This window comes from Dipodomys merriami, unplaced genomic scaffold, assembly GCF_024711535.1.
Source record: "Dipodomys merriami isolate MVZ:Mamm:240054 unplaced genomic scaffold, mDipMer1.0.p SCAF_27, whole genome shotgun sequence".
NCBI classification, from domain to species: domain Eukaryota; kingdom Metazoa; phylum Chordata; class Mammalia; order Rodentia; family Heteromyidae; genus Dipodomys; species Dipodomys merriami.
In genome coordinates, this window is record NW_027204159.1 from 7291710 (window position 1) to 7363521 (window position 71812).

Consider the following 71812-nt stretch of genomic DNA (forward strand, 5'->3'; position numbering starts at 1 on the left):
ACAATCACTAAATATTGATTTGCTATCTAGGAAGCAAAAATTAATCATTACATTTATGTTTAATAAGTAATGCTGTTGAGTATGTAAGTAGACAAGAAGTATACTCACGGTAGGTGCTGGTGGCCTCATGCTTGTAATCCTAGCCATTCAGGAGGCTGAGATCTGAGGATCCTGGCCAAAGCCTGCCCAGGCAATCGAATCTGAGAGACTGTTATCTCCCTTTAACCAGCAAAATGCTGGAAGTGGAGCCATAAAGTAAAGCCACTGTATAAGGCTTTGAGTTCAAGCCCCAGTGTAGGCATGTGTGAATGTGTGAGCACATGCCTATGCACACACACACAAAGAATACTCAAAGTATGTTCAAAAGATAGAAAATAAGTACCACACATAAGATATTAAAGAGAGCTGGGTGTCAGTGGCTCACGCCTATAATCCTAGCTATTCAGGAGGCTGAGATCTGAGGATCATGGTTCAAAGCTAGCCTGGTTAGGAAAGTCCATGAGACTCTTAGCTCCAATTAACCACCAGAAAACTGGAAGTGGCTCTGTGGCTCAAGTGGCAGAGCACTCCCCTTGAGCTAAAGACCTCAGGGATAGTGCCCAGGCCCAAAGTTCAAGCCCCACAACCAACCAACAACAAAAAAAGAGTTTGCATTTGTGTGTGTGTGTGTGTGTGTGTGTGTGTGTGTGTGTGTGTTTGTGCACGCATGTGTGCGTGCCAGCCCTAGAGCTTGAACTCAAGTCCAGGATTTGTCCCTGTACTTTTTGTGCTCAAGACTAGTACTCTACCACTTGAACAACAGCTCCATGTATGGATTTTTGTTGTTTAATTGGAGGTTAAGAGTCTTGTGGACTTTCCTGTCCAGGCTGGCTTCGAATCACAGTCCTCAGATCTCAGCTCCCTGAATAGCTACGATTATAGGTGTGGGTCACTGGTGCCTACTTTTTACCTTTTTACTTTGATTATTCTTGTGATTGACTCTAGTATAATTTACTTACTACAGGGGGAAAGAATTCTACTAATCTTCATCTAATTGCAAAGTAATAATACAACATCAGATTAGAAAAAAATGGTCTAAATTAGCTTCGGAGGACAGTGGCATCTGGCTGAATGACAATTCATGTAATAAACTAGTACCACATTGATAGTCTATTAGGGGTAGGAACCTTTTATCTGCCAAGGACCACTTGGATATTTCTGACATCATTTGAAGACCATAAAAAGTAGTAACAGGCAGGGGCTGGGAAGGTGGCTCAGTGGTAGAGTTCTTGCCTTGCATGCATGAGGCCCTGGGTTCCTTTCCTCAGCACCACATAAGCAGAAAAGCCGGAAGTGGTGCTGTAGCTCAAGTGGTAGAGCACTAGCTATTCTTAAGCTGAAGAGCTGAAGGACAGTGCCTAGGCCCAGAGTTCAGGCCCCATGACCGCCAAAAAAAAAAAAAAAAAAAAAAAAAAAAGGATCCATAGGCAGATGTATATAGGCAACCAACAAGAATGTTGTCTGTCCAGTTTTCTATCAATTAATTTTTGAAAACTTTATACGGCTCTTGGGCTGGACATTGCCCACCCTTGACTATAAGTATTTGTAGTCACCACAGAATGTGAAACGACAATTTCTATAATGCTTTCCAGTTCTAAGAGATCTTCAGCTAGTTACTCTACATCTGATCTCATTCATCTGTTAGTTCTGATATCTGAATTACCTTTCATTTGCTTGTATTTGTGTGTGTGTGAGAGAGAGAGAAAAAAAAGAGACAGACAGACAGACAGAAGAGAGGAGAAGGGGGGAGAGATTACAAGTGCCAGTCCTGGGGTTTGAACTCAGGGCCTGGATACTTCTCCCTGTGCATTTTGCTCATGACTAACCCTCTACCACTGAGCCACAGTGCCACTTTTGGCTTTTTGGTAGTTATTTGGAAATAAAGAGTCTCATGAACTTTCCTGTCCAGGCTGGTTTAGAACCATGATCCTCAGATCTTAGCCTCCTTAGTAGCTAGGGTTACAGGTATAAGCCACCATTGCCTCGCTGTTTGCTTGTATTTTTCTGTTACTTTTAAACAGAAGGAAAGAAAACAAAGATTTGTAAATAAGTAGTTAGGACATGCTCTTTGCAAAAGTACCAAGAATAACTACCACTTGTAAATGACCAGACTTGTAGCTCACATTAATTATATTTTTCTTTCATGACTCCTCATTGGAAGATGAAACAAAAACAATGAAAAAGAATACTTCAGCCAGGTGTCAGTGGCTCACACCTATAACCATAGCTATTTTCAGGAGGTCTGAAAATCTAAGATCTCAAAATCATGGTTCCAAGCTAGTTTAGGTAGTCTTATCTTTAATTAAGTAGCAAAAAGCCAAAACTGGAGGCCTGGTGCAAGTGGTATAACACCACTGTGAGCAGAAAAAGCCAAGCATGATCAAGAGGTATAGAGTTCAAGCCTTAACACTGGCAAAAAAAACCCAAACAGAAAATTAAAAAAAAAAAAGAATACTGCAGTGCCCAATGTGGTATTACACGCCTATAATCCCATAATCCTACCACTGAAGAGGTTGAGGCAGGAGGACTAAGTTCAAAGCCAATGTAGGCCATTCACAAAAACCAACCTCAAAACACAAAAACCAACAATTAAAAAAGCCAGTAACACTTTCATGGTTATCCCAGTTCTGCAAATATTTTGTTAGATTTATGATTTACCTGACAAAATAATGGAAATGGCAATTTTAAGTGTTTCCAGTCCATTAAGGAATCCTTGTAATAAGACAATTTAGCATATATTTGTGGGCCAGGTGGCACTAACCTGGAGTACGACAGAGAAGAGCCAAAATGATTTACCAGATAATACCAAAAATAATCACAGACCCATAATTATGAAAAAATTGACAGATGAGACTAAGCTTAAATAATTATTGATGCCTTTGAGGTCAAGTGGTATATTGCTGTTTCATCTGAATAAACACATTTGGTTTTTTTTTAATTATCTTTAAGTACGTGTACAAAGGAGTTGCCATTTAACAAAGCAGTTTGTGAATGTGGTGTTGGAGGAAGGAAGGGGAGGAATGATTTTCCCCAGTTCTGCAGCCAACATAGAAAAGGTCTTTACCTGCTTATGAGAGCTGGTTCAATATCATGTTAGTATTTAAGATGTAAATTAAAAGACCCTTCTATACAAAGAAAAAGCCATTTTTAGTCTAAGTGAAAATTCAAGATTGCTTGTATAGTCTGTTTCTGGGCATATATATATATATATATATATATTTATATATATATATATATATATATATATATATATATATATATATATATATATTCTGTTAAGTCTCATGCTTCTGACCCTTGTCGTCAAGGCCCTAAACTGGAATAAAACCAAATAAATGCCTGAGGAACCACTTCGCACCCTAAACACGTGCAAACTTTGTTCAACAGAACATTTTACTGCCAAAATGGTGTTGGCAGAAGTTTGGAGCAAGGGCCCCCTGGGCTGCATGATTTGCTGGCACCAGAGAGCTTCAAAAATCTTAACCTAATACTGCTGAGTTTGAGAACTAACAATTCACTTGAGATTCTTCCTCCAAGTTTGACTTAAGATGGAAGCTGTCACTAAAACATTTTAACCCTTTACTCAGAAATAAGTTGAAATATAATAATTTGATTTCCACTCATTGTCATACGTTTGTGTTCCTTTGTAGTTGTATTTACATGATAAATCAAGTGTAGTATATTTTGAAATTAAATTTACTGGGCTACTTGGATAGGGGTGCAGGGAGAACTACTATAAATACACACAATTAAGACAAAGTTCTGTTTAGAAAACAATTGGCCTAAATAACCACCATGAATTACAATTCATTATCCTCCAAAATGTGGAGAAATTTAGCTATAGAATTACCTATAAAATGCTGTTTTACATCTAGCTCAACTTGTTTTCTCGCTTCTCTTGTAGTCTACTTGTATATAAATAATATAGGAAAGCCAGAAAAGAGGCCAAGAAGAGTTCTTTTCAACAGGATCAACAGTGTAAGTCCTATTTGGGATCTCCATAAGCTTGATGCTGTTTAATGAAAAAAAATTGCATCTAAATTTAAAAATTGCAGTTAGAACGCAACAACTTTATAAACTTATAAGTGCTTATTGAGAAACTACGGTTTGGGGAGGTTATATTTCAATAGGAGACCCGATTTTTAAAGATAGTTATTTCTTATAGTTTGGTTTTTTTTTTTAACTTTCTAACCTTTTCTTTCAGTAGCTTCATGTATTTCAGTAATATCTCTGGGTAGCATTTCTATGGTGGGTCCCCTAGAATCTCATATTCTAATTCTTAGCTCCCATTTTATATTTTCACCAGCGTATCATTTTCACAATACAGTTGGAAGCATGTAAGACCAACTCTCTTCAGGCTATCAAGTTGCAGAAGACTGTAGTTCTAAAGGTATTTATATAGTAATGCTGCCACCTAAAGATGAGGTGAATAAAAAAATTTAAAAGAAATGACCCATTACACTTAAATCAGTCTCAAACGGACCTCTAATTGAGGCTTAATAAACATTTTAAGAATAGAAGTTGAATTGTTTCACAACTGATTACTGAGATGTCATATTTCTATGGCTCAGAATTTCAAAAGCAACAGTGTATAGTTCTCTGCCATTCTTCCAGCCACTAATCACTGACTACAATATAGAAGAGAAGGCATTAAAAGATGCTTGATGACGATTGAGAGGTTTCTGGTTAAGTGGATAAATTACAGACCCAGACTTTCTCTCATCCATGGCAGTCTATTAGAAATTCTTCATACTGATTTTGGTAACTCAAATTCTTTTCTTTAAAAAAAAAAGGGGGGGTGTTAATCACAACCCATTCCTACTTTGCTTCACAGGATAAGCCTGTTGGAAGATTAATACGTGTTTAAAGTACTATTGCCTAAGAAAAGGGGTGTTTTGTGGTGTATCTGTAAAGTAAGGTCGAAATCAAAGTTATTGAAGCTAAGGGTAGTGTCTTCGTTTTTCTAAATAACTGACTTCTTGGAGATCCACTTAATTACAACAAATGGTGAAGGCAGTTTTTAAATTTACTTTGCAGCTTATTAGCCGACCCACCTTACTTCATGTGTTGCAGGATTCAGAGGTGACAGCGTAGAGAAACAAGTTACTGTGCACCAAATATTGTGTCAGTGATATCCAGAAAATTGTTGTAAAGGACACGTTATTCTGCATTTTTGTCTTTGCATAGCAATCCATGACCATTAACTCAGCCCTTTTACTCGGTCCCTCTCTGCCTCAGGACGCATCTAATATTTATCAGGGTTTTGTCCTTCGTCACGTTCCCTCAAAGGGGCCCAGCTTCACCTACGGAGCGTGGGAGGCTGGGCAGCAACCCCACACTTCCTGTCAAGGATTCTTGGAGCTGGAGCCGAGCGCGGTCAGGCCCCTTCTTCTTCAAGCTAATTCTGCCCGTCCATCCCCTCTCCGCGGGTGTCTGAAGGCCAAGGTGAGACCCACCCGGGAGATGAAAGGCCTCGGGATGGACTGGGGCGGGGGAGGGGGGCGCGGTGACGAGATGGTGGCCGCAGCCGCAGCGACGCAGAGGCCCGAAGTCAGAGCTGGCGCAGGCCCCGCAGGGTTCTATCCCCGCCTGAGCCTGGCCTGGGCCTTCAGATGGCCAACGAGGGGAGGCCGGTCCTCCCCTGGGCGTTCCGGTGAAACAAGTGCGGCCAAAACCCGGACAGCCCCTTCCTCAGTCGCGCCCCAGGCCCCCGGTCAGCGGGATGTTGACGCGCCAACGGCAGAGAGGGCGCGCACTTGCGCGCGACTCAGAGGGAAGGGAGCGCGCTCGGCGGCCGCCGCGGCAACAACTGAAACGCCGGGACGCGAGAGCTGAAGGCGCGGGCCACGGAGGGGGTGGGGAGCGCGGAGCGCGCGCTGACGTCGCCGGGAGTCACGCACGGAGCGCCGGGTTACGCGCCGACGTCTGGCTGCCACGACTTGCCGTCTACGGCGGCGGCGGCGGCGGCGAGCGGTTCCCGCTGGGGAAGGAGGAGGAGGAGGGAGAGCCTAAGGGGGCTGTGAGTGCGCGGGAGAAGCAGGGTGAGAGCCGGGCTTGCCCGCGGGAGGGAGAACGAGCGAGAGCCGAGCCTCCGTTCGAGCCGCCGCCTCCTCCTCCTCCCCTTCGGCGCCCCGCCCCCGCCAGCCAGCCCGCCCGCCCCCCTCCCTGCTCAGTCTGCGGAGCCCGACTGAGGCGCAGCTCCGCTCGCGCCGCTGTCCAGGACAGGTGTGCGCGCGCGCGCCCTCTTCCCCTCCCCCCCACCCCTCCTCTCGCCAGCCTAGCGCCGGCCTCGCGCGCGCCCTCCCTCCCTCCCTCCAGCCTGCGCCCTCCCTCACCTGCGGCAGGACAGCGCCCGCCCGCTCGGCCCGGGTAAGCCCCTCGCGACCTTCCGTGCTGCCACTGCCACAGCTCGAGGTGCTACCCATCCTGTTCCCTCTAATTGCCCTCTCAGTCCAAGAGTAACCGTGGTACCGTTGCAGACATCCCCGCACCCTCCCTCTTGGGGATCCAGGCGGTGCAGCAACGCCTTCCACCCTTCCCCCCCTCCCCCCGCCGCGCTCCTGGCAGCGACGTAGGAATGAACCCCCTTCCACCTCTTATAAAGGACAAAATACCTCCCCCCCGCCGGTTTGGGAGGCTACCTCTGTAGGCGCTGTAGACAGTCAGTGATGCAGTTTTCTTAGTAATCTCTGATCCCCATTTCCCCTAAACCGCGGGGCCTGGGACTGTGCGCTAGACGTAGCCAACACTCCCTTCAGGCCACCCTGGAAGGAGGGGAGAGGAAGGAAGATTTTATAGAATACACTACATCCCCCCCTTTGAGCACCCCCCACCCCAAATTGCATACACCCCGCCCAGGATGCGTTGTTTAAAAAAAAAAAAAGGCAAAATAAAATCTGCGCTGACATCGCAGATGTAGTCAGGCCCAAGGATGGGTGGCGCGAATAAGGCAGTTTTACTGCCCCACGGGGCTGGGTCAGCTCTGCAGCCTCCTCTGCCTTTGTCGGGGGCGGGGGTGGGGGGCAAAAGAAAGGGATGTGAAGCTGTAGAGTCTTCCTTCTGAAGGACAGTGGGCCCAGACGTGGGCTGTGATGTTTGTAGGGGAAGGGACCCCACAGATTTAACGGCCATAAACCTGAACTTTGGTAGATTGGAGGCCCGGAGACACTGGCTAGGTAACTTAGTTTCGTAGCCGTGAACCCCTGAATAAATGCCATCTTCATTTCCCTCGTCTCTGCGGGACACTCTTGATGATTTTACTCTGTTCTGTTCTGGGACCCTCATGTTTCTGTCGGGCCAGGAGCTTTTGGACAGCTTTTCGCATCAGTATCTATGCTTGTGGCCCGTGTCCTTGGAAGGGAGGTCCGTGTGAGTGTTAGTTACAACAGGATAGATTTGGTTGGATTTGGTTTGACATCTTTTGGTAAACTGTCAGAAGGAAAAGGAAATTTGTGGATTACTTCAAGACTCCCTCAGCCCCCGCCCAAGCGAATTGTGGCTTTGGAAATTAGTGTTGATTAGAGTGTGGAGAGAGTTGCTGTTTTCATTGCTTTGAGTACAATACTAGTAAAACTATTTAAATCTCCTTGGAAGAGTTTTTGACATTTGAATCGGTTCTGTTTGGACCTTTGAGGATATGTAAAATGTTGGGTTCTCTGATTCTTTTGTGAATTTTAGAATGTGTGCCAAAATTACTTAACTATTTTGCAAATGTTTAAACAAAATATTTGGTAAACTCGAAGATTCTATCGAATGAATTGTTCTCTTCATATTTTACATGTTTAATTCATATCTTTAAACCTTAAACATTAATATAGCATTAAGGAAGCATAATTTTCAAAATAGGTGAGCTATAAAAAGGGACATGTTTTAAAAAATGATTGATGAAATGCTGGTACTATGAGATGTTACTGTTGATGTTATGTTAAATGTTAAGATTTACTTAAGAGTTTCCTTTAAGTTTCCTGGTAGAAAGCCATGAATGGGGAAAAAATGGGTAATTCTTCCACTTTGAATATTTGTAGAACAACATTCTGGTTAGTTTTAATGATTTAGGTATTGAAGATAATTGTCTGTTTTAACCCAAGTAACTCTTGAGTCACAACAAGTTCTAACATTCTCTTTTATTTTGGAAATTTGTGCATTTGTAAAATATTCATCAACATTGTTTCTGAGAGATGCTCTCTCCAGATGTTTCAGAAATGTGTATTGATTTTTACTTTAAAAAACAAGGTAGAATTATATTGTTTCAGAATCACCTGTAATTTAGGCTGATGAAAATTGAGTACTTTTTTTTCTTTTACCTGTTTCTTTGTGCAAATTTTTTGTGGGTAGGGATTTGTTAAATACATAGTAGAATGAAAAATAAATGAGCTCTAGACTCATCAAAATATGTGAATAGTGTTAATAAAAGAGCTCAGGAAACCCAGACATCTTTATCAGGTTTATAAGCAAGCACATTTTGAGGAAAAGAACATTTTTATGAGTTTTCATTAACATGGATATTTTACTACAAATTTCGTTTCCTCTTTTACTTTCCTACATTGTAATGAAATTGTAAATTTAGTGTTGCAACTAATGGTCTTAAAGTAACACATAAAAACAGCTAACCTATAGGTTTTTCACTCATCAGGTTAGTGTACTATTCAGGTAATTCACAAATAGGTAAATCCTTTTTAAATACAAATATTTTCTTATGGATTTTCAATGTTAGGATGCAACTATAACTTTGAAATTCTACTTAAAGTTCTAACCTTTCAGTTTTAAGACTTTTCTTCCAGTTAATATTCATTCCTCCCAGACTGCATTTTAAAACTATATTCAATAGCGTAAGGAAAGCAATTTTTACCTAAGAAGCCTGAGAAAAATCCCATACGCCTCGGTTAATACTGAAATTAATACCTCTTGTTTGTAGTAAAAAAAAATGCTATCTTTGAATCTGGAAAAGGGAGTATTAGCCTTATATATTTTAGATACATATATGAAAGAGAGAAGCTGGAATATATGGGCAGAAAGTACATATATAGATGGATAAAATAATTGCATGTTTACCTAAAGAGTTCCAGGTCTTACCCATTTACCCACTTTCGCTTAAAATTTCCATATCAACTGTGCAAATGATATTTAACAGTTCTGTCTTGAAACTTCAGTTGCCTCTGTGCTGGGGAACTAAGAAGTCAATTCCTGATTATAATAAAATTTCTTCCCAGGGCACAGTACAACTGCTTCCAAACCCTTGCACATAAGTGTTTGGGACAGAGGGCAAGAAATTTAAACTATGGAAGCCAGACCAGAAAGGCAGGTAGTTTGGAGCCCTACACTTCTATCCCTGCTGCCTTGATCATCAGCAAGGTGTGGGACCAGAGGTGGGCAGCCCTTTCATCAAAAATCTCACTGGCCTCTTTGCTACTCTGAGCTCATTATGGGGCAGGGGTTTTGGTTCATTGCAAAATAAACCCTTGAAAAAGAGCAAAATCCTTTCTAGGTTGGATTTCATCAGATCTTAGCTTTAGTTTGCCAGTGGGACCGGCTCTGCTCTATGCAGATGTGGTGCCACTCAGCCTCTGGAGAGTCTGGGGTCTATCCAGGGTTCCGATTGCTGCATGAGCCTAAAGGAGACACTGCCACTTAATACATTTATTTTTTTTTCTGGGGTAGGAAATAGTCCAAAAATTTGTGTCCTCTTCCAACAGATGGGGATAGGGGAGGAAGTGCTGGAAAACAGCACTGAAGGTGCTCAATGTAGTACTAGAGTTGCCCCTCAAATTAAACAGAAATTCTTTGTGGGGCCCAGAGTTTGGGTTTCTGTTTCTCATAGTGAGCTTCTCCTTGGAGAGCAAGCGTTTCAGAGATCACTGGACACAGGCACCTGGTTCTGAGGCTGGCAGGCTCATCCTCCAGGTTGCTCTTTGGTGGCCTGTATTCTCTACACAATTTTTTCCTCATAGTAGGAAGTAATGAACTTTCAGCCTGGAACTAAAGTATAAAGTAGCTAATGCTGAGTAGAGTAACACTTTTGCTAAGAAAATAGGGAAGACACACAAATGCCTAGCAGACACGTTTGTACAAAAAATAAAATACTTGGGCATGGATAAGGCATATACCCCTAGACTTCTTAAGTTTCTTGACTGTTCTCTTTTGGGGGCAACCATGTATTCATTTGTTTCTGGAGCTAAGAGTTGGGGAGTTAAGGCTCCTTCCATTTGGGAGGGAAGGGAGAGAAGTTTGATAGGAATCACTCTTAGGGTGACAGTACTCAATGTTGGAAAGGCCAGAAGTAAGGCTGTATCCTGTCCTCTGCAGGTTATAGGAATAGAGGGGCCTTGGTGCGGTCCCCTAAGGAAATAGGCCTTAGCTTTACCACATCTGCGGGGCTTTAGGTATATGCAGTAAGGGAATATTTGCTACCTATCTGGGAATTGGAAAATAGGCCCTAGATTATGCATCCATTCTAGGAAGAACAAAATCTATTCCCCAGCCTCTTCTTTACTATAACCAGAAAATAACCCCCTTTAGCTGTCACTATCCAAAGACTCATTGGTTAATTAATGGTGGATAGCCTAGTTGTCTGAAGAAAACGTAGCGATCATTTAGTGTTTTACCTTTTGGGGGATGGGGGCTGTCTTCGACACTTAAGAGGTCCTGGGAGGCAGAGTTTAAGGGTCGAGTGAACCTGTTTTAATGAATCCGGCAAGGAACTGCGTATCCCAGGAAATTCCTGACATTTTTAGCTCATGAATTTCCAAAAGACCGAATGATTTTCTCTTCCATTATGGGTCCTTCCAGAGAGGAATGAGTGGGCTGGGGTCTGAATGCTCAGGAGGGCCTGGTTCATCCGCAGAGCTAGTCTTCAACCCAGGCTGGGCTCAGCCAAGAGTAGGGTGCCCCCCCTTCCCCAAATCTCAGAAGGAGGAAGGGGGAGACTGGAAGGCAGTTGTGATCCCAAGAGGGGCTGGTTGCAGGTTTGGGGGTGAGTGTGGGGTTTCTTTTTGATTGCTATTTGGGATAAGGGCAGAGACTACTGAATAATCATTGCAGGCACCCCGGTCCTGGTGCGGCTACAGTCCTTCCCTTTGCTTCTCCCCCCCTCCCGCCGGTGAGTGCGCCCGCCCGCCCGCCCGCCCGCCCGACTGTGCGGGGCTGCGGTTGGGGGGAGGGGGGAGCGGGATCATCTGAGGCCAGAGCGGCTGCCTTGCGCGGGGAGGGGAGTGGAGGGAGAGGGGAGGGACGGACTAGGTGTCTGCTGCTCCGCGCCACTGCTGCCGGCGCCCCGTCCTCTCCCCCAGCAGCCCCCTCTGCAGCTAAGGGTTACCACCGCACCACCTCTTTTTCCTCGCTTGCCTTAGCAGCCAGGGTTCTGCGGTAGGAGACAACCTAGCCTGGTGGCGGGAGGGCCTGTCTGGATTTGGGACTGGGTCTGGTTGAGGCTCTCAAGGGAGGGGGTGGCTGTGACTTGGTGTCCCCTCTGCAGTGGACTCTGCTATGCTGCGCACGCCCCTCCCCCCATGCTCTCCAGGGTCTCCAGAAAGCAGAGCCCAGAGCCGTCCCTGGTGCTTAGTACGGCTGATGCCGTCTCACCCTGGTCCCCCAACTCCCCAGGCCAAGGCCGCTAAGGGTTTGGCCAACAGCGACAACCAGGGTGGTGGTGGTGGTGGCAGTAGCTGCGGTGGCAGCAGAGCTGCGACGCGGCGCGTCCCACTCCCTCCTCCCTCTAGCGAGGGGTGTAGGGTGAGGGCTGGCGGGTGGGCGCCGCCTGGCGGGTGGGGACTAGAGGGGTGAGGGGACTGGCATGGGGAGGGGGCGCAGGTCACGTGCCGGCGGGCGGGTGGGCGCGTACAGTAGGGCGCCCAGCTACTGTACTGGGGAGTCAGTGCCCTGTTACCGGGTCTCGTCTGTCTCGTCTCTCCCGCAGATCTCGCGAGAGTGGCTGACTAGCTGTGGGGGTTGCGGCGGCGGCGGCGGCGGCGGCAGCAGCGGCAGCGGCGGCAGCAGCAGCAGGCGGAGCCGGGGAGGGAAAAGCAGCGGCGGCTGAGGCGACTGAGGCGGCGGGCGGAGCGGCAGGCGGCGGCGGCGGCGGCGGCGGCGCGGCGGAGCGCAGCATCATGGCGGACCGAGACAGCGGCAGCGAGCAGGGTGGTGCGGCGCTGGGCTCGGGCGGCTCCTTGGGGCACCCAGGCTCGGGCTCAGGCTCCGGCGGGGGCGGTGGTGGCGGCGGGGGCGGCGGCGGCAGTAGCGGCGGTGGCGGCGGGGCCCCGGGGGGACTGCAGCACGAGACGCAGGAGCTGGCCTCCAAGCGGGTGGACATCCAGAACAAGCGTTTCTACCTGGACGTGAAGCAGAACGCCAAGGGCCGCTTCCTGAAGATCGCTGAGGTGGGCGCGGGCGGCAACAAGAGCCGCCTCACTCTCTCCATGTCAGTGGCCGTGGAGTTCCGCGACTACCTGGGCGACTTCATCGAGCACTACGCGCAGCTGGGCCCCAGCCAGCCGCCGGACCTGGCCCAGGCACAGGACGAGCCTCGCCGGGCGCTCAAGAGCGAGTTCCTGGTGCGCGAGAACCGCAAGTACTACATGGATCTCAAGGAGAACCAGCGCGGCCGCTTCCTTCGCATCCGCCAGACGGTCAACCGGGGGCCAGGCCTGGGCTCCACGCAGGGCCAGACCATCGCGCTGCCCGCGCAGGGGCTCATCGAGTTCCGTGACGCTCTGGCCAAGCTCATCGACGACTACGGAGTGGAGGAGGAGCCGGCCGAGCTGCCCGAGGGCACCTCCTTGACTGTGGACAACAAGCGCTTCTTCTTCGATGTGGGCTCCAACAAGTACGGCGTGTTTATGCGAGTCAGTGAGGTGAAGCCCACCTACCGCAACTCCATCACCGTGCCCTACAAGGTGTGGGCCAAGTTCGGACACACCTTCTGCAAGTACTCGGAGGAGATGAAGAAGATTCAAGAGAAGCAGAGGGAGAAGCGGGCTGCCTGTGAGCAGCTCCACCAGCAGCAGCAGCAACAGCAGGAGGAGACCACCGCTGCCACCCTGCTACTGCAGGGTGAGGAAGAAGGGGAAGAAGATTGATCAAACTGAATGGAAAAACATGCACACACACGCACACACACGCACACACACACACAAATACACATACACACAGCCACACAGAAAAATATATACTGTAAAGAAAGAGAGAAAATAAAAAGTTAAAAAGCTTAAAAAAAAACTCAACTCCAAGGGAGCACCACCCACAGAACCTCCACCAACTGACAGTTTCTCTTCTTGACTTGCCACCCATCGCTGGATGTTGTCCACTTTATCCACCATATAAAACAGTAAGCAGCTGCTAAAAACAAAAAACAAAAAAAAATACAAAAAGTAATAACATTATATGAACTGTGTTTCCTACTTGATTAAAAAATATAAAGAACTGAGTGTTTATTTCCCTAATTAACCAAGAACTTTTGTACACATTTAAGCTATTATTATTAAAAGTGTTTGCAAAATGGTCAAGATTATAATATTGCTGAATTATATAAAAGTCCTTTTCATGTTGAGCTAACATTTGACTTTAGCACAAAGAAGAGATATTTTAGAACACGTAAAATAATATTTTTAGTTTTTCTCATTTTGTTACCAAATTTCAAACCTTACATGGAGGTTATTATAGTATATTTGACACCCTATATACCTGTGATTAGAGATGTGTATATATATACGAGGGCTAGGCATGCTGTGTGTCTGAGCTTTGTCTAAATGTTATGCAGAAGTTTGTAGAGTTAAAGGTACGTAGGTTTAATTCATGCAAGGTAAACAATAAGTGCTCTCTTTTATACAATATGCATTGCATCTGGACCTTAAGCATAAAAATGGTCAGTGAAACTTCTGTGAACATGAAGAAATTATTAAAAAAGGCATTTAAATGAAATTTGCTAAGTTGTGATTTTTATGGTTGGAACCAAAGTTATTCAAATAGTAAAAGGAAAAAGAGAAAGAAAAAAGAAATCTCCCATATTTTTCTGCATCTGTTTGCTTTGAGTAGGTGTTTTGTTATTATTGTGTATATGAGATGTACTTGTATCGTTCATAATATATTTTTTTTATTATGTGTAGAAAGATTTTAAAAACTTAACTAACGTGCAGCAATTTCCAGTGAACCTGTATTTGGACATCAGGTAGTGAGTCTATTTGTGGTCACTAGCACTGTCTCCTAACCTTGTAAGAGGTCTGAAGCTATCTTTTGATTTTTGCCAGTGCTATTAACTTATGTAGACCTGTTAAAAAGCAAAATAACACAATTATAGTTATCCTACTGAGCCATGGATTCTGAGTTTCATTTTAAAAGTGAAAGCCAAGTTGGTGTTTGTAAAGGATTTCCATGTAGCTGTGGTGCTAGTTATTACTGGCTACATTATATGCTAAGTGTATTTGTGTTCCCCAAGTGTACAAGCCTTCTATCAAAAGTATGTTCTATAACTCATATATTCAAAGTGTTAGGGTATAAAAATGCAAGCTTAGGAGAGCACTTTACCAAGCTGGTGTCCTCCAAACTGAAATTGTTTGTAACGATAGTCTTTTACAGGTTTTCATTTAAAGATGTCTGTGTGCTTTTAATTGACAACTAACTTCTTGCTGCTGTATAGTAAAATATTAATATATTTTTATCATTAAACTGCTGCATGACTATCATCTTTGAGTGAAGAGAAAATGTTATAAAAAAAAGATGCCTTAAACAGTACATTTTGGTTTGGAATTCTGTAGAAAGTATTTTGGTAAAAAAAAAAGAAAAAGAAAAAAAGGATCTTGGATCTTGTCTGACAGAGAGTTCTGGGGATGGAATTGTTTCTTGGCAAATCCAGCCATTATAGATCTAACTGCTGTATGTAGAAGAAACACCTGTAGAGTGGGAAGGTATCACTGCTTCTCACATTATAAAGCATTGGCCTAGGAAGGTGAAACAGTTGTCTTTTTGAAGGATTTTTTTTTTTTTGGCTGGTTCTTTGGGTTTTGATTTGATATTTTTAAGCTCCCTGGTTGAGTATGTTGTCTTTGTTTTTGAGATCTACTGTATGTGTTGAATAACAAGCTATTTTCATTGTACTGTGCATTTTCCCATTGCTTTTAATATACAATGTTAAATATGAGGTGACCGTTACAATAGTTAGGAGTTTCTTTACTTACAAAATCACTGGAAATGATTAAATTGCTTCCCCCTCTCCCCAAAGGTGCGTTTTTTTTTTCTTATTTCCATATAGTAAAGTTGAGCTTTTACAGTGCGTATTGTGACATTTGGAATGCTTATCAATTGCATGTATACATTAATAACCTGCACTTTTTTGTCTTAAGGTTTGTTGAGCTGTTTTGTTCACTGTATTTTAACTGTGATATGGAAAAGATTGCATTCTCTATGCTGTTGCTAATTAGGAAAGAGAATTGCTTTGATTTTTGTCTCTTGTTTACTATAGCTTAAAGTTAAGCCTTGTACTACAGGTTGTTGGAGTACTCTTAGATCAGTGTTTCATAGTAGCCAGCAATAAGTAGTGCAAGTCAACAAAAACACAGCAAACTTAGGCAAAGTGTCCTTTCTTTGAGATGTGAGTTCTTTCAAGAGGTTTTCTTTAGGGCCAGTTACCTAAAGTGAAGCCTTACTTAACTATAGACTTCAGATTCTGCTTGGAATCCTACCGGATCAAGAAGCACATGTATTGTGCAGTTGTCTTTACACTATTACAGTTGAACACAATCTTACTAGGATTTTGAAACCATTGATTTATGGTCAGTGGGTTTTAAAAGAAATCTACATGCAGATCTTTAAGACTAAGAAGTGATCATACAAAAAACTGAGTGACTGTAAAGATGCTCTTTTTTTTTTAAGCATCTCATTTTACCCACCCCCCCACCCCAACCTTCCCTTCTCCCCTCTCCTATTTCATCTTTCCACTACCTTTCCCTTCCCAGGTGCTCGGTACTTTACCAAGGTTCTATATCTCAGTGTTTTATGTTAGTTTCTTCTTGTTTTTATTTGCTAGTTGGTAAACCCTGTTTGTGCTGAAAAAAAAATGGTATATTTGACCATATGTGTTATTCATAGAAGACAGTATGATCAAATGTGCCAAAAATAAGTAAACAAAACTTAATTCTTGACAATGCCTTATTTTTAATGATCTGCTCTGTCTTATAGTTCAAGTCTAAGAGCTTGGTTAAACTATGTTATTTGCCTAAGTAAAAAGGAAAACTTGAAATGCATTACAATATTGACATTCTTAAAATGAGAGACACTGTCAAGTAATTTAATCCAGAGATCAGCCATCAGATTTGAAATGGTGTGTGTGTGTGTGTGTGTGTGTGTGTGTGTGTGTGTGTGTGTGTGTGTGGTGTTATTCATGTTTCTTTTTTCCTTAAAATCACTGAGTCTTTTTTTAAGCTATTTTTTTTATTTGTGCCTCCTATTTATCGTGCTGATGTTAGAAGCAGCAGTCATCCAGCCACAGAGGGAGCTAAAGTTAACTAACCAGAACTGTAGAAATCATCATACATGCCTTTGACAACAAAGGAAGTTCATAAGGAAAGCCATTCTGGCTTTTCCTCTACTAGATACAGATTGGAGGTACATGAATATTTGCCAAATGGGGGGGGGGGGAGAAGACAATGCTAGTCAGGAATGACAAACTGTTTTCCAGCTTCACAAAAGCCATGGAAAGTAAAAACCAAAACCAACAGAGAAATTTTAAAATTTTGAAAGTCTCACTTTCTAGTAGTCCCATGCAGGGGTTAAAATTTGACTCCATATTGCAAGGATATTGTTTTTGTTACTGTTTTTAGGCCTTCATATCTACCAGTGGATAGTCTGATACTTCAGGTAATGGAGAAAGCTGCTAATAATTTTAACCCCTGCCTAAAGAAGACATTATTTCATTTGGGAGCAAGTACTTATTGCCTTGAAAAATAGCACTGTAATAGCCTGTCATAATTAGTTGTAGAATAACCTTTATCCCTTTCAAACTATGCAAATTATTAAATGTAAATTAGAATTAAATTAAAAATAGTTCATTATATTGCAATCAGATGACATTCACAAACGTAACTGGAGCATAAACAAAATAGTTTAAGAGTTTTTATGCTAATAAAAATATAACTTAGCTACCTATTCTAAAAATGGTGAATATTACTAATACTGTATGATAGAACTGGGAAGACTGCCTCCCTTTTTGAAGAGAAAGATTAAGGATTTTTATAATTGTTTTTCATCAAATTTTAATATTTTTGTCAAATTTTAGCATTTAATTTGTAAAACAGTTTGCTTTGTACTGGCATATAGAAAATAGGGTATTGATTTTAAATTTTTTGAAGCCAAGTGATCAAGTACATTTGTAATAAAAGTCAATGGATCTATATCAGTTGTACTCACTGTTTTCATTTCTTGTTATTAATGTAGGAATGATGTTCTTTTTCTGCAGGAAAACAACTGAATTTGGGTTGGAAGGGAGGGGAAAAATGATGAATCTGTTGATAATGAGAATTTGGGTGGGTATAATGGCTCAGGCACTTTCTCTAATCTTTTAAGTCAGATTTAGTGTATTTAAAAAGATGGTATGCCAATGTTTTTTTCTTTCTGGTTTCTTGATGTTTGGAGAAGTTATTCATTTTTGTTTCTGTGCTTTAATGTTTTTGTTCTGGCACAAATGCTGAAACAGTGCCACAACACATTTTTTAATTATGACATTTTCAGTTTTCTGCCAACCATGGTAACCCCACCATGGGCATGAATTTATATTTACGTTTCATGTATGGCTTACCCGCTTCTCTACAATCTTCCCATTTCCTTATGTTAACACCTCCATACACATTTCCACATGATTTTAGAATAAGTTTTTTTTTTCTGAAATTGGTCGGGTAGCTTTCATAGCTTTCTTTTTTTTTTTTATGTGAACATGTTTTATTCCCCACCAAGAGAGATAACAAATCTAATGACTTTCTTCCTTTTTCAAAGTCTTTTGAATGTTAGAATAACATTTTACTTACTATGTGAAAAAAAATGCTAAAACAAGGGCATCTTTAGCAACTTTGATTTTGAAAACAGTTGTGTGTATATATACATATATATACATACAAGTATGTATATATATATATATATTTCTTCATGAGAGTGGAATAGAGAACATTTTTAGATTTGATTAAGCAAGTAATTCACTGATTTTGTGAATCTGCCTTTAAAATTTTTGTCAACTTTTTTGAATTACACATTATATATTTTGTTCTCTTCATTCATGTTAACCAAATTTAGACCATTTATAATTAAGTACATTATAAAACGTGATCAATACTATTAAAAATTACCGTTTTTAGTCAACAGCATTAATTAGAGTCTTTGCAGAGTTGCAGTGTATTTTTAAGAAAGGCTGACTAATATTTATGGAGCTTTGATTCTAAAACCAAGCCTAAGTTTAAGGCCGAGGCCATTTTGGCTCTTTCTTTAACAGACATTTCATTATTATGGGCTAAGTGAAGATAATCTAAACTAGTTTTGGCCTGAATTATAATTTTAAGATGAACAACCAGATGAAATGTGAAAAATATGGTTGGTTTTAAGCCAACAATTTTCTGTCTTTCATCTGCCAAACTGACCACCAAATTTGATGCTAACTGGCCTAGACAATTTATGTCTTTAGGAAAGTTTAATAGGGTAAAGGTCACTTGTTTAAAACATTTTCCTTAATAGTCTGGTAGCTATTCATTTTTGTTTTGTCTCCATATTACATTTGGCGTTTACTATTTTATTCTTTTCTCCTTCCTTTCTCCCCACTTGGTTCCTCCCTCCTTCCTGATGTTTTTTCCCTGATATCCTTTGCTCTTGTGGAAAATTGTCTTGTTGATAAGATAGAAACATGGTGGTGATCCTCTGAAAAATTAAGTTGCTTCTTACAGACCAGAAATATTTTACATACCTTGGACACAAGATTTTTGTGTTTCCATGATACATATTTTGGTGATTACTGATAACCATTTAAATTGTATAACATCTTATAGGGAAAATTTAAATTAGAGTTGAATTTTCTTGATTTTGGGTCTACTTTTAATAATTCAGGAGGCCTCTAAGTTTGGTAACCAAGTCCTTGTATTCTAGAATCGTACAAAACACAGAAATACTCTTCTTAGTATGTGTTTTGATTTAAGATGTATTAACACAGAAGGCATCTAGGAGGATTTAAGAAAAGATGACCTTGTGAAGTGGCAGTTATGGAACAGGTAGTACCTACTCACCTTGACTAGCTCAAACAATGATAACTTCAGGTAATTTATTAGACTCATAGTTCTGCCCAACTCCCATTCAGCTGGAATATGTTGGCAGTTGCCAGCACATTAGCTGGTATCTCTTGACCTACCTCTTTAATGAATACATCTGACATCTTGTCTCCCATCCTTTTTTCCTTGTCTTTTTTTGTCTTTATTCTTCTTGCCATAGGCCTGCGCTCAAGCTTACTCCCTTCAGAAAGAAGTAAAGAAATTGCTGACCTCTACCTTAGAACATAGCTAACTGATGATCCAGAGAGATTTCTGTATTATGAGGTAATTGGGCAGTATTTTCTCTTATTTTCTCCATAGTCTTAAATTGGCAGTTTGAAGAGCATCTAAATTAATGATTGTTAGGAAATTTGTGAATTGAAGAGTGTAAGAAGTATGTGGTTAGGTAAGTTACTGGGAACTGAGACTTACTGGTTTGGAAATTTGAGAGCAGGAATGGGAAAAGCTGTTTAATGTATTTGTGAATGGGGATGTGAGAAGTATATAAGGGAATGGTTGGAAGTAAAGTGGGAGAAAATTTTATTGGAGATAGAAAAAGTACTAAAATGAAGTCTGATGGACAGTTGTTTAGTCAAAACAATGAAATTGATCTTTACTAAGGAAGTTTTGATAATGCCAGAGAAAATAGGACCCCTTTGGCTAAGAGAAAACTGATGTTCTACACCTAGTTTTGAGGATAATGATGCATTGTACAAATATATTTTCATGTGTAGGTTGATTTGTAGAATGTTTCCTTTTCTGGGTCAAATTTAAGTTATACAGTTGTGGAATCCCAGCTTTTCTGATCAAGGTACTTACCATTTTGAAAAAGAAGTTTTAAGCCCTTTTACAGTCATTTTAAACTATCCATAATATTTATAATTATTTTCTCAAGCTCTTGTCATACTCAAAATATTCTTGAAGTCAAATTATCGGATTTTTCAGTCCACAGAGATTCATTCTCAAACATCCTTTGTTTTACAGAAACTTTAGTCTTAGGTCACATAATTGTTTTAATGAGCTAGGTAAAAAACACTAAATTGCAATTTTAGGTATCTTTTCTATTTAACATTTGTATTCCTAGATGTGAATTATGATCATGGTCTTGAGGCCCTCCAGAAATGTTCCATTTCTAAAATTAGACAACCTGTTCCTTAAATTGATGTTTTTGTTTCTTTTCCCACTTTCTCTCTTACTTTAAAATCATAGAATTCCCAAAATTTTAGTAGTGGTAGAATTTAATTATATAATTTAATATATGTTTGGGGTTCTTATGTTCTTTGTAGGATGAGCTGATGGTATTGTTTTCTGTTCCTATAACCCCAGGAGTGTTTTAAATTATTTTAAGATGAAGAATTGCTGTTAATATTTGTTTTTAAGGTTATTTAATTCAGATATTCTTGGATTGACTCTTCATTGGCAGATTTACTATGGGTTTATACCCAGTGATTTTTGTACACTTACCTTCAAGTTTTCATTTTAATCAGACTCTGTACATTAATAAAGTAAAAATCTGTTTTAAAATAGCCCAAAGGAATTTTGAACTTGGAAGGTAATTTTTTAATGTCAAATTCATTAACAATAGTGGGGTTATTTTATTGGTAGCACTTAGTATAGTTTCATGTCTTATTGTGTGTCAGATTTTAAATTATAATGTAGTTATATAGTATCACTTGTTTAATAGCCTTCTTAAACAGCCCCTTCCTTGGGAAGTAATTTCCTTCCCTTAAGAAGAGAATTCCCAAACCTACATCAAGAACCAGTGATTTTAAATATCTGTAAGACAAGTCTTGGAAAGGCTTGACTTTAGTCAGTAGAAATGATAGCCCATTTCCATGCTGCATACGGTTGTTAGGGTTGGTAAAGGTGTCATTATATATAAGTGCAAAAGCAGGAAAGACTATAAAGTTGCCTATAAATTTTCTAGTTTTCATTATTTGCACTATTATCTTTGCACTTGATATTTTGGAAGTTAAGACTAGTCACTTTCACTTTTGTTTCTAGTCTTTTCTAATTTCTTGCAGAATTATGTTTTCAAGATCCCACCCAAAGCAAAACTTATATGCAATTAAATCTGCTTTATAAGGCCAAGGAAATATTTCTTAATGTTAGCTATATAATACAAGAATTTGTTTTGATAAAATTTTTTAATAAGGGCCCTTATTTGCCAATGAAATCTTTTGTAAATGTGAGCTTTATTGAACTGTTTAAATAAAATGAAAGTTTAGGATAGGATATGTATAATGATGTTGTTGAAATCCAACCTCTGGCTTCAGATGGCCTGGTTTTGGAGTGTTGGTCTGTTTTTACTTAGTCAATGAGATCCGAATCTTAGTGGGTAATGCTTAAAACGCTGAAAGCGAAGTGGGTTGCAAGTGGCAGCTCCCTCTTTCATGTAGTTTTTCCATAATGTTCCTATAGTTTTCCTCATAATCTATGTGATTTAACTGGTATTGAAATAATTAAATGACTATTCCTTTTTGGAATTTACAATTGACTCCTTTTTTTTGAAGGGAGGGGACAGCAAAGGATGTGAGACTTTATTTTAATCAGAGGCTATCTTATAACCTCACTGATAATGCTCTACAAAGAGAACAAAAAGTGTACCTGTGAACATATCTTTTTGTCTTAGTGAGATTGTGCAATGAAGTGTTCAGAGTTGCAAAAATGACAGTTTCATCAATAGAACAAAGATGTGTTTGGGGCTTAATTTTTTTAAGTTACTTAATTATTTCATTTTGTATTCCTTGCCCATAGCTTTTTACACACCTCATACTTAAAACCAACAAGTGAGAGGCTTTTCAGATTTGGTTTATTTTTGGAATGCTTGAGTGTGTTTCTGGATGGAGGAGGGGGTGTTAATTCTTGACATGCTCTTCTCAGCATGTTTTGCTAGTCATTCTGGATCTTATGTTTGCAAATTCTGTTGAAATTCTGTGATGTATTTGAAATGAGAATGTCTTCTATGACATGGTGTGAATGTTTGTGGCTGGATTCTATTGTGGAACTTGTGGCTTTGTTTTCAATTTGAGTAGGAAGTTTAACTTCCATTGTCCAGATTTTAGGTTTATCTGGTAGAATTGTGCCAGGTAGTCTCTAAATATGGACCAATTTTGAAAATGATGGTTAACAAATGTACATTTGTCTCTAGATTATCCTGTACTCAAAACCCATATCATTAATTACCTATGTTTCATGCTTTTAGATCTTTCAGTGTGGATGATATTCAGCATTAGATCCATGAATTAATTCCTTTAAGAAAAAAGAAATTCTGTTTCCAAACCTTTTCCTGGAGATTTAAATTTACCCATATGGAAAATGGGGTGGGGGGAATGAAGAAAATGGCTTTGATTACTTTTTAATGGAAGTTTAGCCAGCTTAATTAATCCTTTTTTTTTTTTAGTTTTAATCACTTATTTTCTAAATGAGAACAACAACAACAACAAACTATCAGCATTCCTTCCTCCTTTTTGAGGCCATTTTTCATTTTCTGCCCCTATTTCCTAATCCTGGTATTGAATGAATTACGGGTATTCTTCTAATTCCCTATAACCCTTTTTTGGGGGGTCACAGATATCTTCAATAATCTGACGAAAGTGATGGACCATCTCCCCAGAAAAAATGCACATACACATAATTTTGCATACAACCTCAGGGGCATCACAGATCTTTTGAAACCCAACTTAAGGATCTCTGCTCTAAGTAAATTCTAGATAAAATTGTAATGCAAATAGTTGATAAAATAGGAACTATCAACTTTAAATATTTCAGATTCAAATTATTAAATGGTGGCCCCTACTAGCAAAATGTGGCATTGCAACCAGCTTTGTTAGACATTGTAACATCCAGACAGAAGGAAAAGGAAGCAAGACTCTGAGAACTATTTATAAGGAGTCAAGGCATCTCTAGACATGGGAGCCATTTTTGGTTCAAGGCAGGGATCAGGATGCCTGACAACTTCTAGCAGGGTAGAGTTTGATAAACCAATGCTCAGGATGCCAAGGGGTTAGCTATTATCTTAACCCCTGCCTCACCAAAAGATTTTAGTTTTGCCTATTGGGAAAAAAGATGTCACTAGGGAAAAAAAAAGATTTGCCTTACAACTTTGCTGGAACACATCAGTTTGGTGGGACACTAGCATTATTTTTAAGATGGTACATTAAACCAAAGTAAATTATTCTCTATGTAGAACATTATTTACTAGTAACATTTATTTGGGTGTATTAGCTTTGACAATTTTTACCAGTAAATACTGATTTTATTTAAAACTGGGAATCCAGTTTATAAATAGGATAGTTAATATATCCATTCTTCTTCCCCATGTAAAGAATAGTTTAGAGGTTTATGCATACTTTTTACTTTACTCTCTTGATACCATGGGGTGGGTTGGAAGGGGGGAATCTTTGACTCAACAACTGACAAAATGTCAAAAATTCAGAATTCACAATTTGAGAAGCAGCACTTTAATTCTAACTCTACACCATTTTAGTGCATGTATTAATTTTAATAATGATTTTTGGTGCATGCCTTTGGGCTTATTCAAAAGTGTACAATAGAAAAGTGTATTTCCTTTCTTAGAAAGGAGATGTTTTTCTACTTTGCAACATGTGATTACAAAAATCTTCCTCTGTGGGAAGATTACCATGTATTGAACTACTGAAAAGTATATATTTTTAGATATACAGAAGGAATAATCTACATGGAGCAGCATTCAGACCTATATAGAAGTCATAGCATTCTGTATAGGACCAAAAAGGAAGTAACATTAAACACTTAAACAGGCTTTGTTGGGTAGAAATACCTTTAGATCTTGCATTGACTTCCAAAAAAAAAAAGAGAATACCACAGAAGTTTGCTGAAACTTTTGTTTGAATTTTCTCTGTCAGTGTATTTAACCCAAAACAACAGCTTTGGGTTAGCACATATGTAAGAATCAAAACACAACAAAACAAAATAGATCAGTCTGGTTTGCCAATCCAGCCTAACTGAAATAAGTAACTAATCACTTGCAACATGAATAACTGTACAACTCCTCTAGGTTTTGACAAAATAACCTTGGCTGATGTGGGAAGACTCCCACATGGATTTCTGACCTGACAGTGAAGATTCATGCTTGACATGATTTCAAACCTGACTGTCTGTTTAAGGAGCCATGGTACAGTTTGCTAATTCAATCCCAGATACCTGTTGATTACCTGTGAGATCTAGAGTCCAAAGTAGCCAGCAGCTGTATCCCTGGGTGCTCTGTGCCCATCAGATAGCATAAAGTAAGAGAGTTGGGACAGGCCACAGCTCAGATGATTGACCTCAGGTGCTGTAGACAGCTCCAGATTCAAAAATTGTATCTGCTTTCTTGGGAGTCATCACTGAACTAATGTCCCACACTGTTACTTACTATAGATGCTTTCTCCTACAGGAGGCCCAGAGCACACATCCTAATTGCTTGTGGTACTCAGAGAGGGGGTGCTAACTCTGATGCCCTGGCCAAGTTCCAGTTTAGGGATGTGGGTCTTCTTGTCATTCTAATTGGAAATGTTCATCACTTCCCATTTTTCCTGTGGCTCTCCGTGCAAACTACACTAGTCTCTTTCTTTGCCCTGGTCCCAAGTCTCTAAGATACTGGTGTGTATTAATTATGTGGGCCAAATTCATGCCGTATTCTCATGCACAAGAGTTCAAGAGTAAATGAGCTTGGTGTCAGGATGGCCTGTGGTTGGGAAATGGACTTTTGTGATGTTTAGGGATGAAATGGGCCCACGTTTTGCGTAAGTTTGGGAATATACACTAGCAGGAGGCTTACAGCCATGAGGTATCAGCTGAAATCGATTTTCCCTCTTTTCTTATGGCATAATTAGAAAATCTGTTGGGCAGTCAGGGAAGGCCGGAGTTCTGCAGCTTTAATCTGGGTAACTAAGGCTGGTTTGAGCAAGACTTTGGTTAATTAACTGGGTTCTCAGATGCCACAGACTCCGTGAGAAGTCACCATTATTTTCAATGGTTGTGATAGAATTTCCCCCTAGTAGCCATTATTTTAAGATTATATTGCAGAGTTGCTTTATTTTGAGCTTTTTGTGTATACACAATCCCAAACTGGAAGAAATTTTAAAAAAGGAATCCTGCTGTGAAAGGTATATATTACTCTAGATTTTTCTTACTGTAAATATTGTAAGATTGTAATACTGTCAATATTTTATTAACCAACAAATGTTAATCTATGTGAATTCAGACTTATTTTAAATGTGCTTCTTATTTACTGTGTGTGGTCCCTGTTGCTGACAGTATTAAGTTATATTCTGATGTAAGATTAACTTTATTAAAGAATGTAAACATTAATGTTTCCTTATGGGAAAACATATAAAGTATAAAGAAGACAATTCTTTTCATCAAAATATACTGTGTATTTACACTTGCTAGACCCAGCACCACTCACAAATTTAGTACATTGCTCAGAATTTCAGTTAACACAGCTGACATGGTTGTACTCTGTCTGAAAGTCTTAAAGATTAAGTGTTGTTGGAATATAAACAGTTTGTTTTGTCTGCTGTGAATCATACTCTTGAAATTTCTAATCAAGTTTGTAAAATTTTTATAGTAAAACATTTTAATGGCAATTTAAAATTTTGTCTTCTCTAAAGAATGGTAAACAAAATCTGTTCAAAAATAGAATTGTTCTTTAATATCTTTCCAAAATGACTTTGGTTAAATGGACCAGATGTATATTAGTTAAAATTTAGAATAAGTTGTTGATATTCTTTGCGTTTACAAGTTAATCCTTATTGGAGATGTGCCAATATATAGTAGAATATCATTAATTTGCACTGTTTGGGGACCCCATTTAAGAATGCTGAATTTTGCCAACTAAAATGTAAGCAAATGTAATTTAAAAAGTAAATTTGAGCATTCTGTATTAATTATGTGCAGTTATCATATGAAGAAGCGCAGTGTGTTGGGCTGTAATATAACCATATTTGCTGTCATGTTCTCCCATCTCAGTGCTGGGAACTCACCATGTGGAAACCAAGCAAACGTGTTGTGCATCAGCCGGCTTGAGTTTGTTCAATATCAAAGCTGAAACTAGCGAGGTCTGCTGTACTGCTTATTGAAGTATTGTGATTCTTTTAGGCATTGATTCTTACAAAATATATACTGTAACAGTATACTTTGTACAGATTTAAATTTTATTTGAAAAAAATGAAATAAAGTAGGCAAAAAATAAAGATGTTTATTTTTCATGTGACTATATAAGCAACTCAGTCTTTTGTTTCAGTGCTTTTTTTGGGAGGGGATCAGGGGCTTTTTGATTTTTTTTCTTTCTTTTTTCTTCCCATACGTGGAAACCATTTTTAGGACTTAGTACACCTCTACTTGCCTGTTACTTGTGACCATCAATTGCCATAGCATGAAGTGTACTGTCATACCGAAAACTCTCCATATTCTATTTCATTTAAGAACATTTATGTTTTTGCTGGGTGCTGGTGGTTCACACCTGTAATCCTAGCTATTCAGAAGGCTAAGATCTGAGGATCATGGTTCAAAGCCAGCCCAGACAGGAAAGTCCATGAGACTCATCTCCAATTAATCACAGAAAGAAAAAAAAAGTTGGATTGGCACTGTGGCTTAAATGGTAGAATGATAGGCCTTAAGCAAAAAGAAGGTCAGGGACAGGGCCCAAGCCCAGGGTTTGAGCTCCAGGACCAGAAAAAAAAAATTGAATATTATATATGAATAGCTTCCCCATCTATCTTCTTGTCATCACATTTAACCAAAGGAAAAACTCCCACAGATCACACACTCCTTTTCTGTGAAAGATTTTGTTTTCTTTCCTTTTAAAATGTGAAGCTAGATTGGGGTATAAAGGCTTACAAAAGTGTCTATGACAAAAAAAAAAAAAGGAGAATCTCTGTAGAAAAATAGAAGTTCCGTCTTAAAATAAGATCCTTTTCAAAACTTTCCTAGTGAGTAGAATGGGGGACAGAGAATTAAGTTACCCATAAAAACATGGTATGAGGTCCTTCAGGACAGTTTCATTGGGACCTCCTAGGAGACTAGATTATCTGACCAAAGAAAACCACTTAGTTTTGACTCAAAATCTTGCAGAGGTCTCAGGTCTATATTTTCCTCACTTTTGGAAATGGAAGTTTGAGGTTTTATTTGCAGATTTTTCTATGTTCTCTTTTTTGTTGCTTCCACTTACCTTCAGGCAGGATATGAAAAGACTTGGAAGAATTTGTTTCTTCAAGGTTCTTGGCAAAAATCACACTACAGAAAATCTTTCAATATTAAATATATGACATGTAAAAATTGATGCATCAATGTAGATTATCTCAAGTTCACAGAACTATAATTCTATGCTTCCCTGGGTGAATCCCAAGAAAGTTCATTGTTTTATTGTTTTCTTTGAAGCAAACAACAGGATTAAAGTAGTTTTCACACTTGATAACCACCAACTCTGATAAAAATAAAGAAGTTTTATCAAAACTTAAAGCTGGGAAATATAAATGTGGCTCAAGTGGTAAAATGCCAGTCTTGAGGGGAAAAAAAAGCTAAGCAAAAGCCCTGAGTTCAAGCCCCAAGACTGGCACAAACAGCAACAAAAACCTTAGAGCTGAAGTAGACCGTTTTGGAGAGAGGTTAGGTATCCAAGAAACTAGTTTTACCTAAATTCTTCCATGTCTCTAATTTTAAGGACACACTGAATGTAGGTGGTACTTCCTAAAAGAGAGATATCCTCAAGAGGGATCAGATAAAATCCAGGGGTCCCTATCCAAGAGAAAGTTTCTGACAAATGAGTTTGTAGTGAAATCTATCCCTATCCAAGAGAAAGTTTCTGACAAATGAGTTTGTAGTGAAATCTATCCATGATTTGCTCCCACTAAATATAAGGGATTGATAAGCCAGGCTCTTTCCTAACCTTGGCCTTTTAACAACTCCAAATGAAGGTTGGAAATGTGTCTCAGTTGGCAGAGTACTAGCCAATGAGCAAAATTATCAGGTACTGAGTTTGAGTCCTGGTCTCAGACCTAAAAAAAAAAAACTCCAAATGGGACGGTCATAAATATGCCCTAAGATGAGGTTTTACTCAGATTCTACAGGGAAATTTTCAAGAGTTGGCATATATTGGGACTGTAAAACAAAACTAGTAGGGCCATGAGGAACCCTCAAGAAATGTGCCCCATGTAACATGCTGGGAAACTTTTTTTAATTAAAATTTTTTATTGTTATCATAAAGGTGCTGTATAGAAAAGTTACAGTTTTGTAAGGCAGGTAATGAGTACATTTCATGTTGGACAATGTTAACCCTTCCATTGCTTTCCCAGTTTTTCCCTCTTGTACCTGCCCACAAGTTGTATAGTTCATTTTCAACATAGTCTCTAGTGAGTATCACTGCTGCATTTGTTCATCCTTTGTCCCTCCATTTCTGTGCCTACCCATTACCCTCCCCCAAAGACAGATAAGTGAACAAACAAGGCAAAAAAGAAAAAAAAATCTTACTTCCATTTCCTGGAGTTAATTTCCATAAATATTATTTTATATGATCAGGGGCACGGAGGCATTTCACCTTGTGTTCCTCCCCTAAAAGCATCCTCCTTTGGTCACACTGTATGTCGATGTCTAAAGTCCTATATAATTTATCACGTCCCACTGTACTTTAGATTTAGCTTCCCATATGAGAGAAAACATGCACCATTTGTCTCTCTGGGCTTGGCTTACCTCACTTAACATGATTTGTTCTGGGTCCATCCATTTCCCTATAAATGACATAGTATTCTTTCAAATGGATGTGCAAAATTCCATTGTATCTAAGTACCACATTTTATTTTTTGATCCACTCATCTACTGTAGGGCGTCCGGCCTGTTTCCTTAACTTGATTGTTGTGAATAGTACAGCAATGAAGATAGATGTGCAAGTGTCTTTGTGATATCTTGGCTTGTGATTGATGTTCTAGGTAGATGACCAGGAGTAGTATGGCTGGGTCATAGGGAAGATCTATGTTTAGTTGTCCACAGTGATTGTACTAGTTTACATTTCCATCAACAGTGCAATAGGGTTCCTTTATCCCCACATCCCCACCAGCATTTGTTGTTCAAATTCACCATGCTGGCTCATCTAGCTGGAATGAGATGGAATCTCAAAGTTGTTTTGATTTGCATTTACTTTATGGCCAGGATGTTGAGCATTTCTTCATGTTTCTTTGACATTCTTACCTCTTCTGAGAAGGCTCTCCTTACCTCCTTTGTCCGTTTAGTGATTGATTTATTAGCTTTGGGAGGGATTAATTTCTTAAGCTCTTGTATATTTTGGATATTAGGCCTTTGTGGGATGTATTGCTGGTAAACTCCCAATCTGTTGGCTGTCATTCTAATTTAGTAACTGTCCTTGGCTGTACAGAAACTTTGTGATTTGGTGTAATCCCATTTGTCAATTCTCTCTCCTGTCTGTTGTACCCCTGGACTCTTTTCAGAAAGTTTCTGCCTATGCCTATAAATTCTAATGTTTGGAGAACTTTTAATCACTTTTCTTTAGTCTTTCTTTTCTAAGCTGATATAACTGGCAACCTTCCCACCTTTACCTCCAATGAATGTAAACATTAACCAGGTGGATGTAATTTGCTTTGTTTTTAGAAATGTCTTTATTCCTAGTTCCAGTAACAATTGCTTTCTAAGCAGATAGGACTTTTTGATTGGGGGTACTGGTTTTTATAAGAATTTTACAGGAGATCTTTTTCAATTGCTGACTGCTAAACCTCAGGGCCAGCACACACCTCTGCTGCTGTCACTTCAGCACTTTCCCCACACTTCTGGAACATGAGTAGGAGGAACCTTATTTTCCCCTGAAAATGGGGATTCTACCTTAATACCACAAATCACCAGTGTTCCCAATGATATCAGTCCAGTTTTCCAGCCAACACTGATTTTTCATTCATTTTGATTTGCTCAAATTGATACCTAGTTGGAGTGAGAAATTGTCACAACAGACTCACTAAATGTTGAATGTTTAAAAGAGTAGGATGGAGGCCTGGTTCATGTGGTAGTGCCAGCCAAGAGCAAGAGCTTGAGGCCCTGAGTTCAAGCCAGTACCAGCATAGATAGATAGATAGATAGATAGATAGATAGATAGATAGATAGATAGATAGATAGATAGATAGATAGATAGATAGATAGATGGTAGATAGGATGGACAGACAGATATAAAATAACCTTACCTTGCAACTAGTAAGGTTGTTCACTTATCCCTATCACTTTAGGCTTCCTGACACTACCATTCTGCTATGTGGAGAATGGCAGAGCTCTAATCTAGCCATTTTCTAAACCAGTGGTATTTTTGGTCTATGTTGTCACTATCCTAAATTCTTCCAAGCCCATCACCTTTTAAATGTTGAGTACTTAAAAATAGACACCAAACTAAGCATTTAGTCTGGGTATTTTGTTCTTTCTACAACCTTGTAAGATAGACACTACTATCATTTCCACTTTATAGATTAGGACATTAAGATACATAAAGATGAACAAAGCCAATATTCCACAGTTGAAACTGAAAGTCTAGATAGGTCAATGTCAAATCTTATCTTTGGTCTTTATTACCCCAATTTTGTCTTCCCAGGCCAGTGAGGTGCTGCCTCCACATCCCCCAACTTTGCATTACTTCACCCCATGGTGTATTGAGCTCAATGGCTGCAAGAAGTTTCTCACACCAAGGAGCCTTCCTCTGCATAGCCCCAAAGCCACACTTCCTGTTTGGAAGGGGTTTGTGAATGGATCCACCTTTTAACTTTGTTTTTTACCTTTCATGAGACTTGCTCAGAGCAAGTTTGAAGAAAGCTGGCAAGTGGCCCTTCCAGGCTTCTCTCTACTGCCCTTGGTTACATTAAGCACAGTCCTGAGTACTGTTCCTGCCTCCCTCCACCCTGCCCGCAGTGACCTGAATAAAAGGTTCTGTGAACAAAACCTTTAACCTGTCTTGTGTTAACCATTTCCTTTGTCCAAGATTTTACCTGTTGACACCCTACTTGAGACTGTGTGATTCAAATGAAAGCTCAGCAACAAGTGTCAATAGGTAGTCTCTGGAAGAGACTCTGGGTTTGCCCAGGTTCCCAGAATCCCACTCTTCACCAGTTGACCCAGGAATTAGATCTGACAAATCAGCCATGTAGTTTCTAGCTCAGAATTTTGCTTGGACTTTTAAGTCTCTGAAAACAGTTTTGTTCCTGTACCCTCTAAAATACTATTTGCCAGATATTTCCTGACTTCCAAAGAGAGTCTAGAGTCTGTCAAGCTCTAAGGGCTTCTTCCAAAATTAAAATTTTAAATTCCTTGATTATTAGGAGAAAGTTTAGAGAGCAATGGCATCTTTTAGAACTCTTGTCTAAAAAGGAAAGATCATAATTTGAACCTTAACCATTCATGATTTTTTGTGTGTGTGTGCCTATACAGCAGAATCTCAAAGTATAGATCCTGGACCACACTTTGAACAGTAGTATCTCCTGGCAAATACAAGTCCTTGAGCCCCACTTCAGACCTAATAAATTAGAATTGTGTGTACTTTAGAGAGGAGTGGGTTCATACCTCAGTGTGTGTCAGAATCACGTTGGAGAGCCTAGCATTTGCTGTTGTAACATGCTCTTCAACGTGATTCTGACACACACTGAGGTATGAACCCACTCCTCTCTAAAGCAAAAGTTCTTCATCTCTTTGAGATTATTAGGTATAAGAACCTGATGAGGGCTGGAGGTGTAGCTCAAGTGGTAGAGTGCCTGCCTAACAAGCACAAGTCTCTGTGTTCAAACTTCAGTACTGAAGAAAAGGCTTGAGGCTTTTGTTAGAAAGCAGTTCAGCTACTTCACAGATTTGCTGTACATACACACATGCATGTACGTGCGTGCGTGCACGCGTGTGTGTGTGTGCGCGCACACACACACACACACACACACACACCCTCTAAGATCCAAGTTAAGAATTTCTGCTCTGGAACTTAGAGCTTGTCCATCCCTCTCTGACTTCCCCCTGCTTTCAGCACCGCTACAAAAAAATAACTATATATTCCCTGTTTGTTATTTTATCCAAACAGCTGGATGTCACTGAAGGTGTGTGTCCCTGTACCATCCTTTATGAGCTATAACTGTAGTCCATGAACACTAAACAAAAACCAAATGTTAAGCCAGACATAGTTGTATACACCTGTAATCCCAGCAGTTGATAACTAGACGGAGAAGGATAATGATTCAAGGCCAACCTGAGCTACATAGTAAGACCCTTATTTCAAAAAACAAAAATCCTAAGCCCAGTGCCAGTGGCTAATGCCTATAATCCTAGCTATTTAGGACACAGATCTGCCCAGCATGCAGACTTGAGATTGTTATCTCCAGTTAACCAACAAAAAGCCAGAACTGAAGATAATGGCTCAAGTTGTAGAGGGTTAGTCATAAGTTAAAAAAAAGCCCACTGAGAGCACAAGGCCCCAAATTCAAGCCCCAGTACTAGGGGAAAATGGTCCTCAGGCATGGGCCACCAAGCCAGAAGTCTGAGACTAGATAGGAAAATACCTTTTCCTAGAGCTGGCAGCTGTGTCAGTCCTAGCTAGGAGAAGTTAACAGCAACTGGAACTTTGTAAGTAACAAAGACTTGATCTCCCAAAACAAGGTCCAGGCTTGGATTCCCTAGTAAAGAGTGTCTCAGTTTGCCCCTTCAAGCTGTTTTCACTTGAGCAACAAGTTACTTGGTTTGTGGTCAGCACTTAGCTTTTTCTCTACAGTCATTCTTGGGCCATGGACCTGACCTGGTAACTCAGAGCAACAGCACTGAGGAAAGTCCCTTCTCTAAAACTAGGGCCTCTTAAGGAGATTGCCTGAAGAGTACCCAGAGCTGCAGTTTGGACTGCCTGTGCATCTCTTCCTCTGGCTAGGGGACTGCTTCCTGGTTCTAAGGCAGTCCAAGGAAGAAAGCCTGTTTTCATACCCTGACTTTACATATCTGAAGCAGAAGCTTAATTTTCTCCCAAAGCCATTTCTCCCATCTTATGTCTGTCTATAACAGTGAAGAACACCATTATAAACAAATGCTTAAACCAAAAGCAGAATTCGTTTAACTCGTTTTCTTCACCTCCAGAATCCCAAAATATAATCTGTAGGGCCACATCTTACCAATACAACAGGTACAATGATTCTCAAGCTCCAACCTGGATTAGAATCCCTTGAAGGGTTTGGGGGAGGAAACAAAGTTAGGGCTATAGGTATAGTTGAGCTCTCTAAACGTGGTAGATAGAACCTGCCTGGCAGGTGCAAAGCTCTGAAAGGAATTCCCAGTGCTGGGGAAAAAAAGAAGAGCCAAAATAGATTCAGATGCAGGCATGGTGGCTCACACTTATAATTCCAGCTAGCTTCTTGGAAGATGGATATAAAAGGGTTAAAGTTCAAGGCCAGCCGCAACAAAGAAATTAGGGAGCCTCTATCTCAAAGACCAAATCAGATATGGTTATTCACATCTGTAATTTCAGCTATGTGAGAGGTAGAGTTACAGGATCTCAATCTGAGTCTAGTCCTGATCAAAACTGTGACCCTATCTGAAAAATATCTTTAAAAAATGGAAGAGGGGTATTAGGATCTGGGCTCAGAAGTATAGTGTATGCCTAGCAAGTGCAAGGCCCTGAGTTCATTTGCCAGTATTCCCAAAAATTACACACACACACACACACACACACACACACACACACACACACACACACACACACACACACACACACACTGTTGAACACAACCTGTGTTTCTGATGCAGCAGGTCTGGGTTGGAGTCTGCTGATACTATTGATCTAGGAATCACACCTTCAGAACCACTTCTTTTAGCCTGTCACATCTAAAGACACCATATATCCTATTTTGCCTGATACCATCCTTGTATCTGTTAAACCTGTTTAATTAGCTGTAGCCCTCCTGTTCACTTGCACAAGTATCCACTTTCTTACCTAAAGACAGACTTCTTAACTGGTCTCCCTGCTTCCATTGTGCCTCCTGCAATCCATTCTCCATATCACACCCTGAATCACCTTTTATTATTATTATTATCATTACCATTATTATTATTATTATTGGTGATGGGGCTTGAACTCTGGACCTGTGCATTGTCCCGGAGTTCTTCAGCTCAAGATAAGCACTCTACCACTTGAGCCACTGCACCACTTGAATTACCTTTTTAATATGCTAATTTGATGGTATCAAACACCCCACCCCCCACCCCGCACTTGCTTCTAGCCATCTTAGAATAAAAATCTAACTACTGTGGTTACAAGGCCAATCTGATCTGACCTTGCCTCACTCTTTAGTGCTCTTTCTCTTCCTCTCAATCTTCTAGTTAATTTCTCTAAAGCCATGCTACTGCTTTTTTTTCTTTTTTCTTTTTTTTTTCGGTCGTGGGGCTTGAACTCTGGGCCTGGGCGCTGTCCCTCAGCTCTCAGCTCAAGGCTAGTGCTCTACCACTTGAGCCACAGTGCCACTTCTGGTTTCTGGTGGTTTATTGGAGATAAGAGTTTCGTGGGCTTTCCTGCCTGGGCTGGCTTTGAACCAGGATCCTCAGATCTCAGCCTCCTGAGTAGCTAGGATTACAGGCAGGAGCCACTAATGCCCAGCTTCATGCTACTGCTTTTTGTTTTTTAAATCCATGGAGCCCATTTCCTCCTGGGGCCTTTAGATTTGCTCTTCCTGCTTCCTAAAATGTACTTCCCCCATTTCAGAATGTGACTTAATTATCATGCTCAGCCTTCAAAAAGGAAGTGGGCCCATTCTAGGCTTTCCCTCACTGCTCTGTCCATGTTTTTCCTAGTGCTTGGCACTGTCCAAATCATCTTGCTTCTATTTTTTCTATTGGTGGTCTGCTACTTAGGGTAAGATTCAATATAGCATCCAGGTGCCCAGTCAACTCTATCACACAGAATACACTCATTAAACATCTAATGACTAAATAACTGGATTCCAATGAGTTTGGGCCATTTTCTGGGAGTCAGCTTTGCTCCTGGAGAAGTCAGCTTTGCCCCACTTTGAATCCAGTTTCTATCATCTTATTTTACCTCACCTCTGGCCTACAAGTAGCATAGAACACAGACCTTGAATATGAGATAATTTTCTATATTGCCAACCTCTCTAATTTCCTGAACCTCCTGCCAGTGTAGAGACCTCATCATCTCCTCTACCTTAGCTATTTCATTTCCAGATGAGGCTCTGGAGCTAGGATAAGAAATCTTGGTCTCAGAAGATAGCTTCTAACTAGCTCCTCAAAGACCATTAGTTGGGGCTCTAACAATTCAACATATACTTGGAAGGTTCTGGGACATAGCATGGGCAGCTTTCTCTCAGGTCTTTCCTTAGTGAGCTGGGCACTCCCTCTCCCTGGCTCAAGAAAGGGATGAAGCTATCTATTTAAGGGGAGATATGCCCTATTTCCACTAGCTGAGGGTAGAAAGTCTGGCCTCCATAGTACCAGCACCATTAGTGACACCTTACCAAATTTTAGTCCCTACCCTCTCTGTGCCTGAGTTATTCCTCAGATCTTTAAAACAGATTGATGGCAGTTAATCCCCCATCTACCAACAACTTTCCAGGGATGAAGTAGAAAAAAGTCTTCTTCCTGATTATAGTCTGAGATAAAAATGAGACTTCCAGGGTTAGCTGAGTTTAAAATAAATGTAGGCCCTTGGATAAATTTAGGGCTGTGGAGTATGAACTCATAAAGACATGTAGAGAAAGGATTTCCAACTTGCTTTCTAAAAAGTTAGTCTCCTTGGAGTTCTCTATACCCCCTTATAAACATTCTAATATGCAGAGCCTGCTAGGTACTCAATAGGTATTAGGGTATTTTCTAGGATTATAATGTCTGTTTTCTTTTATGAGTTGAGTTGTATGTCTATCATTGCCAGTTAAGTTTTCCTCAAAGCAATTCATGCTATTTATATTCATTAATATAATTATGTAACTTAAGCATGCCAAAAAGAAAATCAAGCTGTTGCTTAGTGGGCAGGAGAGGAGAAGGTAGCATAAACTAGAAGACAAGATTGTAACTCTGGAGTATTTCCAAGTCCTTTGCCTGAATTCTGGTCTTTTGGAAAGGTGCAGTGAGAGTAGAAGTTAAATGAATTGTGTTTGACATCAAGTTCCACAACTCACTAGCTCTGGGGCCTCATAGCAACTCTACTTACCATCTCCTGGTCTCAATTTCCTGATCTCTAAATGAGATAACAAGAGTTCCCATCTCATTTGATTGTTGAGAAGATTGAGTGAAATAACTTAGGTCAGGAGCTTAAAGCATGGTACTTGCCATAATAATAATAATAAGTGCTGCTATTATCATCATCATTACATTCAGCATTTTTGTTATTATTGATAAAAAGGTGAGAAATATGAAAGTCGAGTAATTGATAAGGGAATAAACTCTAGTAGCTTCTATATGCCAGGTAGAGACAAGGAAGAACAGTGTGTTGTTTTACTTTTCTCATCAATGTGACAAAATACCTGACATACACAACTTAAAAGAAGAAAGATTTATTTGGACTCAGTTTCAGAGGGTTCAATGTATGGTTACTTGACCATCATCATGATAGCCTGAGTGTGGTGAGGTGAACTATTTATCTCATGACAGACAGGAAACAAAGCAGCTCACTTTGTAGCAAACAGGAAACAAAGAAAAAAATATAGGAATAGACCAGGGAAAGACATAACCCACAAAGTAGTATTGCCAGGCTTACTTCTTCCAACTAGGCCCCACCTTCTACTTTTCACTGCCTCTCTATCAAAGGATTCCTCATTGATTAAGTCAAAGTCTTTAACTTCCCAAGGATCCAGTCACATCCCCAAATCCCATCAACTGGTAGACAAGGCCACAGTACATGAGGCTATGGAGGACACTTCATACATATTTAAAAACTATAGTGTATGTTTCTAGAATACTCAACTAGTTAATGTTCATCTAGCTTGAGGGAGAGACATATTCTGATTGCTTCCCATTGCAGCTTTGGGCCTATGCTGATACTTTTCTCTTACAGCCCCTGGTAGAGGCAAGCACTCTACCACTGAGCCACCCTCCCAGCCCCTCAAACTGCCATACTTTATCCCAAAAAGTGGACTGCTGTGATGTCACTTCTCACATGTGAGAAGTGGGGTTGGGTGACTTTGCTAGCTATGTGTTGGTGGCAGAAATGAACTGTTCTCACTTGAATGCATGTTACATGGTTGGTACTGAGCCATTGCTTGAATATTGATATAAAGGAGTTGCTTCCTTACTTTCTAGAGAGACATTGAATCTATGCTCCTCCATCAATTTTTTTTAATTTCCCAAGGACCAGTGCTTTCTTCTTGACCCTGTGGCATCCTTCATGAAGGGTCAGGTGCCTTGATATATCCCTAACTGAATTTATTTACTCCTTACTTGTTACCCTCAAAATCCTGAAACATCTCTGAAAGCCAAATTAGACAGCCTGTGTGATTTTCTGATGGCTCTTGAAATATGATTCTATCATTAAGGCTATTTTGTAATTCTGACCAGTCTCTTGCTTTTCCCAGTACACTTCATTCTTTATTGCAGCTCTTGTTAGAAAATGTTATCTCTCCCTTATTGAGAATTTTTCCCTCCTCTCAGACACCATATGTGTTCAACCAATTGGCATGGAAGGCCACAAAATTTCCAAGACTTGAATGTGGCTGTCATCCTACCCAAAGCAGGCATTCACAGAGTTCAGGGTCATTCACAGGTAGGAGGGGGATGGGCTGAGAGCAGTAGAGCACAGAGGTTCCCTGACTCTAAGAGTGAATCGGCTGGTGAAGGCTCCATAGAAGTTTCTCTCTACTTTGGAGGCCTTGTGCCAGGATGTTCTAGACAAGCAACAGAGTGGTTTCCCTAACATATGCCACTGATACGGAGCTGTCAGACCATGCAAAGCACCAGCTCACCCACAGATAATAGGCACATTCACCATTGCTGTCACTTGGGATTTAAGCAGGGACCATCAGCTTAGAACCAAGCAGAGCTATGGTCTCATGGAGATGTTTAAGGCCCACACAGAGTGACATTTTCTTTTCATGCATTCCCTAAATCTTCTCTGTTCAGGGGAAATGAGGGCTTTGGCAGAGCTTAAGTTCTCTAAGAGCTGCCACTCTTAAAGAAGTGGAGCCTGTGATGGCTACCAAGACAGCCCTTCTTCCAAATTCCCACCAGTTTTCCTGGGCCAAAAAAAAAAAAAAATAGCTTCATGAGCTGGGAAGGTGGCTCAGTGGTAGAGCACTTGCCTTGTATGCATGAGGGTTCAATTCCTCAGCACCACATAAGCAAAAAAAAGCTGGAAGTGCACTGTGGCTCAAGTGGTAGAGCACTAGCCTTGAGCTGAAGAGCTAAGGGACAGCGCCCAGGCCCAGAGTTCAGACCCCAAAACCAACCAAAATAATAATAATAATAATGCTTCTACTCTAGCTTTGCCTCCTCCACTTATGCATTCTGCTCCACTTAACCCATTTTTGTGGAGCTGACTCTTAATAACTATATCTTGAGTTAACTGAAAATAGCTACCTCTCTGGCAGCTACTTGCCTCCTTCTGAACTTTGAACTTCTCATGGAATTTTTTTCTTTTTTTGGTCGGTTATGGGGCTTGAACTCTGGGCCTGGGGGCTGTCCCTCAGCTCTTCAGCTCAAAGCAAGCGCTCTATCACTTGAGCCACAGCACCACTTCTGGTCTTCTGAGTAGTTTGTTGGAGATAAGAGTCTCAAGAGCTTTCCTGTCAGGGCTGGCTTTGAACCATGATCCTCAGATCTTAGCCTCCTGAGTAGCTAGGATTACAGGTGTGAGCCACCAGCACCCGGCTCTTCTGATGGAATTCTGAAGGAGCAGACAGACCCTCCAAGGCCCTTGGCCAGATGAGCCACCTTCAGTCCAGATCGACAAGATTTTATGACCTAATAATATGTTACATTTTAAGAAGTGTTTTAATATAGTCAAAATGTATTCATAGCTCTGTATTTTGTGAGTTTTAAAGAAGGTTTCCCTACTGACAAATAATAAATATGTTTTCTTGTGTTTCTCACATAATTCTATGTTAGTTCTTTAATCCATCTAGAATTTATTTGCATAAATGGTGTGAGTTAGGGATCTAACTCCCCCCTCCTTCAAGGATCACATGCTATCCAGCATTGAATTATTCTATGGATCATATGCCTCCTTGGTGTGTTGAAATGTTACTCTTCTCACATTCAGAACTTCCCTAAATACATGTGAGTAATTCTTGATTCTCTGATACTTTGAACTTTTTAAAATATTCTATTCCAGAAATGTACTATTTTACTTGTTAAAGCTTATGGGTATGGTTTAATATACTGTATTTTTTTCTGTTTTTCCAAGGTCATTTTGCTATTTTTACTTACTTTTTTAAATTTCAGGCTATATTTCTAATGAGCTTGTCATGTTTCATTTAATAACTCCTTTTGGGATTTTGATTATAATTTTATTGATTATATGGATTAAATAGGAGAAAGAGTTACAGCTCTATAATACTGATCTCTGGAAGCAAGATATCACATCTGTGTTCTTAAAGGTTACAGGGGAGATTTTCTCTCTTTTTCTGGCTCTTTCAGTACCCTGGCTTCCCTCAGCTGGTGCTGTGAGCTACAAGATGCTCATATTACTATGTTGCATGATCTTAGTTTAGTCATTCCTTTGTCTTACCCAAAGATGGGCAAAATTATGGAGAATTTGCTTTTGCTCAGTAATTATGAGCTTTATCTTTCTAAGACCCAAAGAACTCTGAGGGGATTATCTCTTCTCTTTTTCACCCCTACTTTTTTTATCCTATCCTCCCTCAGAATCTCCCTTCTTATCTTGCTTTTTCAGGAATTCTAGTATTTCTAATCTGGAGTAGGTCAGCCTAGTGTTCCCTTTAATCTAGACTTCCCTAAGAATCTGGTTGACCTGAAATGTAACCCCTCATTCAGATCTTCTCTCTCTTCACATTGTTCAGTGATTTCTGAGCTTTGTCCAGATGAGATGGTATCTTGGAAGAATTGGAGCATTCACAATGAGCTCTAAGATAATAGCAGTGTTGGTGATTCTACTTTAACTGCACACCCTAAAAGTAATAGCTCATGACCCCACTTTTGCCATTAGGTACCTGCTTATAACTTTGCTCACCAGGATGAATTTGAGATATTAAGGAATTCTAATTATTTTCTAACCCAGATTCTATCATGCACGCCAGTCTTAGCAGCAGGCTGCCACATCTGGCTGACTGCCAGAGGCTTGGAGTAAAACAAAAAGCCATAGGCACTTTATTTACACCCCTTCTTAGAGACAGCGGCATTCACCAATTCTGAAAAAGGATAAAGGCCAGAACTAAAGTTGTGTGGGCTCTTGCACCAAGTATTGATCCAAGTAGTAGGCAACAGGAACTCAATATAGGTTCAAGATCCTCCAAAAGAGCTGGATTTGCTTTAAGGCCAAGGAGAGTAGCAATACAAAAACATAGGCATTTTGCCAACACCATTGTGATTTAGACCTGAGGACCCAGAAAGGCCAGTGTCCTTGCACCCAGACACACTTTGCCCAGGTATGTTCTTCTGTTTCTGCATCTGCTGGGCTCTCCCTCTTTCTGCTCCCAGGCTCCTCTCAGACCAAGTCAGCACAAGAGATCACCAAATAACTCACCTGAGCTTGATGACTTCTCACCTGCTGCTTATCTGGGACTACACTTTCAGTATGAATACTGTGGAATTTATGGAGTAATTGGAAAGTTACTCTACTGTAAGACTGTTACAGAAAAGTAATCCTAGACATTTGTGTTTCAAACTAGAATGAGGTTTGGCATGGTGGTGGACATTTGGAATCCCAACACTCAGAAGGCTGAGACAAGATGATTTTGAATTCAAAAGATCATCTTGAGTGACATAGGCCCTATCTGGAGAAGAAAAATGAACCACTCTCCAACAGTGAACCAATTTCAGGGACAGAAAATCTGTCACATTGACTGGAAAGTTCTGGTAACCTAAGCTGAGCCACAGTATCTGATTCCTCAGGATCCCCCTTCCAAAGACAGCACTCTGCAAAGAGTTTTCCCTAGTCATCCCTACCCCACCCCCCAAGTTGCTCAGAGCCCAGCCAGCCACCCAGTTTTACATGTCTAAATCTGAAATCAAAGTCCCAAGCAAGGAGAGGGATTGTCACAAGTAATTGCAACAGCCCACAAGAATTTGTTTGGGAGTTAAAGGGAGCCAAACCTGGGCCTTCTCCAAAGCTTGCAAGTCTGAGCTTTTTGAGAACCACATTTGATCCTTCCAAAGTAGTGGATGTAAATGTTTGTCTGTACTTGAGGATACAGTAGGCTGCATCATAGAATGGCAACCATGTACTGAGCCCTGTCCAGGGAAGTATACCACGTTTTCCATTCCCTGTGAATCCTCTCAGCCCCCTTGTGAGGCCATTATTTTTATTTCCTCATCTCAAAGAAGGAACGGGGCCTGGAAAGGTTAAGTAGCCTGCTCTAGGTCTCCTAGCTGGTCAGAGAGGTGCCTGGTTTCCCTAGAGTTTGGGACAGCTGTCATGGCACATTTTTCTCCCTGAAAGAGCAGAAAGGAAGCACAGCCCAACAAGGTAGCTACTAGTCCTAGCATTTCAAAACTGCCAGGCATAGTTGGAAGGAACATTCACATCTTGTTTTTCTTGTGGTCACAGGACCATTGAACATGATGCCCCCAGGGATAGGGATACAGATGATAGGGGAAGGCCAGGCCCTTCTGCCTTAGTTCCTTAGAAAACTGTTAGGGTTTTCAGGGACATATGGTTCCTAAAAGGGGCATTAGAACCTGCAGGCCTCCTCCAGGTTCTTCAGGGCTGCTTGAGAGGTGGGGATTATTCCTCATCAATTCCAGTCTGGTTCTAGCATTAAAGAATGTGAAGGCCATAATAGACCAAAGCAAATTTCCTACTTGAAGGCAAGGGTCTGACAGACTCTCCGCAAAGATTCTTTAAGAACAGCCTAATGTCTCTGTGTCCCCTCTGCTGATTTATATGGCAGGTTTATTTAATTAGCCAGAGGCAAGTCAAAGTGCAGCCTGTCCTTCAACGTCAATTAATGTTTACTGAGCCACCACACAGTGGCAATGAAACTGATCTGTGTTTTCTGTATCAGCTTAGGGAACAGACTTCAGCCGCTCTTGCTTGGCTCAGTTGAGAACCGTATCAGAAAGAACCATCCAAAGAGTCAGGCTGCTGGACCTCTGACCACAGTGGTCATGCCAACTTCAATGCCTGATACATGGTAGAGACTTAGAAATAGATGGGTATTTTTTTTTTTTTGTCAGTCATGGGGCTTGAACTCTGGGCCTGGGCACTGTCCCTCAGCTCTTCAGCTCAAGGCAAGAGCTCTCCCACTTGAGCCACAGCGCCACTTCTGGTTTTCTGTTGTTTAATTGGAGATAAGAGTCTCTCAGACTTTCCTGCCCGGGGTGGCTTTGACCCACCACAATCCTCAGATCTCAGCCTCCTGAGTAGCTAGGATTACAGGGATGTACCTCTGGCACCTGGCTTGGATGGCTATGTTTTTAAATGTTAAAAAGAGATGGCAGAGAGAAGTGGCCATTTCCCCCCTCTGTGGTCTGTTCCTAGAGAGGGCTAATAGTAGTATGGCACAAGGGATATGTGTCATATAAGCATCATGTGTACAACAAGCTTCTCCTTATTTTCACTTAGCCTATAGAAGATGGAGCCAGAGTGAATGACTGACCCTGGAGGAGTTCAAGCAATACATGAGTGCTTGGCTATAAAGGAAAGGAAGTGTGGACCCTGCTAAGCCAGGATCCTAGAGGTTTTTTATTTCACTTTTTGTGATTTTTGTTTTGTTTTGACCCTTTTGTTGCTGTTTTTGAGTTGGGTACTTGTTGTTTTGTATGTAAATGTATCGTATGTAAATGTATCTGTTTGAAAGCACAGAAATAGTGGGATAAAGGGTGAACTAATTCAGCAGTGATACTCACTAGACACTATGTTGAAAGCCAGGCGCTGGTGGCTCATGCCTGTAATCCTAACTACTCAGAAGGCTGAGATCTGAGGATCATGGTTCAAAGCCAGATGGGCAGAACGGCCATGAGACTCTTATCTCCAGTTAATTACCATAAAACTGGAAGTGGCACTGTGGCTCAAGTGGTAGAGTGCTAGCCTAGAGCTGAAGAGCTGAGGGACAGTGACCAAGCCCAGAGTTCAAGCCCCATGACCAAAAAAAAAAAAAAAAATAGACACTATGTTGAAAATGAACCATACAACTTGGGGGCCAGTGGGAAGGAAAACATTGGGAGAAAATGAGGAAAGAGGTGACATTGTTCAAAAAGAAATGTACTCATTACCTGACCTATGTAACTCTAACCTCTCTGTACATCACCTAGACAATTTAAAAACAAAAGAGAGGAGCCTTTCTCTCAGGAGACCCTCTTTCCCTAGATGTGCTTCTTGCTTCCCTCCCCCAGCCAGAGCTGGCCCTCTCCTGCTGAGTGCTCAACAAAGCCATCACTGTGGCAGAATTCACTGACAGTGCTTTCCCTCCATCCTCTGCTTTTTGTGGGGCTGCCACACCTGCTGAACATTTCACAAGCTACCCCGACTGCTTAGTGGCATGGAAGTCCCATTACCCAAAGCTACCTTTGTGGTAGCTGGCTCTACACTCCCTCCACACACACACCCCCACCCCCCAGTCCCAGCTCTGATTGCTTCCTTCCTCCCTATGGCAAACCCCTATCAAGGTCTGCCCCAGAATCAGGCTGGGGAGTTAGAAGCAGCCCAGGCTCAGGCAGGGACCATTCTGAAAGCCAAGGTCAAGTGGGATGGCCTGTTGCTACCATAAAACCCAAAGGTCTGGTGTCTCTACCTGCCAGAAAGGCAATTCTTCCAGTTGAAAATTAGCGCAAGATACCAGCAGCCTAAGACCTTTCCTGGACAGGTTTGAGCAAGAGGGCCCAATGAGGCCTGCAAGTGTCATTCTTGAGTTTGTCACATCTATTCAAAACCAGAGACTGCCTGGGATGGGATCTCCCACTTACCTGAAATGACTTCAATAGGGGAAATGGAATGGGAAATGGAGCAGAAACTGACAATCAGCTACAGCCAGCCCTGGTGGGCCTGAGGTATGGAGACCCTTGCGCCCCCTGCTGGTCCCTTGGACAGGTTCTATCTTTTGGCTTCCAGGGATTCCTGGTCCTTCCTTCATGCCTCAGTGTAGTGAAATGGTTACCTCACTATTTTTATTATTATTATTATTATTATTATTATTATTATTATTATTATTATTATTATTATTATTATTATTATTTTCACCTTTGGCCCTAGCCTGAAACTTCTGCCTCTCTTCTGCTTTGACCTAGGCTTCATCAAAACCTCTGAGTCAGACCAATCTCTTGAAGGAGCTGGGACCCCGCCTGCTCCCCGCCTCCTCTCCACCTGCACACAGCTGCTCAGGACTGTTAGTGGAAGTGTTCCTCTCTCTGCCTGCTGCCACCCTCCCAGAGGAACTCCTGGCCCGCAGCTCTCCTTCTCCCAGGTTTTTCATGGCAGAAGTACTATACCTTTATGGGGCCTCTGGGCTTGGCTGCCCTCACTCTCCTCCCCTAGCCCTCCACTCCACACCAGATGGAGCCAGGAATACGCTCGCTTTCTCTTTCCATCCACTTAGTAAGTGCTGATAGCCTCAGTGTTCACAGCCCAGCCCAGCCGGGTCAACTCTCTCCTGGGGCTCCTGGCGGCTTGCTGTGGTCCACTGTCTCCTGAGTGTATGGTCTTCTGAGACTGGAAGCCTATAGAAGGCAAGATCTTTTACCTCATAGAAGGCCTGGGCAGTGCCAGGCTCCCCACAGACAGTCAAGGGAGCGTTTTGAACACTGTTCCTCTCCTCCTGAAACCTGGCACTGTCTCAGAACTTCCAAGGGTGTGGCAGGGTCCCGGGTGAGGCTGGCAGGCCAGGGCTGCCATTGTCAGGTCACTGCAGAAGGAGGGGAGATAAGGACATAGTTTCTCCAGAAAGAGTAAAAAAAGAAAAAGCAGCTTTGATTCTCAGGGAGATAGGATGAGGGGAGGGACGAGATCCACTCAAGGATGAGATCCCTGAGTGTCACTTCTCATGTTAGTGGAGAAACACGCAGGATCTGAAAGGTGCGGATCAAGAAGACGCCCCCCGCCGCCCCAGCCTCATAATTGCTTTGTTCCATCATCCCCTCCACTTCTTTTTCCCCTCCTGAGAACCGCCTCCCCCCCCCCGTCTGTACCCAGCCGTGGGCAAGATTCACGCGTGACCTCGGGCGGCGCCCAGTGCTGCTGTGGACAGCTCATTCGGCGGCGGCAGCGGTGCCGGGCGCCCGGCGTGTCCCGGCGCCACCAGGGGGCGAAAAGGGGGCCCCGGCGGCTCCTGAGACGTGGGGCGCGCCCGCACGGCGCTCCGGGGAGGCCCGGCCTGGGGAGGCGCTGAGCTGCGCTGCGCCGCCGCAGCCCGGCTCGCGACCTGCAGCCCCGCCCCGGGCCCGCCGGGCGTCTCGGCGCGCTCAGGCCCCGGACACGGGTGCAGACGCCGCGCGCCCGCCGCGGAGGCCGCGCCCCCAGCGAGCCCGGCTCGGTACGCACCGAGCCCTGCCTGGCGGAGTCGCCACCGTGCCCTCCCGGTTCTCAGCCCTTCTTGGCCTCTCTTGCTCTGGCGGCCGCCCGGGTTTTCCAGCCGGGGGGTCGGCCGTGGGGGTGGCGGAGTAGGCCGCAACTGGGGCGCAGCGAACCGAGGCCGCTGGAATTGCAGGAGGGACGGAGAAGACACCGCACTTCCAGGCCGAGTGTCAGAGGAAGAGACCCCCCCCCCTCTCCGCACAACCCCAGTTCTGAAGCGCACACCTGTTAGAGTCGCCTGCCACATCTGAGCCCACCGCACAGGCCACCAAGGCGGCGATTCCCCTGGGAGGGAGGGGGTCCTCACAATTGCACTCATGCGCCTCCTGTCTGGGTCAGCTCGTGGCAAGGACCTTATTTGCGGTAAGTTTCTTAGGGCTGCAGTGTAACACCCTTACAGCCCCAGACAGGTGTGCCTCCCTCCTCGCCACCCCCCCCCCCCACGCCCTGGGTTTCCATGCTCTTCTCACACAGCAGCATTCTGCTCCTGCAATCCCAAGGCAGCCTCCATGGGCGGGGGGGGGGGGGGGGGGGGCGGGAGGGGAGAGGAGATACACACGCACCCACAGACAGACAGACAGACAGACAGAGGCAGAGACAGATTTGTGTGTCCACAAGCTAGTATGCACCTTAGGTATTTCTGCCACGGAATAAATCCTTACCAAAAGGAAGTCACATTTATGTTTCATTTCAAAGGGAGTGCTTAACACAGCACCTTGCCGCTTGCTTCCTAATCAATCACCCATGTTTTCTTTTAATTTGGTGTATGGAGGGGTTGTAACCTTCCCCCAAGTTAAAGGATAAACTAATTCTCAAATTGCATATAAACTTTGGCTTCACATCCTAATGTACTGGCTTCCTTCCACATGGAGAATGCCAGCCAGGGCTGACCTCTGTAGCAATCAGAACTTTTGACTCATGGCTGGTCAGATCCACACTCAAATCCTTGAGGGAGAGGATCCCACTGCCCACTAGGATGTCCACAAGATATTCTACCATCTACGTGCTTTTGGGGGTCCGAGAGGTGGAGCTGGGTTCAAATCTCCAGACCTCAAATCTGTCTCAAATTGGGACCTGAGCCCCCAGGGAACTCCTCTACTTCCTCCTCAGTTCACCCAGACATAGAAGTGAGCCCAGGCCTTGATTCGATGGCAAAGGCCCTGGAACTCCACCCCAGAATGCTTTGAGCCCCTATGAAGGCGATGGGGAGTACTGGTATGCATAAAAGGGAGCAATTCGAGGAGGAACAAACTTGGCAGAATGTGTTTTGGTGCCTGTCTTTCTACTGAAAGAAGGTGACTCCCTGTGCCCTATTCCTAATCCGAACCCTCTACACCTGCCAGCTTTCCATCTGGTCCCCTCCCTATCTGAGGATGCCAGGCACCTTTCCTTTGCTGCAGTGGATTTGCAGAGGGAGGCTGGTCACTAATTGAAGGGTGTGGGCCAGCAGAGGGGTGGGGCTTCAGGCTGCTGGGCTTTAGCATCCTAGCCTTCCTTGCTCCATGAAGAGGAGAAATTGGAATTGGAACTTTTCATAAAAGAACTGAGACAAAGGCAATGGAGTTTTGCATGCTGTTTCCCTCCCTTAGCCTCTACTCCTCTGTTCCTCTGACCTTCTCATTTTCAAGGCCTGGCCAGGATACATTCCCAACTCCTATTTTTCAGCAGAGTGGCAGGCTCTGAGCCTGGGACCTATCCAACACAACAGCAATTCCAGATGCCTGGTCCTGCCTGTCTCTGGCCTCTCTTCTGTTTCACAGTCTGGCCTGGATATGGGGATGCTGGGCTGCCCTGCTTTCAGGTATGACTGTACTGCCCCACCTTGGGAAATACCAGTTAACAAACTTTGAAGAGTCAGCCCTCACCAGGGTGCCAACTCCACCCATGACTGGTAGCTGGAAGGGAAGGTAGAATACAGTACTGGTAACTTGACCCAGGCCTCCGTTTTAAAGAACAACAAAACATTGTAGCCAGGATCCCTAACTGGTCTGAGTCTTTGGGCACAGTTTCCATCTCCTACTTCTTAGTCTTCAGGAGAGCCGGCCTGGAAATGTCTGAGCCCCTCAGCAGACACTTGGGGACCTATGCCAGTGTCATGACATATGCAGTAGCCATTTGCATGTAATTAGATGACCTGCAAGATGGATGGCATTTTGCTTTTCTTTACAGATGTGGGTAAGACTGGCAGGGGAACAACTAGGACTTGGCCAAGTGTTTTCCATACTTTCCTCCTGTGGCCTCGGCCCTGCCCACCACTGTAACTTCAGGGTACCTTCATAACTGGGTTGGGTTTGTCTCTGAGTCTCTAGCCTAAATGTGGGGCCCCTTCTGCTCCTGACATCATCGCCTATGAGCTATTGCTAAAGCCACACCATGGCACTGAGCAAAGATAGGACAGACCCTTGTCACTTTTCTAACCAGACATTCCTCCCACTTCCTTCCTTCTGCTTCCCAGCTCCCAGAGGCATGCACAGGAAGGAATGACAGCTCCTGCCTTGGACCTCAGGGGTTAACTTGCCCTTGTCCTTTGAGTGCCTGGAGATCCTCTTCAAGGAATTGTAAATATTAACCAGATTCATTGTTAGATTGCACAGCATCAAAGTATCCCAGATAGATGCTAGGAACACCGCAAAGAGTACCACCATTTGTTTTTTACTTACTATGGGTACTCTGAATTAAATGCATGGATTTTAACATTTAAGCCTTTGTCTTAGCTAGTTATTAAATCATAGTAATTATCTAACTCTTACAGCTCTCTAAGAGTCATGTGCCATTGTATGCCATTGTGATCCCCATTTCATAGCTTAGGAAATGAGGCTCAAAGCCATGGAGTCACCTCACCTAGAATGACACAGCCCTCTAGGATTTGTGCCTTTCCACCCTCCACCTTGGATCTGGGTAATGACTCCCCACATTCCTGGATACCCAGCAGGCAGCATAAGGCACAGAGGGAACCCCTAAAAACAGAGGTACCCTTGAACCAAAGCTCAATACAACCATGTGGACAGAGAACTTGCCACTGACGCTATTTGTCTGTCCCAGAAGTTTCCCTTAGGAACCAAGGCCATATGTCCCAGAACACCCCTGGGGAGCACTCCAGGCAAAAAGATGTGGCCTTAGGGAGAGTGTCTATGGGGGTGGGGAAGGAGAACTGCTACAAATAGAATGTTAAAGCAGACCCAGCACTTCCCAATACCCCTTGTTCTGTGTGAACAGGGAGCAGGTGGGGTCCCTGCAGGAATGACCACTTTCAGTCCTTATAGACATTAAAAATGGTGATGTTGCAAGAAACTTGGGTCAAAGTCCCTTAGCTTGCTAGTCCTTTATCAGCTGTGAGGCCTGGATGGGGTTGAGTGAAGAGAAAGGAGGCCCTAAGATTCAGGGACCAGAGAGAGAAGTATTTGAGAATAGAAGTCTCCCTGCACAGCCCTTTACTCGCCAATAAACTGGGGGCTCTTTAAAGCTCCCATGTGTGACCACCATTCACTCGTCCATTCCAACTGGTAGCCACAACATGTAGATCTTACATTCCAGGACTCAGAGTTGTCACCCTCCCTCTCCCTATCCTCTGGGCAGTCATGACGTAAGCCCAGTCCTTAGGAGAGGGAAGGGCAGCCAGCCCATTCAGTCTGAGTTGGGAGGGGTCAACAAGGCTGCCAGAAGGGGGTCTAAAGGAAAGAGTAGGGCTGATAGGCTAGTGGAGGACACTGAGCAGAGAGCCAGTGAGCATGCACCTGTGAGCTCTTGAGAACCGTGGCTGAGGCAAGAGGAGAGGCTTGTTGAGAAATCCTGGGCTGCAAAGCAAGTTGTGTGTACTTCCAAGCCTGTGGAAACTGGGATAGCCTGACCCACCTTCCATTGAACCTCAAAGCAACCCGGACTGGGAACATTCCAGTCCAATCACAGCTCAGATCAGCAGCTCCAGAAGCTCTGGTTTACAGTGTTGGAACTTCTGTTAGGGGAGTAGGTGCTTTGGGAGTTCAAGGGTTCCCTTGACACTCAAAAGCTGGAGGCCCAAGAATTTTCCCTCTCCAGGTTTGGGAGAGCTGGGTAAGGATAGAGGGGAAGGGGATAGAAACAAGTCAGAAGCCCCACCTATGGGAGGAACACAAAGATCCCCTCACAGGAACAAGACTTTGGAGTGATCCCAGTTCTCAGGGGACCCCTGCCCTAGCCACTATTTCTGGAAAAGGCTGAAGGTGAGGATCTCAGCTGGGGCCCAGCCTGGGATCTGCTGCTCTTGCTTGTGTCTCCTGCCCAGGCCCATGTGGCCTGGCCCTGGGGAAGGAAGTGCAGCCTTTGGTGGTGGTGCCAGGAGAAGCTTGCACAGGCCTAAGTAGACCAGGGGAGAGAGCTGAGGTTAGTATAGTTTCCACTGCAAAGTGGGATCTGGAGCCATTCAGTTGTGTTAAAATGTAAATGTGGGTGCCCATCTACACCAGCCAGCAGGACAGCAGGGCAGCTGAGAGCACTGTGGACCATGGAGTAAGGTTGCTGGGGAAATATCTCAGTTCTGTAACTTGCAACTTACTAACCCTGTGTCTTAGTCTTCTTGCCTATCAAATGAGAGTAAAACCACTACAGGGTGGTTTTGAGGATTTAATGAGATATTGTGTGAAACATTTCTGGCACAGAGTGAGCCTTAGTGCTATTACTGTACATTCACTTGTTTGTTTGTTTGTTTGTTTGTTTTACCACAAATGTTCTGCTAGTTTGAAGATGAGAAACCTGAAAGCCAGAGAGGCTAAGTAACTAGCTTAGTGGACATTAAGCTAAAAAGTAGAGAAGTCAGGGGCTGGGAAGGTGGCTCAGTGGTAGAGTGCTTTCCTCACATGCATGAGGCCCTGAGTTCGATTCTCAGCTCCACATAAGCAGAAAAAGCCAGAAGTGGCGCTGTGGCTCAAGTGGTAGAGCGCTAGCCTTGAGCTGAAGAGCTGAGGGACAGTGCCCAGGCCCAGAGTTAAGGCCCTACAACCGGCAATAAAATAAAATAAAATTAAAATAAAGGAGTTAGTTTGGGTATCAGTAAGTTACACCTGTAATCCTTGTTACTGAGGAATCTGAAATTGAAGAATCATGGTTCAAGGCCAGACTGAACATAAAAATTTGTGCGACTCTATATTCAATTAGAAAAATGTTGGGCATGACTCATATGATAAAGAATCAATTGTAAGCAAAAAAGCCAATAGAGAAAGTAAGGCCCTGAGTTCAAAGCCTGGACTGGCCATTTGCCTGGCCAGGAAGAGCTTGAGCTCCTTTGAGTCATCCTAGAAGCAATCTCTCTATGTGTGGCTGTCTTAAGGGATGACTTTTCTTGAATAGCTCTTCTGCTGCATCCTTAGCTTCTAGCCCTCAAACCACTTCCTCAGGGAATGTTAGACCAGGCTCTGTCCCCTGTCACAGTTAAAATAAAACAAATGTTCTTTTTTGTGTGGCTTTGGTCACCACCCTGCCCCTCAATTGTAACTGACATGAAGCAGGAGGCCCCAGCACAGATCTGATCTCTTAACTAGAGGGTCGGACCTGCCATCAAGACAGCAGGCTTCACCAGCCTCTGCTTCCTAGACTAGATCACAAAAGAAGACAAAGCAGAAGCTCTAAGAAGCCGCAGGTCCCAGTAGCCCTGCCAGGGGTGCCTGAGCCACTCCTGCCTGGGCTTCTTCACTATGGCCCTGCACAAGCAACAGCAAGAGCAGCCAGAATAATAATGACTAGGGCTGGGAAGGTGGCTCAGTGGTAGAGTGCTTGCCTCGCATGCATGAGGCCCTGGGTTTGATTCCTCAGCACCAATTAAACAGAAAAATGCTGGAAGTGGCGCTGTGGCTCAAGTGAGCTGAAGAGCTGAGGGACAGCGCCCAGGCCCAGAGTTCAAGCCCCACAAATGACAAAAAACAACAACTAGAATCACTGAGTCCTCAGTGCTTTTACAAAGGCCTTCCAAGATGAATGGCATTTTTATTCTCATTTTACTGATGAGACAGACATTGCCCAGCTAAGTGGGTGAAACTGTGATGCCAGGTGGCAAAAACTCAGATGTCTTAATCCCGAAGCTTTCCACATCTGGAGCATGCCAATCTAATTGTGATGGCCGGATGAAGCCTGCTAAATGGGTCCTGATGCCCTGTGTATTCACACCTTCATTTCATTGTTCAGTAGAGCATCATTCCCCCCCCCCCCCCAGGTTACCAGATACGTACTGAACACCTACTAATACATTAGACAGTGCTCTAGGTTGATTGACGTGCAAAACGAGACCCAAGCCCTGCTCTCACCAAGCATATGTTACAGTGGGAAATAATCAGACAAATTGAGATACATGCAAAGGAAAATTACAACAGGCTCTGACGGGGAACAGGAAGGACATGGGAGGGGGAGGGATGTTTATATATTAACACAACCCATACATGAGCCAGTTGGTTAGTTCAGAACAGAGAAGCAGTTTGGGCTCCACCTGCTGGGGTTTTCTTGGAGCAAAGAGGCTCCCCCTCCGTTTCTTTTCCATCCGGGAAAAATGCTGCAGTCCACGGCCATTTTGCCGATTGCTGAGCCAAGAGCTCCTGGGACTCCAGATCCTTGTGACCTCAGCGTAAAGGACGCAGGCAGGCAAATCCGACTTGCTTTTTTGGCGCTGTAGGATAAAACAGGAAGGGCAGGGTTCCCCAAGCCCAGATCGGTGATTGAGCGGCCGGCCCGGCGCCCTCCCCGAGCTCAGTGCGGTGCTCTGTCGCCACCTGGTGGACAGAACTGCCCATGCAAGGGCGGTCCGGCCCCGCCGCCTGGGGTGGGATCCAGAATAAGGCTCCTTTTAGGGCGGAGGCTAATCAGGAGGCAGAAGGTTTGGGTGACTTCCTGGCAGGGGACCCGGGTGGGGAGCTGCTGCTTGAAAGTCAATCGACTGGAGACCGACAATGGCCCCATTGTGTCTCGGGCCTTGACCTTGATTTCCTGCCACTCTCATCCCCGGAGTGGCATCCCCAGGGTCTGATTGGTTCGAGAGTCCTCCCGGCGACAGTGGGAGGGTTGTGGAGCTGGACGCCAGGCTGACCCGGTCCCCCAGGAAACCCACGGACGGGGCGGGGCGGAGAGGGGGGAAGCTGGCGGGGGATGACAAGGGACTGACGCCTCTCCACCAGGAGCAGGCAGAAGGAAAGGCTGCGCTGCCGGCTGATGAAGGCCTGGGATTTGCAGTCTTGAGAGACCTTGCCCCAAATTCATTCTGGGATCCTTAGAAACAGGCTTTAGCACCACCTTCTTCTTCTTCTTTTTCTTTAATTATACACAAACAGCTACACATTCCCATTGTTTTTTTTTTTAAAAAAGTATCACACACTATGATAATAGCTAAAGCCCACTTTAGTCCTCAGATAATTATTATTGTTCCTTAATATGTCCTTCTTGACCTCATTCAAAGCATTTATACACTCATTTGTACATATGGAGAGGAGTGTACTTGCTCTCTGAGCCTCAGTTTCCTAAATCTGAAGGTGGAGATGACAGTACTTACATGGTTCCCTGAGATAATTCACGTGGCAGTGTTTAGCACAATACCCCGTATGTTATTCTTGTCATTGGGCCCCAGACCCAATTCTGAGCTCTGAATTAGTAGCCCTTCCTCCCTTCACAGCCTGCTCTTCCCTTCCCACTTTTCCCTCCTAGTGCAACAGACTGTGATAAAAATCTGTGCTTCCTAATGCCTGTTTTTTTTTTTTTAAGCTAGAAAGAGCATCTGGTGTGTTCTGCATGTTTGCCCCTTCTCTCCTGCATTTGACCTAGATGCGACCACTCTCTCTGATGGAGAGATCGTTTCTGTTCTGTGCTATAGAAGAGCTGCTATGACCCATGTAGCACTGCGGGACCCACAGGGGATCCTGCATAAAGGCTGTCCTTGAGCTATCTCTATGACAGTTGAAGAAGAGAAGGTGCTGCAAGAAGCCACATGGTGACACAGGGAAGTGAGCACCCCAGGATGTAACCACATCTCTCTGAGTCTTGACTCCTCACGTACACAATGGGTTATGGACAGCAGCTGTGATATTCAACTACTGTGAAGAGAATCTGGTGCCTGGACAGGGACCTTGCCCTGAGAAAGCCTGCTTACTATGTAAATTCACAATGGAAATTACCTATATCTTTTTACTCTTTAAAACAAACTAGTCTTGTAGACACAGTACTTGAGAGGTAGAAGCAGGAGGATCTCAAGTTTAAGGCCAGCTTGGGCTACATAGCAAGACCCTTCCTCAAAACAAAACAAAACAAAGAATACTTTTCAGAATTAAAAAGTTTGACTTCCAAGTCTCTTCTTTAAAAAGAAAATCTATAATTAGTTGAATTTTCAATTCAACCTGTCAGTTATGAGTAGAATGAAGGTGCTGCAATGGATAGTGCATTGGGCTTCCAGTTTATGAGTACAATGCATCTCAATCAATGTCATCTCTGTCTCTTCTAAGTCTCTTTGACTGGGGTCCCAGTTGAAGAATCTAGTTGTCACCTCTGAGGATCTCTGCCTTCTGAGTAGCTAGGATTACAGACATGAGCCTTGTATCAGGAAATCTCTCTCTCTTTTTTTTTAAAGGTACAATTTATATACATTAAAATTTACATCTTTTAGCAGGTAGTTCTTTTTTTTTTTTTTTTTGTCAGTCATGGGGCTTGAACTCTGGGACTGGGCTCTGTCCCTGAGCTCTTCAGCTCAAGGCGAACGCCCTACCACTTGCGCCACAGTGTCGTTTCCAGTTTTTTGGTGGTTTATTGGAGATCAGAGTCTCAGGGACTTTCCTGCCCTGGCTGGCTTTGAACCACGACCCTCAGATCTCAGCCTCCTGAGTAACTAGGATTACAGGCATGAGCCACCAGTGCTTAGCTTAGCAGGTAGTTCTGTGAATCTTGACAAACACAGCCAGTGGTGTGACCATCATCTCAGCCTGAATATAACATCATTTCAGCACTCTCCAAAATTTCATCTGCTCTTCAGTAGTAAACCCCTCCCCCACCATAGCCATTGGCAGCCAATGATCTGCTGTTTGTCTGTAGTTCAGCTTTTGCAGAATGTCACCAGAGGGACTCCTACTGTGTGGCCTTTGCATGTCTTCTTTCATTCACCATAATACTTTTGGGACTTGTGCATGTTATTATATATACATAGTTCATTTTTCTTTTAACTTGTTCTTATGAACATTTGCAAATATAAAGTGAAGAGAATCACAATGAACACCTAGAAACCTACCACCTAGACTCAATAATTGCATTTTACCACATTTCTAAACAATGTATGTACATAGGCATGTATCTACTCAGCCATCTGAGTAGTTTACAGAACCTCCCCTTTAAAACTGTAATCTACATCACCTAAGGGGTATGCAAATATCATCACACCTAAGAAAGCTGACAGGATTTCCCAAACATCATCTAACACCCATCTATTTGTAAATTTCCCCAATATTAACAAAAAATCTCCTATAGCTTTTTACTCAAGTTTCTAGGGTCTTATTTCTGAACTTTTTTTTCTTTTGGTAGTACCCCTCTACCATTTGAGCCAACCTTAAGCCTATTTTGGAACTTTTAATTGTTCAAAATTATGAACTTATAGAAAGTTGCCAGTATATTCGTCTCTTGTACCCTTTCCCCAACTTTCCCCAATAGTGACACATCTGTCTGTAATATCAGAACAAAGAAATTGACACTGACATTGGTACATTAGTTCTCAGTGGTGGCTTGCACCTGCATTCACTTAGGTGTGGGTGTGTATAGTTCTGTGCACTTGTATTCCAAATAGACATTCCTTTAACTTCCTCGAGTCTAGCTACATAGCTGTTACATCACCACAAAAGAACTCACTTGTGCCACTGTTATGCACAACTACACCTGCTGTCACTTGGCAATTACTAATCTGTTCTCCATCTCTGTTCTTGTCATTTGGGTTTGTTTTTTCTGTTTGTTTGTTTGTGGTAATGAGCTTTGAACTTGGGGCTTACAGCTGGCTAGGCAGGTGCTGTGCCCCTAAGCCATACCTCTGGCCCTTTTTAGCACTGGTTGTTTGTTTTAATACCTGTACTTGGGCTTGCACTCAGGGCCAAGGTGTTGTCCCTGAGCTTTTTTTCTCAAGGCTACCTCTCGACCACATAAGTTACAGCTACACTTCTTGCTTGCTTTTTTTTTTTTTTTTTTTTTGGTGGCTAATTGGAGCCAAAGGGACTTTCTTGCCCAGTCTGGCTTTGTACCTCAATTCTTAGATTTCAGAATCCTGAGTAGCTAGGATTACAGGCATGAGCCACCAGCACCACAAAGGTTATTTATTTTATGAGACTACACTAGCTATAGGAGGAGGATTTCGCTGTAACATTGGCATGCCTGTATACAATGTATTCCAGTCAATCTTCCCCACTCTATCACTTCCTGTTCTCTCCTTTCTTAATACAATTTCAACAGGTTTTGCTGTTCTATTGTAACACATGTGTACAATCTATTTCAATCAGACTCATTAGCTTAGCACCTTCCTCTAGTGCCTTCCTTGCCCAACAGAGCCTGCTTTTCTTTCCTCACCCCCAACTCCCTACTGATAAACTGCTTTTGAAGTTTTTTATGCTGTTTTCATCTACAATTACAATGTACTTCAAAATTATTCACCTTTTAAGTTTAATTTTATTTTTTTGCTGGTCCTGGGGCTTGAACTCAGGGCCTGAATGTTGTCCTTGAGCTTTTTTGCTCAAGGATAGCACTCTACCACTCAAGTCACAGCACCACTTCCATCTTTTTCTGAGTAGTTTATTGGAGATAAGAGCCTCAGGAACTTTTCTGCCCAGGTTGGCTTCAAACCATGATCCTCAGATCTCAGCCTCCTGAGTAGCTAGGATTGCAGTTGTGGCTACTGGCTCAATTATTCACCTTCTTTAAACTTCTCCTCCTAAGTAGTCCCTTAGTTGAATTCATGTTCTGTACTTATGCATCCATATGTGTATGTATTCATATACATGAATATGTATGGCTTTTAGATCTACCTCCAATATACGGTTGAAAGAGCGTGATATCTTGATTTTTTAAAATTATTTTTAAGTAGTTGTACAAAGGGGTTTCAATAAACCAGTTTATATGTGTGTGCATGTGTGTGTGTGCACACCTGTGTGTGTGGCAGACTGCGTGTGTGCCAGATCTGGGTCTTGAACTCAGAGCCTAGGTGCTGTTCTTGAGCTTTTTTTGCTCAAGTTTAGTGCTCTACAAGTTGAGCTGCAGCTCTGCTTGTGGCTCTTTCAGTAGTTAAGTATAGAGTCTTACAGGCGTTGCTTCACAGACTGGCTTCAAACCTCCATCCTTAGACCTCAGCTTCCTGAGTAGCCAGGATTACAGGCATGAGCAACTAGCACCCAGCTAGTATAATAAGTCTTTATCATTGTCACTCATTTTATCATTCTTTATCACCTTGATAGCTTATTTGTTTTTAGTGTGGCTTGTCTTGTTCAATATGAAATCCTCCAATTTCATCCCCTTTCTTTCAGATGACATGATTTCATTTTTTTCTTTATGGCTGTGTAATATGCTGTAGTGTAATATGTCATTTGGGAACCTTTGTTATTGTTGGGCACCTTGTTGTACTCCATTGTTCAGCTATTATAAACATGTACTAGTTATGACTAATTGTTGGTGGTCATGGGGTTTGAATTCAGGGCCTCGGTGCTGTCCCTGAGCTTTTACTTGAAACTAGTTCTCTACCAACTTGAGATATAGCTCCACTTCCAGTTTTCTGGTGGTCAATTGGAGGGTCTCATGGACTTTTCTACCTGGGGTGGCTTTGTAACACAATCCTCAGATGTCAGCCTCCTAAGTAGTTAGGATTACAGGCATGAACTACCAGCTCCTGGGCCATGCACTGGTTATTTTTGAGATAGGGTCTTGCTACCTGCCCAGGCAAATGCCTGAGCATTTCCCACCTATTTCTGGCTTTTCATGGTGGCTGGCATTATGCCCAGGTTATTTCTATTAAGATGGAGTCCTGTGAACCTTCTTACCCAGGCTTGCCTAGAACCTTGATCTCCCAATCTCAGCCTTTCACCCAGCTAAAATGACAGGCACACACCACCTCATACAGTTATTAATTGAGAAGGAAGGGGGGGGGGTCACACAAGAATGCCTGAACTGGCTTTAAATCTCAATCCTCCTAATCCTTCTAATCTCAGCTTCCCACGTAACCAGAATTACAGGCATAAGCCACTGGCACTTTTTTTTTTAGAATGTTACATACATGCAGTTCAGTTTTTCCACAGGGTATAATGTCTTTAAGCATGTTGTATATAGTATTAATAGCTCCTTCCTTTTTATTGCTGACTAGGATTCTTGTATGCATGGACCACATTTTAGGCACTTTCTAGGTTAATTGAAGGGTATTTGAAATTGTTTCCAGTTTGGGGAAATTATAAATAAAGTTACATTTGTATATAGGTTTGTTGGGGCATTTTCTTTTGTTTTTGTTTTTGTTTCTGGTTTTGCAGTACTGACGTATAAAATCAGGTCTTGCATTTACTAGGCAGGCACTCTACCACGTGCGCCACACTCTGAGTTCTTTTGCTTTGGTTTCTGAAATAAGGTCTTGCTTATTTAGTGCCATCTGGCCTCCAAATTAAGAGACTCCTGTCTCTAGTCTCCCAAGAATCTGGGATTTGGGATTTCAGACCTGAGTCACCACACTTGTGTGTTTGCTCCCCCACCCCCACCCCACTCTTTTAAGACAGGTACTTCCTATGTATTCAGACTGGTCTGGAACTTTAAATTCTGCTACCCCATCTTTCTGTGTTTTCTTTTTTTTTCTTTTCTTCTTTTTTATTTTATTAATTATCTTTAAGTAGTTGTACAAAGAAGTTCCCATTCTACAAGACAGTATATGAGTACAAAGTGTCTGACAACATTGCCACTCATCTCTCTTAACCCATCCCTTCTCTCCTTCAAGGTTTTCAATCATGGACCACTTGATACATCAATTATTGACCTATCTCTTGTCTTTCTCCCCCCCCCCACCCCCAAAAAGGCAAAGCTTGACTTTGCATGATGATGTCCAGTACATAAGCACACACAAGGTAATAGTAGGTATCTTTGGGATGGATGTGTCTGGGAAAAACTCCTGTGATCCTCCTCTCATTCTTTTGACTCTTCTGCCATCACTGTGGCCATGAGCTTGGAGCCGGTGAACCTTCTGGGCCTCCTCTTCTGATTCCCTGTTGAAGTCCAGCACTGCAGCATGGAAGTCTGAGTAAGTCAAACTTCCTGTACACCTTTGACCCATAGCAGCTGGAACTAGTGGTGATACACTCCATTCTGACCTTTGTGGACATTTCTAAGTCCCCACTGCATCAAGCCCCAGCCACAGGTGTGACACCATTGTGCTGGCCTTCCTGGATATCATCCTGTCTGTCCCCCTGCTCCAGTGATTGTGTCTTGAATTATTTGGTAAGCAAGACTTTTCTCTGCTTTCTCTACCTGCTAGTAGGTAGCAGGGATGGAGAAGAGCCTAAACTAAACTCGAACTAATATATCAAATGTATAGACAGTGGGAAGGAGCAATAGTTAAATAGTAAAAAAAAAAAAAAAACCCACAAAATTTACGTAACTACAGATGAAGGGACAAACTTTTAACAAATGAATAATCAGATATCCATAATGGAAAGCAGTACAACTCAATCCTGACTTCACACCATACTGCATCAAACAACTTAAGACTTTTATAAAAGAAAATGATGTGCTGAGGATGTAGCTCATCCTTTCATGTGTAAGGCCCTGAATTCAATCCTCAGTACCATAAAACAATAAGAGGGCAGGGAGGGAGAGAAGAAAGGGGAGGAGGGAGAAGATAACTAAAGCTTCTAGAAGAAAGACGATGAAAAAAACTTCAGGACTTTGCAAAGTCAGCCCAGGCAGAAAAATCAATGAGACTCTTTTTTTTTTTTTTTTTTGCCAGTCCTGGAGCTTGAACTCAAGGCCTAGGCACTGTCCCTGAGCTTCTTTTGCTCAAGACTAGCACTCTACCACTTGAGCTACAGGGCCACTTCTGGCTTTTTCTGTTTATGTGATACTGAGGAACTGAACCCAGGACTTCATGCATGCTAGGCAAACACTCTCCCACTAAGCCACATCCCCAGCACTATGAGACTTTTATTTCCAACTATCTAGCAAAAGAAAGAGAAAGAAAGAAAAAGAAGGAAGGAAAGAAAGAAAAGAAGGAAGGAAACAAAGGAAGAAAGAAAGAAAGAGAAGAAAAAAATGGCTCGTGATAGAGCACTAGCTGAGCAAGCATGAGACCCTGAATTCAAACTCTAATACCTGCCAAAACTAAAAATAAAGTAAGTGAATTAGGGGCTTGTTAGGTCTGCCCCAAAGAATGTCCCCTCCCTACTTCCTCTTCGTGAAAGAGTAGAGTCTTACCGGAAATCACCTGCCTGTCAGTCAACTGACTGTGAGTCAACAAAGGACCCCAGACTCTGAGGTCACTTCCACATCCACTGAGGTCACTTTCTGAACCACTCTGGTCATGTGTCATTCAGACAGGCTCCAAGATCACTTTCACATCTGCTGTGGTCATACCTCCTCCTGGCTTTTCCCTATATAATCCCACTCAACCACAAGTTCCCTGTCTTCCTCCCTTCCTCCCTCCCTTTCTTCCTTCCTTCCTCCCTCCCTCTCTCCCTTCCTTCCATCCTTCCTTCCTTCCTTCCTATCTTCCCTCTCTCCCTCCCTCTTTTCCTCCCTCCTTCTCTTCTTCTCTTCTCTCTCTTCTCTTTCTGCATGCCTCATCTCCTGTAGGCTGGCATTTTGCTCTCCCCCCTACCCCTGCCCCCAATAAACTCTTTCTGCCTGAACCATGTGGTGTCTCCTTTCCCTAACAGGGCTAAGGATGTAGCTCAGTTGTCAATTACTTGCTTAGAATGGGCAAAGCCCTAGGTTCAGCCTCCAGCACAGGTAAGAAGAAAAAAGAAAAGAACAGAAAAGAAAAAGTAATAAAAACTTATTAATAAAAAAGTGAATTAGCTACAGCTTGTGATAAGCACTACAAAAGGAAGATAACATGGTATTGTGAGAGAAAATAATGGGGAAGAGATTACTCTAGGTTGGCTGGCCAGGGAAGGACTCTTAACTAGGTAACACAAGACAGATCCAATCAGGGAAGATGGGGTGGAGGGTTTCTCAGCAAAGGGCACTATAAACTAAGGCCCAGCCTCAAGAAGTAGTTTGGGAAGCCTGGGCACAGGCTGGAAACCAGGGCTACTAGCCAAGTGGATGGGTCTGAGAGTGGTAGAGTAGAAAAGTGATAGAATTCGGATCATGTAGGTCCTTATCAACCCAAACAAAGATAAGGAATTTGAAATGAATGAAAAATAATAATAATAATTAATAAAATAATAATGAATAAATCCCTATAGTCTAGTGGACAGAAATATATATGAACTAAAAGTAGAGTCATGGCAATACGTTTAGGAAGTGAGCAAGTATAGAAGAGAGAATAGTCAGCATTTCCTGGGGACATCTGGAAAGGCTTCATAGAGGAGGTGACATGTCAGCTGAGAATGAAGAAATAGTCTCCTGGGCTATTCAGAAAGCTGAGCACAGATAAGCTTTATTGGCGTGTTTCTGGAGGAGGGGATGAGGCAGAGGCTAGTGGCCAAGGGAGGCTTCAGTACCTTGTCAGACTTGATCCCACAGGAGATGGGAACCCTGGAAGAATTCCAAGTTAGGGAGTATCAGGGCCAGGTATATACTTCCAGTCAAGGCCTCCAGCCTGGGATGGCAAAGAGTAAGACCACCTGGTTCTGAGAGATACAGGGAAAAAAGCCTGAAGAAGTGAAGGAAAAGCACCCAACTCTGCTAAGAGGTCATTTGCCTGCTCAGGTTGAGAGAAAGATCTGCAGAGTTTGAGGCACTGGGGAGGGGCGGAGGATGGGGAGTGGGGAGGAGGCTGGATATGCTAACTTCATTTGCATCTGCCCCTCAGAGGGAGCCCTTGGTATCTATATGGAGTATGACTAAGTAGTCCAGAGATCTATGTGAATGTACATCTAACATAAGACGCTGGATGGGACAGGGTCAAAGGTAAAAGGTTGTATGGCTGAAGCATTGCAAAAGTATCCCTGGCTGTCATGGGTCACAAAGACTCCTGATCAGCAGCTCATGATGCTGTAAGTGGCAGGGCCAAGACTGCCTTAGAACTGCCTTGTAACTTTTAGGAGATGGGCTGAGTCCGGCAGGGACCACTAGGAACTGCAGTGAACTGCAGGACAAGTTCTATGTAAAGAGAACAAATCAATACTACACATTTCCCCTACCAAAGCCCTATCTCTATGTAATTGATCCCATATTATGCCCATTATATAGATGAGGACAATGAAGCTCAGAAAGGTTCAGTAGAGCCTGGAGCTGATGGCTCACACCTATAATCCTAGCTACTCAAGGGGCTGAGATCTGAGGATTTGGTTTAAAGCCAGTCCAGGCAGACAAATCTGAAACACATATATCCAATTAACTATGCAAAACTCTGAAGTGGAGATGTGGCTCAAATGGTTGAGCATCAGCCTTTAGTGAAAAATCAAAGTGAGTGAGGTCCTTAGTTCAAGCCCCAGCACCAAAAACAAATTTAAAAAAAGAGAGAAAGAAGGAAAGAAAGGAAAAGGGAGAAGAAAAGAGAAAGAAAAGAATGAAAGAAAAGAAAGAAAGAAAGGAAAAGAAAGAAAGAAAGGAAGAAAGAAAGAAAGAAAGGGAAAGAAAGAAAGAAAGAAAGAAAGAAAGAAAGGGAAAGAAAGAAAGAAAGAAAGAAAGAAAGAAAGAAAGAAAGAAAGAAAGAAAGAAAGAAAGAAAAGAAAGAAGGAAAGAAAGAAAAAGGTTCAATAAATGGCTGAGGATGTAGGAAAAGATGAGTCTCTGAATTCTTCTAGTTATAGCCTAGTCTCCCACTCAGAGGAGTCACATAATTGTAAATGATCTTCCAAGTAGGGGGAACGATGGATCCAAGCTTTCTTTGTCCCATCCCTTTCAGAAGGTTTTTCCTTTGTGTGGCTTCCAAAGAGAAGGTTCCCAGGACGCAGAGATGCTGGGCATTTTAGAACTTCATATTGCAAACAGGCTTTTAGGGTCCCAGCCAGCAGTGGTTGCCTGGATCTTCGAAGAATCTCACACAGTGCCACATGCCTTAGCTTTATCCAAGCAACAGAAGGAGGCGGTGGAGGAGGAGGTGGCGGCAGCAGCAACAGCAAATCTGTCCCCAGCGCACTACACTGCTGTTCTGCTCTGATGCTACACACATAGCATATGGCTGCGACGTTACTATCTTGAGAGCTGATAGAAATGTGATTTTTCCTGTGCCAGATTTCACTCCCCTTTCTGAAGCAATTCTTGTAGTAAACAGAGGTTTTTCTGATCTTGTTAAGATCTGAGAATGGGAATTCCTTTACACTTTTTAAGTACAAATATTGTTTTGGAGAGTCATAATTCATTGATGATGAAATGTTTTGTGTTGGTTTGTTTTAAAAAGACATGGGAGCCATTGTTGCTCCTTTACTCTCTCCCTTCAAAGGCCAGGACAAGAAGAGGATCTGTCACCAACGGGCAACCAAATCCATTCCAGTTACAGACCACTCTGGTGATGGGAGTTGCATATATCATCCTGTGGCTTCTATCTGTTGGCAAATGGGCTGGCACAAAGAAAAGGCTTGCTGAGTGTGGGAGGCCCTGGGGTGGAGGCAGCAAGGAAGGACCAGGAAGCGAGTAGAATGTGTCTTTTGGGAGAATTATTTTGAACCAAATCTTGTGTGCTGACAGCATAATGATCATTATTAGGGCCTCAGATATAACATGAAGCCCGCCCTGAAGTTAAATTTTCCCTCTTAAGATAAGTGTGGCCTGTCAGCCCAATATAAGAGGGTTCCGTGCCAACCTCCACAACAGGGGGTTGCAATGTTCCAGCTGCGCCATCCCTGTTACTTTTCCTTAAGGCCTTTTGCTTTTGGAGGTAAATAGGGTCCTGCTTTTCTACCTCGCACTTGAAAAAAATCACCTTGAGAAATACCTTGTAAGCACTAAGATGTACTTGTAGTTTTCTTTTTGGAGGTAAATAGGGTCCTGCTTTTCTACCTCACACTTGAAAAAAATTACCTTGAGAAATACCTTTTGTAAGCACTAAGATGTACTTGTAGTTTTCTCCCCACATTTAGTTTTAGGGTTGGACACAATATGACCTCTAATAGGCATACAGATCAACAACAGAATTATTCCCAGACACATTTTGTTTGGCTTTCATATTGGTTTTGTTTGTTTTGTTTTGTACTAGTACTGGGGTTTAAACTCAGGGCCTTTAGCATTTTCCACTCAAGGGGGGCATTTTATCACTTGAGCCCCACCTCTTGCTTTTTGGTGTTCTATTAGAGACAGGAGTTTCACAGACTTTTCTACCTGGGCTGGCATCAAACCATATCCTTAGATCTCAGTTTCCTGAGTAGCTAAGATTTTAGACATAAGCCACTAGCACCCAGCTTTCATATTGTTTTGAAAGTTGGTTTTTACTTCAAAATCCTGTTTTCTGGCTTCTCTTGAGAAAAATCAGAAAACCTGGACACATTGAGCCATTTGCCTCATGATAAGTGCTAAATAATAGTTGCTACCTTTGTACAAAGATTTTTTTTCTGGTTTACCATAGTTCTCCCCCACCCCCCCCCCCCCATTCCCATTTTCTCCTACCCACACCCTGAGGGAAAGTTCTAGTTAAAAATCAACTAAGGAGCTAACTATTCAGGAGGCTGAGATCTGAGAATCATGATGTAATGCAATCCAGAACAGTCAAATCTGTAAGACTCTTACCTTCCAATTAACCAGCAAAAAGCTGGAAGTGGAGGGACAGCTCAAGTGATAGAGCTCCAGGCCTTGACTGAACAAGGCAAGTTGAGAATGTGAGTCCCTGAGTTCAGAACACACACACACACACACACACACACACACACACACACACACACACACACAATCAGATATGGATCTATGGCTTCCGTAGGCTCTGCCACTTCCTATAATCCCTTGAACAAGTGTTTGCATCTCTCTGAAGCCTGATTTTTGTTTTATTTTTATAACAAGGTCTTGGATTAAAGTTCAGATCAGCCTTGAATTCCTGATCCTCCTGCCTCAGCCTTCTGAGTTGTGATACCTGCTCTTTGTGTGTGTGTGTGTGTGTGTGTGTGTGTGTGTGTGTGTGTGTGTGTGTGTGTGTGTGTGTGTGTGTGTGTGTGTGTTTTGGTGGTGGCACTGAGAGTTTTCTGCTTGCTAGGCAGATGCTCTATCTCTTGATCTACTAAGGCCAGTGCTTTATGGATTTAGTTATTTTTCAGATAGAATCTCACTTTTGCCTTGGATTCCAATTCTCCTACCTCTGCTTCCATATAGCTAGGGTCACAGGTGTGACCCACTGCTCCCAGCTTGTTTTTTGAGATAACTTCTTACTAACTTTGGTACCCTGGCTGGCCTCAGACTATAATCCTCCCATCTCCACAAACTGGTAGCTATGATTGCAAGTGTGTGCCACCACATCCAGCCCTGAAGACTTTTTTTAATACTCTGAGAGAGGAGAATAATGAGATAGTAGATACCAGGCAGTGGTAGTACCTATGCTAGAAGAAGTACTTATTGCAGATTTAGCATGTGTGTTTATGGCTGTGCCTTGTAGCTCTTTGAATGACACACAGGAGACTTGAAGTTGGTGATACATACTCACCTCTTGCTTCATATAAGCACTAAAAAAAATTCCTTATTGTTTGCAATCAGGTAGATAATTCCTTATTTCTGGCACCAGGTAGATAATCAGAAAATGTGTGGAATGAGTATGTGTTTTGTTTTTTTTTTTTTTTCCGGTCATGGGGCTTGAACTCTGGGCTTGGGCATTGACCCTGAGCTCTTCAGCTCAAGGCAAGCACCCTACCACTTGATCCACAGTGTACTTCCAGTTTTCTGGTGTTTAATTGGAGGTGAGAGTCTCATGGACTTTCCTGCCTGGGCTGGCTTTGAACTGCGATCCTCAGATCTCAGCCTCCTGAGTAGCTAAGATTACAGCAGGCATGAGCCACTGGTACCTAGCTGAGTCTGTGGTTTTAATGATTCCCTCACTTCTTACTTATCCTAGGTACTAAAGTATTATGGATCTATTTTATAAATATAAATATAGAGGCTGATCATTTCTAAATTTCTTTTATTTATTTATTTTATTTGTGAACATACTGTACAGAGGGGTTACAATTACATGGGCAGGATAATGCATACATTTCTTACCAAGCATTGCAGCCTCCTCCTTTGTTTACCCTTCACCTCCCTTCCCAGCCTCCCCCCTCCCCCACCCAACCAATCCTTCCCCCCACACACACACACCGACATTGTAAAGCTCATTTTCGACATGACAACTTGTACTTCTCATTGTTGCAACAGGTCCACCTGTATCCTTAAACGACTTGTTTTTCCCCATCTCCTCCACAAGTTATACTGATCATCTCTAAATTTCTTGTGCTGCTTTTCTGTTCTAATTTTTAAGAGGATTAAAAAGCAAGAAGATGCTCTGAGTCAATGGGACTTTTATTGTGTTGCCGCCTGGGAGAAAAATGTTTAATTCTCCAGGGCTGAGTTTCTAAGATCACTATCAACCTCTAGCCATGTCTCCTAACATGGTGCTTCAGAATGTCACAATTAGAAACACATGCATTTATGGGCTGCCTCTTGAAAACTCCGGATGTCGTAAAAACACATTTAGAGCATTAAGTGCTCCTTGAAGCAGTCTCCACAGAAGTGATGCTTTCAGAGAAGAGTGCTCTTAGATAAAAACCAACAGCAGGTCCCATGTCATGCTCTCTATGTGGTTCAACCTCTGAGTGCCAGAGTTTTCTCCCTTGGGTGTGCCTTTCCTGGAATACAAGGGAATGTAAGTTCACTCCCAAGTGAATTTGAACCCATTGGAATATTCTATTACATGCGCAGGCAGGAACTTACAATAGGCTTGTGGTTTCAGTACTGGTGGCCTGTAGGGGTCACCTGTGTTTTTTTCTTTACTCAGCATCTGCCCCTCCTACTTCTGGGAACTAAACTTTAATTCTCCTTAGAAAGCTATTCCTCCCACATGTTCATCTGTGGGATTTGGGGTAGGCTTAGTTTACCTCCTCTGGCCACAACCACATATTCAGACAAAGGCAAATTCTTCAAGCCAATCCAAACCCTGACCCCGTGCTAGAGCTTTCTTGACTCCTATCAGGAGAGAGAAAACCTTTATTCTGTGAGACTTTTTGCTAATGAGAATGTAATTCTGACACTCAGAGTGACTACCTGAGTAAGAATAAAGTGATGCAGAGGAAAGAGAGTTGAGAGAAGCAGAGACCATTCCTGTTGACAGTATTTGAGAACTTGGGTGCAGGTAAACTTGATACAGTCACTTTGGATTTTAGATTTCATGAACTAATAAGATTATCACTCCCTCAAAGTGATTTGAGCTACTTGGATTGACTCATACCTGTAATCCCAGCAACTTGGCAGATGGAAAAGGGAGGAATCTCCATGCCAGAAAAACCAGGTAAAAAGTTCATAACCTCTCTCAAAGCTGGAGCATAGCCAGGCGCCTGTGGCTCACACCCCCTAGCTGAGGAGGCTGAGATCTGAGGATCACAGCTCAAAGCCAGCCCGGGCAGGAAAGTCCGTGAGACTCATCTCCAATAAACCATCAGAAAGTCAGAAGTGGTGCTGTGGCTCAAGTGGTAGAGCACTAGCCTTATCCTGAAGAGCTGAGGGACAGTGCCCAGGCCCAGAGTTCAAGCCCCACAACCGACAAAAAAGAAAAAAAAGAAGAAAAAAGCTGGAGCATAGTGGTTAGTACCTTAGTACCCATCATCCAAGCTATATGGGAGGATCATAGCTCAAGCCAGCCAATCTGAAAAAGGAGGGAGGGGGCAATAAAAAGAGCCAAAAAAAGTGCAAAAAAAGCTGGATGTGACCCAAGTAGTAGAACACCTGTCTCACAAACATCAGGCCCTTAGTTTAAAACCCCATACTGCCAAAACAAAAACAAACCAAAAAAACAAAATTTGAATAGCAAATAGTGCTTCTGCACTTTCCATAGAGACATTCCTTACTAGCACATTGGAATTGGAAGATGTTGAATGGAAAAAGAAACACAAAACTCTGAGGCCCATTGCTCCTGTGCAAACTAAGACCTTGGCCAGAAGTGAACTGATAATTTTGCCTCTTTCTCCTTTACACGTATCTCAGATTCCACTAGAACGGTGAACCAGAAAATAGTAGGAGTAGTGGAATTTTTCTCATTTCCTTAATACCTTCATATGAAAGAAGAGGTTGGCCATTCTTTCCTGGCTTTTGTGCTGGCAATGTTCACAGGCTAACCTTTCATAGTGTTCCCTGTGTGTGTGTGTGTGTGTGTGTGTGTGTGTGTGTGTGTGTGTGTGTGTGTGTGTGTGTGTGTGTGTGTGTGTGTGTGTGTGTGTGTGTGTGTGTGTGTGTGTGTGTGTGTGTGTGTGTGTGTGTGTGGCAAGAGCTAAGAGCACTTGGCACCTGGCTGACAGCCTTTCTCTCTCTGGAAGGGTAGCCTCTAATCCCTGGCCAGCCCTTCTCTACCCCTTGCTGCTGTGCCTTTGCTATGGCCCTACTTTCCCTTCTGAGCCAGCCTGAATGGTATTGCCAAATGATGCTTCAAAATGTTTCCCAATTCAAGGAATGTGGGCAATTTCTTCTAGTTTTTATATTGTATCTATTCTCTTCTCATTTTTTTTAGTAAAATGAATACAATTAGTAGAAACTACTATGCTGGGTGGCAGTGGCTCATGAATGTCATCCTAGCTACTCAGGAGGCTGAATCCTGGATCCTGGAGAATTGCATTCAAAGCCACCTGGGAAGGAAATTATGTAAGATAATGAGCCCTGGTGACTCATGCCTATAATCCTAGATACTCAGGAGGCTGAGATCTGAGGACCTCAGTGTTCAAACTCAGAAAGCCCATAAACCTCTTATCTTCTATTAACCACCAGAAAACTGGAAGTGGTGCTATGCCTCAAAGTGGTAGAGTACTAATCCTGAGCAAAAAAGCCCTGGGACAGCATCTAGGCCCTGAGTTCAAGCCCCATAGCCAACAAAAAGAGAAAGAAAGAAAGAAAGAAAGAAAGAAAGAAAGAAAGAAAGAAAGAAAGAAAGAAAGAAAGAAAGAAAGAAAGAAAGAAGAAAGAAAGAAAGAAGAACGAAGGAAGGGAGAGAAAGAAAAGGAAGGAAGGAAGGAAGGAAGGAAGGAAGGAAGGAAGGAAGGAAGGAAAAGTGTGTGAGACTCCAATTAATCGGCAAATGCCATACCTGTAGTTCAAATGGTAGAGCACCAGAGGAGCAAGTAAAGCCCTGAGGCTTTGAGATCAAGCCTTGGTACTGCCAAAACAAAGAAGACAAATTAATTGCTGTGCACCATGCTTAGGTTTCATAGGTTTCTCAGTTCCTTAAGATGAATCTTTATTATCTGCTTTTTTTTAAAGACAAGGAAACTAATGCACAGATGCTAAGTAATTTTCTGTAGGTTAAGTGATGGAGTCCACATGCAACTCTGTCATTCTAGATGCAGACGCCATGCTGCTGCCAGTAGATGGCTGAGGAATAGTCTACTGTTTCTGAGGAAGCTCTCCCACAATCTACTGTCTCTATTTATTTTCCCCCAACTCTTCAGGTTCCACCATCCACTTAGACTGATCCCATAAGTATGCTCACAATTCTCTAGTTTGTTTTTGCTTCTGTATTCATTCATTCACTCATTCATCATAGCATCCATTAGGCTGATCTTATACTATACCCAATAATTTCATGGTTATTTTTGCTTGCTCATTTGTCTAGTAAATATTAACTGAGCCCCTGCTACAGCTGCTGAGGTCATTTCTGTGACTCTGAATTCCTGGTTATCTTTCAAGGCTCTGACCCAGTCCCTTCCTTTCATGCCACCCACCTGGCCAGTGCAGCTGGCATGGCCCCTGTTCTGTGAATGGTGAGGGCACAGAAGGGCATGCATAGTTTAGCATTCAATTTCACTGTGGCCCTGAAGTCGCATGCTGTCTCCTCTTCCCATCAGGAGTCACATGCCTGGAGAACCAAGCCAGGGACATGCTACTTTCATATTCATTAGAGTTCAGTGCACTCTACTAGACAGCTAAGAAACTTCTTTCTTCTGATACTGAATTTTGATCTCAGGGCCTTGTGATTACTCTGCTTGCTTGCTCAGCTGCTGCTCTATCATTTGAGCCATGTCTTTTTGCTAGTCATTTTGGAGATGGACCCTTATGGACTTTTCTGCTGGCTTCAAACCTTGATCCTCAGATCTCTCAGCCTTCTGAGCAGCTAGGATGATAGGTATGTTTCCCTGGTACCTTGTTGGCAGCAAGAAACTGTTAAATAACTTTTAAAATTAATTTTTATTATTTTTGGTGCTGGGGATTGATCCCCTGAACTATATCTCCAGGCTTTAAGAAATACTCTGTTGCATGAACAAGTGGGATATATTAGTATATAATTGGAATTCTAGGCTAGACATATCAGGTCCAGCCACACATCCCAAAATACAAAGAGACAAGTGAGTAATGGTGAAGAGCAAAGAGAGATTTATTTTGTAGCATGGTCAAACCTAAAGAACAAGCAAAGTAAGCACTTTAGCCCAGCTTTGGGGTCCAAACAGGAGCTTCATGTTTAAGTAGAGAAAGAACTGGGGTAAGGAAAAGAGAATGGGCACAATTACATAGTCAATTACAGGCAAAGAATGGTTTGCTTGATCATTATCTCAGGTCTGGTTGTTCCAGGGGAGTTTTGGAAAAATTTATTCCTAGCATTATTTGAAGGGAACAATCTCATTCTCATGAGATGATTAATCCTGCTTTAGTATTCAGCCTCTTCATTATAGGTAATTGCCCTTATTGGGGTGGTGGAGGGGGGAGTGGCCTGTCCTGGGAGTCTGTGCTATTCCCTTCCTTGGGAATAGTTTCAATATCTTGTCATAAAGGTGCTTTATAATCCATTTTGACCTTCATGGAGCCCAAGGGATTGCATGACAGAGAAGCAGAGTGAAGGAGTTTTATAATGCAGACAAGGATGCCAAGTTTTTCTCTTGCTTTAGATTAATGGGTGGGACTAAAAAGCCAATTATCTTTTTATGCTATAAAAACATAATGTTTTTTTAATAGGAATTTTAGGACTGGGATGTAGCTCAGTGGCAGAACACTTGCCTAGCATATACAAGGCCCTGGATTTCATCCATGGTACCAAAAGGGAAAAAGGAAAAAGCCTGTTAAAAAATATTGTAAGAAGCTGGGCTCCAGTGGCTTATGCTTGTAATTCTAGCTACTTAGGAGGCAGAGATCTGAGGATCATGGTTCAAAGCCAGCCAGGGCAGTAAAGTCCATGAGACTCTTTTATCTCCAGCTAACCCCAGAAAACCAGAAGTGGCTCTGTGGCTCAAAGCACCAGCCTTGAGCAAAAAAGCTCAGGGATGGTTGGTGCCCAGGCCCTGAGTTCAAGCCCCATGATCCACAATAAAGTAAATAAAGTGTACTGGAGGTGAAACCCAGTGGTAGAGCATTTGCCAACCATGTACAAGGATCTGAGATTGATCCTCAGCACTGAAAATAAGTTATGAATCTGGGTTCTTTTTCTTGGTCCTAGACTTCATTTAAATTTTATGATAGTCTTGTGAGTGGATATGATTATTTTCAATTCACAGATAAGCTGTCTTGCATCAACTTCTACATCTGGCTGCTTCTAAGTCCTGGGACTGGAGGGCAAATCTTAGAACACTTGGAAAATGTGCTCTCTGGCTACATCTCTAGATCTAGGATGCTGCCAGCAACA

General features: G+C 42.6%; 2 protein-coding genes across 5 annotated transcripts; both read left to right on the forward strand.

Moving 5' to 3' along the window:
• The first annotated feature begins 5403 nt into the window (after positions 1–5403).
• On the forward strand, positions 5404–15298 carry Pura (purine rich element binding protein A). 4 transcript variants are annotated; one of them, XM_070036161.1, is made up of 2 exons: positions 5404–5484; positions 11951–15298. In XM_070036161.1, the coding sequence occupies exon 2, from the start codon at positions 12141–12143 to the stop codon at positions 13107–13109; it is 969 nt and encodes a 322-aa protein (XP_069892262.1). In that variant the 5' UTR covers positions 5404–5484; positions 11951–12140; the 3' UTR covers positions 13110–15298. The 4 variants fall into 4 exon arrangements, with proteins under 4 accessions (XP_069892262.1, XP_069892259.1, XP_069892260.1 ...); XM_070036158.1 differs by lacking the exon at positions 5404–5484 and adding an exon at positions 5951–6408; XM_070036159.1 differs by lacking the exon at positions 5404–5484 and adding an exon at positions 5951–6264.
• Positions 15299–16637: 1339 nt separating this feature from the next.
• On the forward strand, positions 16638–26536 carry Igip (IgA inducing protein). Its single transcript, XM_070036162.1, has one exon. The coding sequence runs from the start codon at positions 26218–26220 to the stop codon at positions 26374–26376; it is 159 nt and encodes a 52-aa protein (XP_069892263.1). The 5' UTR covers positions 16638–26217; the 3' UTR covers positions 26377–26536.
• Positions 26537–71812: the final 45276 nt, after the last annotated feature.

What these genes read in the sequence shown, in the direction of transcription:
- Igip (XM_070036162.1), top strand. Translation starts at nt 26,218, where the DNA reads ATGTGCAGTTATCATATGAAGAAGCGCAGTGTGTTGGGCTGTAATATA.
- Pura (XM_070036161.1), top strand. Translation starts at nt 12,141, where the DNA reads ATGGCGGACCGAGACAGCGGCAGCGAGCAGGGTGGTGCGGCGCTGGGC.